Source organism: Macaca thibetana, chromosome 16, assembly GCF_024542745.1.
Source record: "Macaca thibetana thibetana isolate TM-01 chromosome 16, ASM2454274v1, whole genome shotgun sequence".
In the NCBI taxonomy this organism is placed as follows: Eukaryota; Metazoa; Chordata; class Mammalia; order Primates; family Cercopithecidae; genus Macaca; species Macaca thibetana.
The window spans coordinates 30,629,281-30,699,666 of record NC_065593.1 but is presented as its reverse complement, the minus strand read 5'-3'; the positions used below and the strand labels follow the sequence as shown (position 1 = coordinate 30,699,666).

Sequence of the window (70,386 nt, the reverse complement as noted above, 5' to 3'; positions counted from 1 at the left end):
GACGCATGTATTGCTTTTGTACTTTTTTTACATTGGCCAGGGTCGGGTTGTACAGTTTAAACTAATTCTGGTTGGCTAAATATTTGAACTTTTTTGTTTTAGATAAGATGGGCATGTAAGGGAGAGAGGGGAGAGGGGAAGGGGTGTCTGCAATGAGCTAGAGAGTTAGTCTTTTTTTTCTTTTTTTTTTTTTTTGAGACGGAGTCTGGCTCTGTCGCCCAGGCTGGAGTGCAGTGGCCGGATCTCGGCTCACTGCAAGCTCCGCCTCCCGGGTTTACGCCATTCTCCTGCCTCAGCCTCCAGAGTAGCTGGGACTACAGGCACCCGCCACCTCGCCCGGCTAGTTTTTTGTATTTTTTAGTAGAGACGGGGTTTCACTGTGTTAGCCAGGATGGTCTCGATCTCCTGACCTCATGATCCGCCCGTCTCAGCCTCCCAAAGTGCTGGGATTACAGGCTTGAGCCACCGCGCCCGGCCCGTCTTTTTTTTCAATGAGGAAAGGAATGTGAGCTGGTACTGTCTAACACCTGGTATTGTGGCATGTCTGGGCATGTAACAAAGGCAGAAAGGAAGCAGAAAAAAAAAAGGCAAAAAGGAAAAAGGGGTGGGGAGGTACAATGAATTAAAGAATAAAGGATTGATTAGGCTATTTGAAGAGAAACTTCATATCTTATAGGCTGAAGCTGACCTGGCCACGCTTTAAAGGAAATGAACTCAAAAAAGGCTTTGGATTTAAAGGAAATGAACCCAGAGAAGGCTCAAAGGGGGCTTCTCTGTCCAGTGCATGCCCAGGAGCAGCCCTAGATGAGGCCACACTGCAGACCACCGCTAAGCTTTTGGCATGAGTCTCGCACTCCCAGGAAGAGAGACAGATGCCTCGTGATAGGCATAAATCACAGCCCCTGTGTGTGTGTCACTGATAACCTGAACGAGCACAACTTTGGGAGGAAATTATATAGCAGCTTTCCCTTTGGTCTCCCGTTGTGTCTTTAAACTAATTCTGAAGGCTGGTTCTTCCTCTGCTCCTGTATAAAACTCAAGGCAGGACCCATGATTTTTCTAGTTGCTCTCAACTAATACCAACCAGTCCCTGATATGTGCTAGTACCTCCTGCCTCTAGACCTTTGCACAAACTACTTCCCTTACCTTTGTCTCCCTTTTCCTCACTTTTCAACTTAGTAAACATTGCTCATTTTATAACTCTTAACTGAAATGCTACTTTCTCAGAGAGGCATTCTCTAGGCCCCCAATATATTGTTTTCCATTGTGTTGCTTATCACAGTATATATGTTTATTTGTGTGATTATTTCATGTTGGTCTCCAGGAGGAAAGGAACATAATCATTATGGATCTTTGTGTGATACTCTCGTTGCTGAGCAGAGTGCCCGGCACATGGTAGATGCTCAGTAAATGTATATTAAATGGATGGATGGATGGATGAATGGATGGATGGATGGATGGATGGCTGGATGGATGGATGGGAGATGGATGGATGGATGGACAGATGTATGGATAAATGGATGGACATATTGATGAATGGACAGATGGATGGATGGATGGATATTCTAACAGGAAGCTCCCATTGATTTTACCTTTTGCCTCAAGTTCCAATATGGCTCGACACAGCACTCTTACAGATCCTGTCTTTATTTATATGTTTTCGTGTTTTGTTCGTTGTGATTTTTTCAGCAGTAATTTTGATTTTTTAAATAGTTCACTAAAATATTACTTATTTTTATTACTGAACTTTTTGGTGTCCCCTTGGGTTTTGGACACAAGGCTAGTGCCTCACTTACCACAAACTGGTCCTGATCTGCCCATAGTAAGCAGTTAATGAATGGTAATGATTGTTAAAATAATCACTGTTGTATCAAGAAGAGCAAGATACAGTAAGACAATCACAGGCTTTAAAGTCAGGCAAACTTGGGCTCCAACCACTGACCTTGGGGAACTTGGGTTCCAACTGCTGACCTCGGGGGTGAAAAAAACCAGCAGGGCCTGACAAGGGGAGGAAGGAAGGCTGGGTACTTCCCAAGGGAGAGGAAGACTTCTGGACACCTATCAGGTGCGCAGACACAGAGAGAAGCTGAGCACCTTTTGGCCTGGACTGAGCCTTCAAAGAGATTGGGGAGGGGTGGTCCCAGCAGGTAGAGAGGGGGGAAGTCTGGGACAAAGAAGAAGAAAGAGGGAATTGCCTGAAAGGATTGCATGAATCACAGTGGAGGACACTGGCTCAGGTGTGTATGGGGTCCTGGGGAATAGGGAGCAACCCCTAGGAAAGGAGACTTGCCCGAAGCCAGAAGTCTCTAGGATTCCATAGGGAAGCTAGGAACTTGTACAGAGTCTCAACTCCTCAACTCCTCAGCCTTTTGCGCCACATCTTCATCATCCAAGGGATGCAGTACATTAGTGACAGCTCCACAGTGCCTGAAGCCATGACTACACAGGACCCAGTGCAAAATGAAAGTGTGGGGCCCCTTGTTCAAAAACTACTAACTCCTAAACAATGACGGCAGCAGAGCCTGAAACCAGTAGCAAGGCCCTGTGTAATTGCACAGGTCACATGCCCATGATGCCAGCCCTGATCTAGAGCTCACAGCACAGTAACCACACTGCAGTTGAGGTATCCCAGTTCAGAATGCAGCGGGAGCAGAGCCCAAGGCTCCTATCCCATGCCCTCACCTCTGCCAGCCCTTGGGAGTTTCTCTGCCCAGGATTTAACCACAGGCCCACTTTCTCTAGGTTCTCACTCATTGTGCCAAATTATGACTCCCAGCCCTCTGGGAGCCCAGGGAAGCCAAGGGCTTTAGGCCTCAGAGTAGATTTGGTATCAGAGCCTTGGAGAAAACACCAAGGGCTGTTCCATGAAAATTGTGCTGGACACAGCAAGAACTTGAATGGTTTCTTTGGGCCCTGACAGTCAGGATCTCAGAACTGAAGGAGAGGAGAGTCAGAACCATGAGCACGAAGTCAGAAAGAGCCCAGGAGTGGGGAATGAAACATTCTTTATACTTTGAGTCTCATGTGACAGAAAGCTCTCTCAAAATTTCCTCGAGAAAAAACAGAAATGGTTTATTAGCTCATAAATTCAGAGTGGATGGCAGGCGTACAGCTCAGGGAAAACCAGTCCGAAGGCATTCAATTCCACAGGATGCTGGCATAAATGGCATTGCTCTTCTGAAGGCAGACCACAGAACCTTCACCTCCGGAAGGAGCTGCTGCTCTTCTGTCATTAGAATCTGAAAAATCCCCAGGAAGGAGCCCAACTGTCTGACTGGGGAGATAGGTGTACATCTATTGCAAAGGAGGAGGTACTGTGATTGGCAAGAACCTCATAGAACCTAATAGCTACATGGACAGTTCCTCAAAGAAGAGAGCATCTTTCCAGAAGAAAGGAGGGTGCTGAAAAAAATAAACACATGCCCCCTGTTTTACTTTAAAAAAAAATACTTGTTCACTGGACTTGTCTTAAAGTATTGACAGCCATGCTAAATGTTAATCGTACCCTTGAGCATTTATCCTAGAGAATGAAGACTTACATTCACACCAACAAAACATACATGAATATTTATTGCAGCATTATTTGTAATAGCCCAAAACTGGAAACACCAGATGTCCTTCAGTGAATAAATGATTAAACAAACTGTGGTTCGACCATATCATGGAATACGACTCAGCAATAAAAAGAATGAACTATTGGCACATGTAACAACCTGAATGAATCTCCAGAGAATTCGGCTGAGTGAAAAAAGCTAATCCCAAAAGGTGACATACCATGAGTTTCCATTTACATAACATTCTGAAAATGACAAGATTATAAACATGGAGAACAGATTCATGGTTGCCAAGAATTGAGGAAGGGGTGAGGTGGGTGGGAGGGTGTTAAGTGTAGCTATACAAGGATTACATGAGGGATCCTTGTGGTGAAGGAACTGTTCTGTATATTGATGGTATCAATGTCAATATCCTCTACTATATTGTACTATCGTTTTGCAACATGTTGCTATTGGGAGAAACTGGTGTCAAAGTCAAACAAAATATAGAGATGAATCTCTAAATTTAAAATGTCTTATTTGGGATGCAAGAATTGCAATTCAAGACATACACACTGTCTGGGTAGTCTTTAGTATGTCCAAAGACCAAAGAGTAAGCTAGAGCTTTTATTTAAAAGAGAAAAGTTACATATTGTTTTGCAAGAAAGTTCATTGGTACTAGTAAAGTTTTAGGAAACTGGCAAGTTGTGATTGGTGAGTGATAGCAGTGGGTAAGACTAGTCTTAGAGCCACAGCAGATTGTTTCAGTAGCTGTTAGATAAAATGGATTTCAGCAGTCAGGCTTGCAGAGGACAATACTCTTGGAGCAATGTTACATGCCCCAGACAGGCTTGCATGCAGAGAATTACATTATTAGACCAATTTTTGTTTGTTTGTTTGTTTGTTTTTGAGACAGAGTGTCGCTCTGTTGCTCAGGCTGGGGTACAGTGGCACAATCTTGGCTCACTGCAACCTCCACCTCCCGGATTCAAGCAATTCTCCTGCCTCAGCCTCCTGAGTAGCTGGGATTACAGGTGCATGCCACCACACCTGGCTAATTTTTGTATTTTTAGTAGAAACAAGGTTTCACCATGTTGGTCAGGCTCGTCTCAAATTCCTGACCTCGTGATCCACCTGCCTCGGCCTCCCAAAGTGCTGGGATTACAGGCGTGAGCCACCGCTTCTAGCCTAAAACAATATTATATGCCCTCAGCACTTTCTGCCCCTGGCATCTCAACTCTGTTTTAGTTGGGTATGACAAGAATGATCCAACTGTATGGTCACCTTTTACACTTGGTAAAGAGTACACTACCCAGGATCTCTCCATATTATTTCTTACAATTGCATGTGAATCTACAATTACCTCAAAATAAAAAGTCCAATTTAAAAGCCTTAATGATCATGCTTATGTGTACATTATTTGTATACTATGGACACATCCAAAATATGCCTCAATTTGATCATTTCCATGCCTTTGTCTAAAATAGTAAGATCTGGTGTCAGAGAAACCTTGGTTTAAATGCCAGCTTTGCCCTTTACTACCCATGTGGATATATAGCAAATACTAGCAAATTACTTTATTGCTCTATGTCTCCATAGCCTTACCTGGAAAAAGAGATAACGACTGTACCTATTTCACCAGGTTGTAATTAAGATTTAATTATATACTACTTGTAAAACATAAAACAGTAAGTAGCCCATGTCTCATTGCAACTATTTACTATTCTTAGTTGCAGTTACAGCTAACTAGAATCTTCTTCCTCCCTTCTCTGCCTTTTGAAGCAGTATACAGTCTCTGTCCTACTTTTGAGACCTGCATCAAATGCTATCCCTTTCAGAAATGTTTCTCTTCATCCCAATCCAAAGGGATGTATCTGGACCTCCCTTGAAATCCCCAATGGCCACAAAGGCTCTACAACTCCGGATGGCAGGAATTTCCTCAATCCTCTATCTCTACCCTAACTAGAATAAAGCATCTTTACTAAGATTTATGTAGTCCTTCTGTAACAAGTACCCAGTTTAATTAAAAGCAACAAGCCTCAGCTGGGCACAGTGGCTCACACCTGTTATCCTAACACTTTGGGATGTGGAGGTGGCAGGATCACTTGAGCCCAGGAGTTCAAAACCAGCCTGGACAACATAGCAGGACCCCATTTCTACAAAAAAAAAAAAATTAAAAGTTAGCCAGGCATGGTGATGCATGCCTGTAGAACCGGCTACTTGGGAGGCTAAGGTGGGAGGACCACTTGAGCCTGGGAGGTCGAGACTGCAGTGAGCCATGATTCTGCCACAGCACTCCAGCGTGGGTGAACGAAGGAAGACCTTGTTTCAAAAAAAATTTAAAAAATAAGGCAACAAGCCTCTTCTTGAATAAGGAACTATTACTTTTGCCTTCAGCAAATTTATAAAAAAGATAAATCTATCCTTATTGCCCAAAGGGAGGATTATCAGTTAGCTTTTGCTGCATCATAAATCACTACAAAAGGTAGTGACTTAAAATAACAAACAAATCACCACAAAAGGTAGTGACTTAAAATAGCAAACAACTATTCTCACAATTCTGTGGGTTGGATGGGTTGTTCTCCTGCTCTGAGCCAGCTCAGCCAGGGTTTGAAGACCTAGGATGACCTTTCAGCTAGGACCCCTGGGATATCTGGAGACCTTTCTCTCCTAGTGGTCTCTCCTCCTTTGGAAGGCTAGCATAGGCTGCCACACGTGGTGGCATAAAAGTTCTCAGCAGCAAAATATTAATAATGCAAGTATCAATGCACCAGCACTTTTTAGGCCTCTGTTTTCATCACATTTTCTATTGTCTCATTGTCCAAAGAGAGTCACATAGCCAAGACCAGATTAAGTAGGGGAAGGGACTTCCCAAGGGTATGCACACTGGGTGGTAGGAATTATTGCACCCATTTTTGCAAACAGTCTATCAAAGGAAGGAATTAGTTAAATATTAAACCAAGATCTAATTTCAAATCACCAGTGTGAGTTAGGAGAAACGTTTGGTGCAAAACTGAAAACAATTCACCTGACTTGGTATCACCAAACACACATACAGTGGCTGGTATACAGGAATGGTCAGAAGATATTTAAGGGACTCCATCTCTGTGCAACCCTAGAGCAGTTTCAATTGCATGGCATAGTGCAGACTTTAGCTACAGGCCTCTTTAAAGAGATATTGTTTGGATTGATTTTGTTTCTCTAAAAAGGACCTGGGCCCAGTCTTACACATCAGGAGAAACAAGAAGATGAGTTGGCAGGCTCTGTTATTCCCCTTGTTGCTTAAGAAGGAAGTTTTCCTCACATAATAGGCCATTTAAGATCGTGCACAAGGATTCCTGGGCAAGATGGCTGAATAGGAACAACTCTGGTCTGCAGCTCCCAGTGAGACCAACCCAGAAGTCAGGTGATTTCTGCATTTCCAACTGAGGTACCCAGTTCATCTCATTGGGACTGGTTAGACAGCGGGTGTAGCCCATGAAGGGTGAGCAGGAACATGATGGGGCATTGCCTTACCCTGGAAGCACAATACAGTCTTACAAACCTACTCTGGACCAAGCAGCTGACCCCTTCTTCAAACTCCCTTCTCACTATCTCTTTTGCCTAATAAATATTAAGGGCTATGTAAAGCTCAGGGCCCTTGTCCACTAGAGGCAAAGTGCCCCCGACCCCTTCTTCCAAATATACTCTTTTGTCTCTTGTCTTTTATTCCCACATTCGCCCCCTTTGTTCAGTCTCCCTAAGTCCATATAAATTACACAAGGGGTTGGGGAACTCACTCCCCTAGCCAAGGGAAGCCATGAGGGACTGTGTTGTGATGGACAGTGCTATCTGGCCCAGATACTATGCTTTTCCCACGGTCTTCACAACCCACAGACCAGGAGATTCCCACGGGTGTCTACATCACCAGGGCCCTGGGTTTCAAGCACAAAACTGAGTGGCTATTTGGGCAGACACTGAGCAAGCTGCAGGAGTTTTTTTCATACCCCAGTGGCACTTGGAACACCAGCAAGACAGAACTGTTCACTCCCCTAGAAATGGGGGCTGAAGCCAAGGAGCCGAGTGGTCTTGCTCAGCAAATCCCACCCCCATGGAGCCCAACAAGCTAAGATCCACTGGCTTGAAATTCTCGCTGCCAGCACAACAGTCTGAAGTCTACCTGGGACACGCAAGCTTGGTAGGGGGGAGGGAGGTCCACCATTACTGAGGCTTGAGTAGGCAGTTTTCCCCTCACAGTGTAAACAAAGCCACCGGGAAGTTCGAACTGGGTATGGAACCCACCTCAGCGCGGCAAAGCTGCTGTAGTCAGACTGCCTTTCTAGATTCCTCCTCTCTGGACAGGGCATTTCTGAAAGAAAGGCAGCAGCCGCAGTCAGGGACTTACAGATAAAAGTCCCATCTCCCTAGGACAGAGCACCTGGGGGAAGGGGCAGCTGTGGGCGCAGCTTCAGCAAACAAACATTCCTGCCTGCCGGCTCTGAAGAGAGCAGCAGATCTCCCAGTACAGCACTCAAGCTCTGCTAAGGGACAGACTGCCTCCTCAAGTGGGTCCCTGACACCTACACCTCCTGACTGGAAGACACTTCCCAGCAGGGGTCAACAGACATCTCATACAGGAGAGCTCCGGCTGGCATCTGGCAGGTACCCTTCTTGGATGAAGCTTTCAGAGGAGGGAGCAGGCAGCAATCTTTGCTGTTCTGCAGCCTCCACTGGTGATACCCAGGCAAACAGGGTCTGGAGGAGATCTAAAGCAAACTCCAGCAGACCTGCAGAAGAGCAGCCTGACTGTTAGAAGGAAAACTAACAAACAGAAGCAACAGCATCAGCATCAACAAAAAAGACACCCACACAAAAACCCCATCCAGAGGTCACCAACATCAAACACCAAAGGTAGATAAATCCACAAAAATGAATAAAAACCTTTGCAAAAAGGCTGAAAATTCCAAAAGCCAGAATGCCCCTTCTCCTCCAAAGGATCACAACTCCTCGCCAGCAAGGGAACAAAACTTAACAGAGAATGAGTTTGATGAATTGACAGAAGTAGACTTCAGAAGGTGGGTACTAACAAACTCCTCCAAGCTAAAGCAGCATGTTCTAACCCAATGCAAGGAAGCTAAGAACCTTGATAAAAGGTTACAGGAACTGCTAACTAGAATAATCAGTTTAGAGAAGAGCAAAAAAGACCTGATGGAGCTGAAAAACACAGCACAAGAACTTTGTGAAGCATACACGAGTATCAATAGCCGAATTGATCAAGCAGAAGAAAGGATATCAGAGACTGAAGATCAACTTAATGAAATAAAGCATGAAGACAAAATTAGAGAAAAAAGAATGAAAAGGAATGAACAAAGCCTCCAAGAAATATTGGACTATGTGAAAAGACCAAACCTACAATTGATTGGTGTACCTGAAAGTGATGGAGAGAATGGAATCAAGTTGGAAAACACACTTCAGGATATTATCCAGGAGAACTTCCCCAATCTAGCAAGACAGGCCAACATTCAAATTCAGGAAATACAGAGAATTCCACAAAGATACTCCTCAAGAAGAGCAAACCCAAGGCACAAAATCATCAGATTCTCCAAGGTTGAAATGAAGGAAAAAATGTTAAGGGCAGCCAGAGAGAAAGGTCTGGTTACCCACAAAGGGAAGCCCATCAGACTAACAGTGGATCTCTCTGCAGAAACCCTACAAGCCAGAAGAGAGTGGGGGCCAATTCAACATTCTTAGAGAAAAGAATTTTCAACCCAGAATTTCATATCCAACCAGACTAAGCTTCATAAGTGAAGGAGAAATAAAATCCTTTAAGACAAGCAAATGCTGAGTGATTTTTGTCACCACCAATCCTGCCTTACAAGAAGTCCTGAAGGAAGCGCTAAATATGGAGAGGAAAAACCTGTACCAGTCACTGCAAAAGCATACCAAAATGTAAAGATGATTGACACTATGAAGAAACTGCATCAACTAATTGGCAAAATAACCAGCTAACATAATAATGACAGAATCAAAATCACACATAACAGTATTAACCTTAAATGTAAACAGGCTAACTGCCCCAATTAAAAGACACAGACTGGCAAATTGGACAAAAGAGTCAAGACCCATCAGTGTGCTGTATTCAGCACATCTCACATGCGAAGACACACATAAGCTCAAAATAAAGGGATGGTAGAATACTTACCAAGCAAATAGCAAGAAAAGAAAAGCAGAGGCTGCAATCCTAGTCTCTGATAAAACAGACTTTAAACCAACAAAGATAAAAAATGACAAAGAAAGACATTACATAATGGTAAAGTGATCAATGCAACAAGAAGAGCTAACTACCCTAAATATATATGCACCCAAAACAGGAGCACCCAGATTTATAAAGCAAGTTCTTAGAGACCTACAAAGAGACTTAGACTCCCACACAATAATAATGGGAGACTTTAACACCTCACTGTCAATATTAGACAGATCAACTTGACAGAAAATTAACAAGGATATTCAGGACTTGAACTCAGTTCTGGGCCAAGCGGACCTAATAGACATCTACAGAACTCTCCACCCCAACAGAATATACATTCTTCTCAGCACCACATAGCACTTATTCCAAAATAAAACACATAATTGGAAGTAAAACACTCCTCAGCAAGTGCAAAAGAACAGAAATCATAACAGTCTCTCAGACCACAGTGCAATCAAATTAGAAGTTCGGATTAAAAAACTCACTCAAAACTGCACAACTACATGGAAACTGAACAACCTGCTCCTGAATGACTACTAAGTAAATAATGAAATTAAGGCAGAAATAAATAAGTTATTTGAAACCAATGGGAACAAAGACAGAATGTACCAGAATCTCTGGGACACAGCTAAAGTAGTGTTTAGAGGGAAATTTATAGCACTAAATGTTCACGTCAGAAAGTGGGAAAGATCTAAAATCGACACCCTAACATCACAATTAAAAGAACTAGAGAAGCAAGATCAAACAAATTCAAAAACCAAAAGAAGACAAGAAATAACTAAGATCAGAGCAGAACTGAAGGAGATAGAGACATGAAAAACTCTTCGAAAAATCAGTGAATCCAGGTGCTGGTTTTTTGAAAAGATTAACAAAATAGATAGACCACTAGCCAGACTAATGAAGAAGAAAAGAGAGAAGGATCAGATAGACATAATAAAAAATGATAAAGGGGATATCACCACTGATCCCACAGAAATACAAACTGTCATCAGAGAATACAATAAACACCTCTATGCAAATAAACCAGAAAATCTAGTAGAAATGCATAAATTCCTAGACATATACACCCTGCCAAGACTAAACCAAGAAGAAGTTGAATCCCTGAATAGACCAATAACAAGTTCTGAAATGGAGGCAGTAATTAATAGACTACCAACCAAAAAAAGGGCAGGACCAGATGGATTCACAGCTGAATTCTACCAGAGGTACAAAGAGGAGCTGATACCATTCCTTCGGAAACTATTCCAATCAATAGAAAAAGAGGGACTCCTCCCTAACTCATTTTATGAGGTCAGCATCATCCTGATACTAAAATCTGGCAGAGACACAACAAAAAAAAGGAAATTTCAGGCCAATGTCCCTGATGAACATCAATGCGAAAATCCTCAATAAAATACTGGCAAACCGAATCCAGCAGCATGTCAAAAAGCTTATCCACGATGATCAAGTCGGCTTCATCCCTGGGATGCAAGACTGATTCAACATATGCAAGTCAGTAAATGTAATCCATCACATAAACAGAACCAATGACAAAAACTACATGATTATCTCAATAGATGCAGAAAAGGTCTTCGATAAAATTCAACAATACTTCATGCTAAAAATACTCAATAAACTAGTATTGATGGAACGTACTTCAAAATAATAAGAGTTATTTATGACAAACCCACAGCCAAAATCATACTGAATGGGCAAAAGCTGAAAGCATTCCCTGTCAAGAAATGAAAATATGTTGCGTAATCAACATATTGATTGGTGAATCTTGTGAAATCTATTCCTTATTTTCTTTCACTAAACAAATATGCATTTAATACTGTGTCAGACACCTCTGTACACCACTTCCATTCTATCGGCTTCATCTCTGACTCTAGCCACCACTACAGCAGCCAGTTGCATACAGGCTCTGCCCAGCTCAAGACAGTATAATCTGACAGCACCTCACCTTGTCCATCATGCACATCCCTCTTTTCCTGCACCGGGGATTCTCCGATGCTGAGATGTAAGAAGCACATAAGAATCTGCTCAATACTCAGGCACATACAACCTGGAAGTCTGGACAAGTACTTCCTACCACACCTGAGTTTATGTTAATGAAGTGTCTCTTGGAAAGCCTTAAGGATGAGAGCTGGTTGCCATGGGAGCCAACCATGAGAGGATTGGAACTTTCAGCCTCTACCCCCAAACTCCAGGGAGGGGAGAGAGGCTGGAGATTGATCTGATCACTAATGGTTAACCATTTAGTCAAGCATGCTTATGTAATAAAGCCTCCATAAAAACCTAAGAGAGTAGGGTTTAGAGAATTTCCAGGTTGGTGAACTTGGAACAGTGTTCAGTGGAGGCGCTGAGAGAGTGGCACACCTGCATGGGACACAGAAGCTCCAAACCCACTCCCCATGTCTTGCCCTATGCATCTCACTGACCTGACTGTTCCTGAGTTGTATGCTTTATAATATAACCCTGTAAGTAAACTGTTCTTCTGAGTTCTGAAAGCTATTTTAGTAATTACAGAACCTGAGGAGGATGTCATGGGAAGTTCTGATGTGTAGCCAAGTCAAAGAGAACTTGTGGGTAACCTGGGGACCCACTATTTGAGATTGGCATCTGAAGTGGTGCCAGTCTCATGGGACTGAGCCCTTAACCTCTGTAGTCTATGCTAATACCAGGTAGTCTCAGAAGTGAAGCATTGAGAATAGTAGTAGAGAAATAAATGGGAGTTTTCTTTTGAGGGAATAAGATGATTCTGGCTATGTTTTTGAAATAAGGCAAAAATACTTACTAATGAATTAGATATGGGGTATGAGACAAAGAGAGGAGTCAAGGATATCTCCAGACACTGGACGAAGAATATTCCTTTCCAGAGACTAAATGCAGAATTGAGAAGGAAGGCGGGCTACCCCCACAAGGGGATACTTTAGCTCCCATGTGCTCATCCTTGCCCTACACTCTACCCATTATCTTCTAGAGTAGTTCAGCTTATACTAGACAATCATGCTGTGTAAGTACATATCATGGGCTGTCCATCACGGGATGTCGTATGAGCTGTGGTTACCAGCAGAGATCATAGTTCTACAAGTTGAAGTGTTCTCTCTGGTGGTCCCCATGTGTACAGGCTATTTGAGCATCTGAAGGTGGTTAGCTCCTGAGGAAAAAAAAACTCCACTGTTTAGAGGATGAATGAATCTCCCAGGGGAAGGATCCATCATAAAGTATTTGCTGTCTCTGCCTGTACTTATTGGGACAATTCGGGAAGTCCACAAGGACAGTCCAAATCATCCTTGTCGTCTACTTCCTGTTGCATTCCCAGCATTGTTCTCATTTTAGAAAGAGCCTGTTAACTATCATAAGTCAAAAAACAGCATTCTGACCTCTGCCCTGGGACTTCCTGATCCTCCTCCTCTTATAAATACAAGGGCAGAGCTGGCATCCTGGGAGCCAGGAAGCAGTGAGCCCAGGAGTCCTCGGCCAGCCCTGTCTGCCCACCAGGAGGATGAAGGTCTCCGTGGCTGTCCTCTCCTGCCTCATGCTTGTTACTGCCCTTGGATCCCAGACCCAGGTCACAAATGGTGAGTCCAGTGAGCTTTCTCCCAGGCGACCAGGTTCATGGTAACTCAAGCTCTGGGACAGAGACACATTGCCCTCCTGTCACTACTCACCCTCCCGACATGGTCATGGTACTCATTTAAAAGCAGCGCCAGAATATAGACCTGGCTCTGTCTGCATGCTTTGGACCCTGGGAGCGGAATATACACATATGGCTGGTCCAATGTTGGGCCAATTACTTCCTTTTTCACAGCAAAATTATTTGATACCTTCCCTTAGCTGACATAGGACTATTAAGTGCTAAATTAAAAGAAGTGTAGTAAAATTACAAATTTGTAGAAAGAAACATAGAATTGTATGATCTTAAAACTGTTACATACCATCTAGTATCATCTATAATATCATTTTGGAGAAGAAATGGAACCAGCCACACAAATGACTCAACCAAGGTCACCTAACCATCATATTTTTTTGTTTAACAAATGCACTTCTAGTACTTCCTATGTACAGGGCAGGCACTGTTCTAAGTGTCTTACAGATATTAACACATCAATTCTATCTAACAACCCTGTGGGATATGTATTAGATAAAAAAATAAAAATGCAAATGTGTTACTTTTGTAGGGAGAAAACAAAACATCAATTTTTATATAGTTTTTCATATTATTATTGACATTTTACAAATGAGAAAACTGAGGCACAGAACCTTAGATAACTTGGTAGATCACACAACTAGTAAGTGGTGGAATTAAAATATGAGCTAATAAGGAAGTAGTTATGGAAAGACAAGGCCATTTAAGATCTTTTTTTTACCTTACCCAAACCATATTGAACATATTAAAATACACCCACATGCCTCATTACATATAATTCATTTAATGTAACCATATAAGAAATAAGTTGAAAACACTAGAAAGCAATTGGGGGACTAAGTTGGCAGCTGAATCGTTATTGCTAAGTCTTTATGTTTCAAAATGTTAAGTAAATATCAACTTTAAAGCTGGCTTTAAAATTATTAATAGTATATTTAATATAATTGTTTAATTATATTAAATGCATATTTAATGTGGTTAAGTTATATTAAAATTATATTTAATATTGTTATTGAATTATATTAAAAGATATTTAATACAGTTATTAAATTATATTAAAAGTGTATTTATTTTTAATATATTAAAAGCTTGCTTATATATTATATTAAAAGATACATGCACATTTATGTTTATTGCAGCACTATTCATAATAGCAAAGACTTGGAACCAACCCAAATGCCCATCAAGATAGACTGGATAAAGAAAATATGGCACATATACACCATGGAATACTATGCAGCCATAAAAAGAAATGAATTCATGTCCTTTGCAGGGACATGGGTAAAGCTGGAAACCATCATTCTCAGCAAACTAACACAGGAGCAGAAAGCCAAACACCACATGTTCTTACTCATAAGTGGGAGTTGAACACTGAGAACGCATGGACACAGGGAGGGGAACATCACACACTGGGGTCTGTTGGGGAGTGGAGGGAAGAAGGAGGGAGAGGATTAGGACGAATACCTGGTGCATGTGGAAGCCCTAGATAATGGGTTGATTGGTGCAGCAAACCACCATGGCACATGTATACCTATGTAATGAACCTGCACGTTCAGCACAGGTATCCTAGAACTTAAAGTAAAATAAAAGTAAATTTAATTAATTTTAAAAAAAGAAAAAGTATATTTAATAGTTATTACGTTGTACTTAAAATATATTTAATATAATTATTAAATTATATTAAAAGTAAATATTTATTTTAATTTATTTTATTTTATTTTGAGATGGAGTCTCATTCTGTGGCCCAGGCTGGAGTACAGCGGCACAATCTTGGTTCACTGCAACCTCCACCTCCCGGGTTCAGACGATTCTCCTGCCTCAGCCTCCCTAGTAGCTGGAATTACAGGCACATGCCACCACACTCGGCTAATTTTTGTATTTTTAGTAGAGACGGGATTTCACCAGGTAGGCCAGGCTGGTCTCAAACTCCTGACCTCAAGTGATCTGCCCGCCTTGGCCTCCCAAAGTGCTAGAATTACAGGCATGAGCCACCGCACCCGGCCAAATTTTAAAGCTAACTTTATTCTGTGATACAGTCAATTGTGGAAATAAACTAACTTTGAGGATTAAAATTAAAAAGAAAGGAAAAAAGTGTAGCGCTTAGTTTCATTTGCCTAACAAGCATAAGGCAGCTCCACAATCCCATTTCCAAAGCACTTGGCGCTAGATAAATTTTGGAATGCAGAATTTCTCAGGTTTTAAAAAGCTAATATGATATGATGCAGCAATTCTATTTCTGGGTATATATCCAAAATAATTCAAAACAGGTACATGAAGAGATTTTTGTACACCCATATTTATAGCAGCGTTATTGATGACGATAGCCAAAACGTAGAAGCAAACTAAGTGCCCATCAAAAGGTTAGTAGATAAACAAAGTGTGATTCATACATACAATGGAATCTATTTGGCCTCGAAAAGTAAGGAGATTCCCTTGAATGTTGAAGTAAGAAAAAATAAAAATTTTAAAAAATTTAAGTAAGGAGATTCTGACACATGCTACAATATGGATGACCATCAAGGACATTATGCTAAGTGAAATAAACCAGTCGCAAAAGGACAAATAGCGTATGATTCCACTCACATGAGGTACTTAGAGCAATCAAATCCACAGAGACACGACCTAGATAGTGGTTGTCAGGGATTAAGGGGAGGAAGAATGAGGAGTTGTTGTTTAATGAATACAGAGTTTCAGTTTCACAAAATGAACAAGTTCTCTGAATGAATGGTCATGAAAATTGCAGAGTTGTTTGAATGTATTTGATGCTATTGAACTGTAATCTTAAAATAGTTCAAAAGGCAAATTTTATATTATATATATATATATGAAACCACAATTTAAAAATGATTTAGTAAAAACTTAAACATATATCGATGGTACTTATTAACCCTGATGAGGCCTGGGAACAATATTTTAATCAAACACAGCAATCTCCTGTAACAAGCACATGAATATTTCTACTAACTGGGATGAATAATGACCATAATAGCTTCATTTCACTTAAGAGGATACTGTGCCACCATATGCGCTGTTGAACACCTCTCTGTTTCCAGAGTACTATGGATTCCAGAAATGTGTAGAGAGACTTGTAGACTGTGTCACATCATGTAGATATTCCACTAACTGAACCATGTTAGATTTTGAGGTTGCTTTTAGTATTTCAGAGTCAACACAATGTTTTCATGTCTACATTTTCAAAAGGTCCCTGAAAAGTCTCAGGGCCCTAAGGGAATAAATGGGCCAGGAGGCAGGCCTAGAACCCAGACAGGTGGTGGTGGTCCAGCTTCAGAGCCTTTCTGCCTCAGGAGGGGGATGAGCAATGGGGTGGGTGGAGATGCTGAAACAATGCTCTCACCCAGTGATTTCCTTCCCTGTCCTGTCTTTCTTCCAGATGCAGAGACAGGGTTCATGATGTCAAAGCTTTCACTGGCAAATTCAGAAGTTCTGGACAGTAAGTGATCAGATACGGCATATATTTAAAAGCAGCCAGCAGGTGCAGGTCTGCACTATGGGATCCATTGTCCCTGTTTACAGTATGGGAGGAGAATGAGAGGGTCCTGAGGGTGGTGAACATCTCCAAGAAAGATCAGGATGGGCTAGGGGAACCCCGTCCATAGATGCCTTCCCTGTTACCCCCTGGCTGCCCCAAGAGCCTGCTCCTTTGGGGCAGAAGGTGCTCTCTGATGCCTGCAGGTGTCTGCAGATGCCTTCCTTTTCTGAAGGAAATGCTCTTGGTCCTGCTGTGGCCCACCCTGAGTGCCCTCAGACACACGGCTCAACTCTGGTGAGGATCTGAAGCAGGGAGATGCCAGCAAGTGCCGGCCACAGAGGAGGAAACATCTCCTCCGAGCCATGTGCCTTCTCACCCTCCACAGTGCTCTGGAGGAGAAAGATTGGTCCTCAAACGACCCTTTCTCTTGTTGCAGGCTTTCACGCTATTAATGCTGACTGCTGCACCTCCTACATCCCAGGAAGCATCCCGTGTTCACTCTTGGAGAGTTACCTTGAAACAAGCAGCAAGTGCCCCAAGCCGGGTGTCATGTAAGTGCCAAGCTCACCAAACACGTGTTGAGGGAGAAGCACTCTGTAGCATCTTGCAGGGAGGACCTGATAGATGGGTGTCCATCAGGGCCCACCCTCTGGATCCTGCCAGGTATGGGGCATCTGTGTCCTTATGAGGATCCTGCAGGGCATCAGGGATGAGACATTCCCAGGGGAAAAAGGGTGGGGAAGGAAGAAGAAAGCAGGCACAAGTCTGCCCAAGGATGCTCGCATGAGTCACTACAGAGTCCCACAGGCTGAGGGGGGTCTCAAGAGGACACTGGCCCTGAGTTGCCATCAGCAGAGAATGAAAGAAAAGAAAGAAAAAACTGGCTGTGTTGACTGGGAAATCTGAGGGGCAGGGAGAATGGGGCCCCCTGTCCCCATGTGCTGGACACACCTCAGTTTGTAACCTTTCTCCCCCTTGTTCCCCAGCTTCCTCACCAAGAACGGGCGACGTTTATGTGTCAGTCCCAGTAATAAGCAAGTTCTGGCTTGCAGGATAATGCTGAAGCTGGCCACACGGATCAAGGCCAGGAAGAACTGAACTTGTCAAGGCGAAGGGACGCAAGTTGCCAGCTACCAACTTTCTTGCCTCAACTACCTTCCTGAATTACTTTTTTAAGAAGCATTTATTCTTGTGTTCTGGATTTAAAGCAATTCATCTAATAAAGAGTTTCTCACTTTTTTTGTGTGATAGGGTCTCTGTCACCCAGGCTGGAGTGCACTGGCACATCTTGCCTCACTGCAGCCTAACCTCCTGGGCTCAAGTAACCCACCTACCTCAGCCCTACAAGTAGCTGTGAAACAGGATGTTAGGACAGAGAAAAGAGACATACAAGGTGGGGAAGCTCGACAGCAACACAGGTTTATTGGACAGAGAAACCTGTGGAGGGGGAGCACCAACAAATGCTGGAGCCCCTGTCCTGCTTCCAGACTGGGACAATTATAGGTCTGGACAGGGGAGGTGGGACAGTGTGGCTAGCTGCCTGGCAGGATATAATAAGTGAGCCACTTCCTGCAGTCAGGCAGTGTGGCCTGGGATCTGTTTGGCAAAATGTTTTTCATGGCCTGAGCCCCCATGGAAGTTTCCTCCCCGATCAGGGTGTGCAAAACGGCAGGGGTTTACTTGATGGCACCAGTTGGGCTAACACAGGAGAGTTCCCTGACCCCCTCACAGGACTTGTGACAGGGGTGTGGCTTGTTTGCAAGGCTGCTGCACACTTAAACCCCTTATGGGAGGGGGAACATGCAGACGGGCAGGTGCAGGAGCCAGGGTGAGTGCTTTTGGGCTCCAACCCCATTGTAGCATCTAGGAGTGCATTACAAGCAATGCCCTTTAGCAATTGCTTTTTGTGGATAGCTATTCCATTCAGTGGAGAGTCAGGGTGACAGCCTTTTATACTCTCTTGGTACCCATGTCCTTGTCTGGCATCCAGGAAGAATCAGGTCACGTCAACTTGAAGGATGGTGAAGGTGGGGATTTTACTGAGTGATGGAGTTGGCTCTCAGAGGAATGGATGCAGGGCTGGAAAGGGGATGGAGTGGGAAGATGATCTTCCCCTGGAGTTCAGCCATCCCGCGGCTTGTCTACTATCCCATCGTCCTCAGCCAAACTCCTCCTGACATTCAGATGCTCCTTCTCTTCTCTCCCTCTCTGCCATGCCATTTTGCTGCTCTGCTGCTCCTCTGTTCCTCTGCTTGTAGAGCTTGGGGGTTTATATGGGCACAGGATAGAGGTGTGGCAGGCCACAGTGGTTTTGGAAAAGTCAACATTTGGGCATGAAAATAGGAATGCTTGCTCCCACTTAGGGCCATGGAATTCCAGGCTTCAGGGTGGGCCTTCGTTGGGGAACTGCCTCTTCTACCCCGGGTATTTCCTTGCCTGTATCTGTATCATTTCCCCCCTCTAAGAGGCCCATCTAATTACCATTAGAATATGGACGATGATCAGTCTTAGCTACTTCCCGCTGATGGGGACATTATTTTGGGGAAAACAGAAGTCAGATTCCTCCCAGAGGTCTATATAAGGGTCCCTGGGGAAGGGGAGTCATCATCCAAGGCTCCAGTTGCCTGACCATTTGGAGTTTGATGACCTCAAACTTGAGAGAATACAACAAGTTTTACAAGGTGTTAAGTATGCATGGGTTAAACATGTGTATTATATAAGGAAATAATCTAGTGCCAAAGATTACAGAAATAGGAAATGTAATATACTAACAACATTGTACCCCAAGCTGTTTCACCTTGGTGAAAGGAATTAAGACTTGTAGGGGTGTGGTTAAATTTTAGAAGAAAGATAACTGTTCTCGCCACATTTGTAGGAGTTAACAGATGAACCTTGGGAATCCTGGGGTTTGTGGGTTTGCATGGTGGCCCTTAAAGCTTCTGCCTCTTTCTCATATTTCCCTATCTTTACTGTAAAAGACCAAGGTAGCCACTTTCAGGAGGTCTCCTAAAGTACTCCCTGATGCCAGGGCCTATTTCTGCAACTTACCCCTGATATCAGGGGCTGCCTGAGTAATAAATTTATCATTTAGGATTAGTGGTCCCTTGACGGAATCAGGACATAGAGACCTATGCTTTACAAAGGACCCTCTTAGCCTCCCCAAGAAGGCAGTGGAATTTGCATTAAATCCCTGGTCTATCATGGATATCTTGATATAGTGAAGAGGCTTAGTTCTAGCCCTACATAAGCCCTCTATTATGCACACTTGAAACTGTCTCCTCTTCCATTCTCCCATCTTGTCATTGGAATCCCATTTAGGGACATTCATTGATACTGCTTCTCTTCCAGTTGGATAATATTCGCCCCCTTTCCTGGGTGCTACATGTGATACAAACCTCATCCCTAGATCTCTCTGTCACTTGCAGAGTGGCCTGTTTCTCAGTGTTAGTCAGGTTTTGGTTCAAAGTAACATCACATCTTCCTAGGAGAGTTCAAATACTTGGGTTAAATTCTGGAAAGCCTCTATATATCTTTCAGGATCATCTGAAAGCTTGCCAACATCCCCCTCAATTTCCTTCAAGTTCTGTAGAGAGAAGGGCACCTGGACCTTACTGGGGCAAATTCACCAGGCATCTGTTGGAGAGGAAAGAATGAGACTGGGGCTTGTCTAGGGTGAGAATTTCTAGAAGGGGGCAAGTGAGAGACTGAAGCTGGATAGGGAGGATGGGGTGGACCTGGAGGAGCAGGGCTGAAGGGAGCTGGTTCCTCTGCTGGGGATACCTCTGGGATCTGTTTGTTTAGTTCCCTGGGATTGCCCCTTGCAGCCTTTCCCGAGATGGCAAATAGGTCTGGATTAATTCTACATTGTCAGCAAAGGTCTGGATTGCCCAGCAAGGTATAGAAAGCCTGCACATATGGGGCCTCAGAGCGTTTGCCCTCACGTTTACAGAAAAGCTGCAACTGCTGGATGGTATCAAAACGAATGGTTTCTTCCTGAGGCCAAGCCAGTCTTTCATAATTTGCCCAAACCTTTGTGCAGAGGGCTCTGAGCCATTTTCCTCCAGAGTCTAAGGGTCAAAGCAGTCCCAGTGGTTCAGGATACACTCCAGAGGAGTATAAGCTGGGAGTAGTGAAGACAGCTGATTGCCCATTCTGAAAGGCAAGAAATAGAGGTGACCCTCATTTCCTTCCCTTCTTTTAGTGATAACTCAGGTTGTGATGGAGAGAAAGCAGGCATCCCCCTTGCCTCTTCTGTCTTTTTGTCCCCAAGTCCTAGGGACCTTGGCAGGTGCCATCCATGGGTGCCAAAGTGGCTTTTATTCATGTTAACAGGGGGGTCTGGGAGGTGAGAACATCCACTCTTACACAGTATGCCCTATTTCCCTTGCTGCCAACAACCTTTGAGCTCCCTGGGCCTCATCTGTGTCATGGAGCACGGCCTCCTTTCATGAAGCAAGGGTTTAGTCAGCAGGAATTGGTCCTTCCCATTTACATTGTGCTTGTTGCCCGGCTTTGGATCCCTCAGATCTGGTTTTCCTTTCTAGGGCCTCAACCTGAAGCCCTAGATTGAATATACCCTGCCCTCTTGGTACCCAGATCCTTGTCTGGCATCCAGGAAGAATCTGGTCATCGTCCAAGAAGACCTGAATGATGGTGAATGTGGAGATTTTATTGTGTGATGGATGTGGCTCTTATGGGATGAATGGGGAGCTGGAGAACGGATGAAGTGGGAAGATGATCTTCCCTTGGAGTTTAGCCATCCCGCAGCTGATCTCCTCTTCAACCGTCCCCAGCCGAACTTCTCCTGATATTCAGATGCTCCTTCTCATCTCTCCTTCTCTGCCACTGCCGTTCTTCTGTTCCTCTGCTCATGGAGTTTGGGGTTTAAGATCTGCCTCTTTTCTAAGATCCTGCCACTTCTCTCTTTCCTTTGGGTAAAAGTAATATTGGCTCTCTTTCCCTTCATGGAGGTCTAGCTGTCAGATGGACACAAGATAGGGGTGTGGCAGGCCAGAGTAGTCTTGGAAAAGGCAACATTTGGATACAAAAACAGAAATGCCTGTTCCAATTTAGGGCTGTGGGTTCCCAGGCTTGAGGGTGGGGCATTTACCAGGGAACTGCCCTCTTCTACCCAGTATTTCTCTGCCTCCTGTCCATATCAGCTGGGACTACAGGTACATGCCACCATACTCTGCTAATTCTTTTTTTTTTTTTTGAAGAGACAGGATCTGATTATGTTGCCCAGGCTGGTCTTGATCTCTTAGGCTCAAGCGATCCTCCTGCCTCAGCCTCCCAAAGTGCTAGTATTACAGGTGTGAGCCACCATGCCCAGGCTTTACTTGAATTTTAAGAGGAAAAAGAAACTAAAGGAATTACTGAACTTTGGATAAGCATTATCTTCAAAACAGGAGACATCATAATACAATTTACAAAGCTAAAAATATTACTCATCCAATTTAGATTGAATATGCATCAAAGATGTATTTAACTCATTAGTGAGAGAACTATTAAAATAGTTCAAAAATCATTTGAATAACAGAGATTTGTATAGTTTACTGGGGATGATGTTGTGAAATAAGTTTGTTAAATTAGAGCACACATTATTACCCTGTGGATAGGGCAATAGAAAAACCTGTAACTGTGGGATTATCTTTTTTAACAGACACAAATCATTTGCATCTGGCTACACACACGTTTATAATTTAACATATACTTTCTCAGAATCTGGGGCCTGATCAATGGTAAACAGAAAATCAATCAAAAGTTCATTCCCCTACGGATTTAAGGAATCCCAGGGAGGGCCTTTTAGTCAACATTGTAGTATGACCTTGAAAACCGTGCAGTCATCCTTTTACCTACTTCTTTCTTTTTTTTTTTTTTTTCCGAAACAGAATCTTGCTCTGTCACCTAGGCTGGAGTGCAGTGGTGTAATCTCGGCTCACTGCAACCTCTACCTCACGGGTTCAAGCGATTCTCCTGCCTCAGCCTCCCTAGCAGCTGGGATTACAGGCACCAGCCACTATGCCCGGCTAATTTTTGTATTTTTAGTAGAGATGAGGTTTCACCATGTTGGCCAGGCTGGTCTCAAACTCCTGACCTCGTGATCTGCCTGCCTTGGCCTCCCAAAGTGCTAGGATTACTGGTGTGAGCCACCGCGCCTGGCCCCTTTTACCTATTTCTAAGTTTTTTATTAGGTGTAAATTTAGTTTGCGGGGCAAGTTATTCGAGTTACTGGTGGCAAATCTGTACAGGTCTGCAGCAACCTCAATTCTTCCCTCCTCAGGAGAAAGAATTCAAATGAGGAGCCCAAGCGAGAAGAGACTGAGGAAGTGTTAGAGCAGGAGTGAAAGTTTATTAAGAAGCTTTACAGGTCGGGTGTGGTGGCTCATACCTGTAATCCCAGCACTTCGGGAGGCCTAAGTGGGAGGGTCACTTGAAGTCAGGAGTTTGAGACCAGCCTGTTCAACTTAGTGAAACACCATCTCCAATAAAAATTAGCTGGGTGTGGTGGCAGGCACCTGTAACCCAAGCTACACGGGAGGCTGAGACAGGAGAACTGCTTGAGCCCAGGAGGCAGAGGTTGCAGTGAATCGAGACCATGCCACTGCACTCCAGCCTGGGTGACAGAGTAGGACTCTATCTCAAAAAAAAAAAGACAAAAAAGAAGAGAAGAAGGTTTAGAGCAGGAATAAAAAGAAAGTAAAGTACGTTTGGAAGAGGGCCAAGCAGAGACACTTTGGAGGTCAAGTGTGGGGTTTGACCTTTTGAATTGGGGTTTTACATGTTGGCATACTTCTGGGGTCTTGGGTCCCTTCTCCCCTTATTCTTCCCTTGGGGTGGGAAGCACTAGCGCAACGCCCTGCTTGGGAGGGGAGCATGTGCAGTGTGTTTACTGGAGATGTATGCATGCTCACTTGAGGTGTTCTTCCCTTTACTGATAGAATGCCCCCAGAACATCCTATACGAGTTAAATGCCACCATTTTGTCTTTTGGTGCGCATGCGTGAGCTCACTCACCCAACTCCTGGGATCTTATCAGGAAGCTGCTGATGACCAGTTTCAGGTTTTTTCTATCTATAGGCACAGCCTTTCCCTGGTGCTAGCTGCAACCAATTATTATTCTAGAGAGACAGTTAACAACCCCCTGATCATCACCTTATGGTCGCCTGACATTTCTGGTTGGGAGGAGCCTCTCCTGCCCTGTTTATGTATGACTAGCTACCTACAGTAACAATTTGTAAGAGATTTCACCTCTAAACTTAAAGAACATTTTTCTTAATTTAGTTTTCCACATTTAAAGATGTAGTTAATATTACTTACATATACATCTCTATTAAAGTATATAAATGTATATGTATAATTAGTACACCTTGGAAAACTGTCTCATAAAATTCAAAAGACAGCACTGAATTCTAAACAATTCTAAACAACAACAAAGTATTTTTTATTTGAAAAACATGTTTAAGCTCTATGCTTACTTTTAGTGTGACTTGTCTAAGAAATCAATAGGAGAAAACTGATTAATAACCAAATAACCTTTATAACACTGAATCACAACTGTGTTAGAAGAACACCCCGAGAGGATGATAAAAGCTTGGAATTATTATAACCCTAAAGAAAGTAAACACAAATTCACATTACATCTTATCTCTTCCCTACTAAAAGAGCTAATCTTGAAGTGTTAACTACAGTTTAGGACACAGTGTTTTGGCTGGGTGTGGTGGCTCACACCTGTAATCCCAGCACTTTGGGAGGCTGAGGTGGGAGGATCACTTGAGCCCAGGAGTTGGAGGTTACAGTGAGCTATGGTTAAGCCACTGCATCCCAGTCTGGGTGATAAAGCAAGACCTAGATCAAGAAAAAAATTTTAAAACAAAAATAAAAACTCTCTTTTATCATTCGCCCAGATGACACAACATTGTCATTTACTTAATATTTAACCCATGATAACCTCATGTAGATTCTTATTTTCCAACAATTTTTAATGGACCTTGTTAAATCAACTTTAGCCTAAAGCTACCTTCTCACTTATTTTAAGTTCAGCCTAAAGGTTTCTCTGTACATAGTGAACTGTAACCTGAATAGAGGTGTAAACAGGCTGTAACCTACTCTTGTGCCAATCACTGAGTTTTGGCCAATCAAAGGGGGCCAACTATTCAAACCATGTTTGAATAAGGTAAACGCCCAGCTGTAATACATTCAGCTGTTTCTGTACCTCACTTCCGTTTTCTGTGATCACTTTTCTTTTTCTGTCTATAAATCTACCATGCGGCTGTGCTGGCGTCTCTATGAACCTACTCTGGCTCAAGAGGTTACCTTATTTGCAAATTGTTCTTTGTTCAGTTAAACTCTGTTAAATTTAATTTGGCTAAGGTTTTTAACAACCTTTTCTCTTATTAACCAAGAGAGAAATACTTGTCTTCCTTTCATTATCATCATTCTGCATTTGTACTTGCAGACTCACACTGTTTGTTTTATGGTAATGAAACCAACTTTGCAAAAATTATAACAGTGAGAAAACCGTGACAACGGGAAGATCTGATCTAGCCCACTCCCTTCTTGCCTTTAGCTTTCAAGCTTCCAGACATTTAGTTTATAGTTTAAATGATTAGCCCTTCCCCAAACTCAACCACTTTTGTAAAGCTAATGAAAGACTACCAGGCTAGGAGGATAGAGGAGCCTGAATTTTGCTAAGGAGAAAGTGTAGACGTAAATGATTGCCAGCCATTATTGTGGAGATCACAAGATATGCAACTTCCCCAATTTCTCTGCAGATAACATCACCATTGTAGAACCTAAGATTGGCCTTCTGAGATATCCTTTCAGGATTTTTTTTTTTTTTTGCATTGAGACACTGATGATGGCTCCACCTGGACCCACCAACAGCTCCTGCGGCAACACCCAGAAGCCATTCAGCCTACAGGAGATGAATTTCCCACACTTCTATGATTGCACCCCCCAAGCAGTCAGCAGCAAGCGTCCTTTGAACGCGTCCACATTCATCCCCTCCCCCAAACTACCTTTCAAAAACCTTTAATCTGTGAGCCTTCGATGAGATTGATCTGAGTAATAACTCTTTACTGCAATGTGATGGTTTTTGTGCAGCAGGTACAGTAACTATCTCATCCTTGGAGACATTCTTCAAGGACCTTGTAACTGTGCACTTGGAAGTTTGTTAAGGGGGTAAATGTCATGATATGTGGCTGATTTGTTTTGTTTTGTTTTTTGTTTTGTTTTGACACAGGGTCTCACTCTGTCACCCAGGATGGAGTACAGTGGCGTGATCATAGGTCACTGCAGCCTGAAGCACGCCCAGGCACAAGAAATCCTCCTGCCTCAGACTCTCAAGTAACTGAGACTGTAGACATGTGCCACCAAGCCTGGCTTTTTTTTTTTTTTTTTTTTTTTTTTTTTTTTAGTAGAAGCGAGGTCTTGCTATGTTGCTCAGGCTGGTCTGGAGCTCCTGAGTTCAAGCTTAAGTGCTGGGATTACAGGCATGAGCCACTGCACCTGGACATGTTTTTTAATGTCTGTCTCACACACACACACACACCCCTTGTTGTATGGGGGCAGAGGAATGAGGAGAACCATTAAGTAAATAAGCATTTCAAATAGAATGTGACGGGTGCTATCATAGATTTATGCTGAGAGATGCTGTGGAAACACTGAAAAGGGACCCCTGGCCCAGCCTAGTGGGAGCCAGAGCCAAGAAGTCTTTCTGGCAGAGGTGACTGCTAAGTAGAGTTAATGGGTTGCTAGGAATTCGTATTGCACAGGGCCAATTTATCCATTAGGCATTTAGTATTGGGGTCCTGAAAAAAAATTCACTCCAAAAGAAAAAAGTATAAAATCTAAATTAATAGGTGCATCACTATTTAAACTTAATATGCATTTAAATGCCATTATATTAGAAAATAGAGGAGTTGTGCATATAAGGAGAACTCTATTCTGAAGGACTTTCTACACTCACACACAAACTTTGGAGCTGACTCAAGTCCATGAGAAGCCACTGGCAGATTCTGTTTGAAAAATCACAGCCAAGTTCGCAGATTAGAGAATTCCCTCTGGTGGCCACCCTTTATCATCAGCTTTGAAGGCACTTGAAAGTTCAAGATGGGGTGGTTAGTACTTGACATGGCATCGTCAGTGCTTGGGAAGGTCTTTTGGCCTCTAATCTTGAGACTTTCCAGTTCTCCATTTTGGTGGCCAGCTTGACTGGTTCTTACCTTTGAAGTCCCTTTGTTTGGGAGGCCAAGGCAGGTGGATCACCTGAGGTCAGCCTGACTAACATGGTGAACAAAATACTAAAAATACTACTAAAAATCCAAAATTAGCCGAGTGTGGTGGCACATGCCTGTAATCCCAGCTACTCGGGAGGCTGAGGCAGGAGAATTGCTTGAACCCGGAAGGCAGAATTTGCAATGAGCAAGATTGCACCACTGCACTCCAGCCTGGGCAACAAGAGCAAAACTCCACCTCAAAAAAAAAAAAAAAAAAAAAAATCCGTTTGTTATAGTAGGTAGTTATTCAGACATGAGCAGGGCAGGAGAGCCCCCTGCCCCACCAGGAATGTCAGACAACCATCAGGTGATGGTCAGGCAGATGTTACACTGTCTCTCTAAAATAGTAATTGGTCAAAGCCAGCACCAGCAATGGCAGTCTCCCTATAGATAGAAATATCTGAAACTGGTGATCAACAGTTTCCCGATAAGATCTCAGGGGTCAGGCAAGTAGGCTCAAGTATGTGCACTAAGAGGCAAAATGTCAGAGTTCAACTGGTATGTGATCTAGGAACACTTGACTGGTCAAGAAGGAATGCTTCAAGTGAGCATGTGTACAGCTCCAGTAAACACACTGTGCATGCAGCCCCTCCCACGTGCTGGGAGACAACTGCGCATGCGGAATGCCAGCAAAACAAACAAACAAACAAAAAAACCGCAATCCAAAGGTCAAACCAGGCACTTGAATCTCTCAAATCACCTGCTTGGCACTTTTCCAAGTGTTCTTTACTTTCATTCCTGCCCTAAATCTTGTCTCGGTCTCTCACTCTGCCTTATGCCTCTCAGTTGAATTCTTTCTTCTGAGGGGGCAAGAATTGAGGCTGCTGCAGACTGATATGGATTCGGCACTGCTAACACCTACTGGTTGGGACCACAGGAATAGAACTAGAAATGGAAAAAAGATAGCATTCACCACATCCCAATCCTGAATCCAAGAGTCTGAGATAGTCCCCCACTCCTATCCCAGGCTTAGAGGATTAGATGAATCCCCTGGAAGGAAGACTCTTCCTTGAAACATTTCTTTCTATCTGCCTGTAGCTATTGGGATAGTTTGGGAAATCCACAGGGACAGTTCAAGTCACCTTTGTCCTCTACTTTCTGTTGCATTCTCAGCCTTGTTCTCTTTTCAGAAACTGCTTGGTAACTATTATATAGCTGAGGAAGAGCATTCTGACCTCTGCCCTGGGACTTCCTGGATCCTCCCCTTCTTGTAAATACAAGGGCAGAGCTGGCATCCCGGGGAGCCAGGAAGCAGTGAGCCCAGGAGTCTCGGCCAGTCCTGCCTGCCCACCAGGAGGATGAAGGTCTCCGTGGCTCTCCTCTCCTGCCTCATGCTTGTTGCTGCCCTTGGATCCCAGGCCCAGGTTACAAATGGTGAGTCCAGGGAGCTTTCTCCCAGGCGACCAGGTCCATGGTAACTCAGGCTCTGGGACAGAGACACATTGTGACTACTCTCCAGCCCAGACATGGTTGTGGAACTTATTTAAAAACCACCAGCAGAGTGTAGACCTGGCTCTGTCTGCAGCCTTTGGACCCTTGGAGGGGGAAATGTATACACGTGACTGGTCCCATTTGGGGCCAGTTATTTCCCTTTTCACAGCAAAAATTATCTGATTCTTTCTCTTAGCTGATATTTTAGCTGGAACAAAAGAACTGTAATTAAATTGTAAATTTGCAAAAAGAATCATAGAAGTTTACAGTGCTAGAACTGCTATCTACCATCTGGTGTAAAATTGTGATTTGGGAGAGGAAAAGGAACCAGCTAGGTAAGTGACTCACCCATGATCACTGTCTCATTTGTTCCTGTGGAATCTTAATTTGTGGCAGTGAATGTCAACACAAAGAGGCCAATGACATTGCAAAAAGAATGTATTATTTACATTTCCCAAGAGAAGGAGGTACACTGTGCCACACAGGGCCCCAAGGGAAGCATCCAGGGCAGGAGTCACAATCAGGAGAGAAGGGACGACCTATGCCAGAACCTTTATTGGGGTTTCCAGGGGGAAAGCAAGGCAGCCCAGAGCATAGGGTTTAGGGCTAGGTAGTCTGAATAAGCCTTTCAGGCTTTGGGATATAGGGATAGTCTCTGGTTGTCTAGTACTCGTCCTTAGGATGACTTAGAACCACGGAAATACTGGCTTGGTGTGTGAGAGTTAGCAAAGGAGGTGGCTGGGCACATGGGCTCAGGATTTGTTGATTTGTATATGAAAGGTCTAAACCCTTTGCTATCTCTATGCATTGGTTAGCCCTGCAACGGGCAGTCTCTCCCCAGCTGTCAAGACTTTTTTTTTTTTTTTTTTTTTTTGAGACGAAGTTTTGCTCTGTCTCCCAGGCTGGAGTGCAGTGGCAAGATCTCGGATCACTGCAACCTCCACCTCCCAGGTTCAGTTGATTATCCTTCCTCAGCCTATGAAGTAGTTGGGATTAAGGCACGCACCACCAAGCCCAGCTGATTTTTGTATTTTTTTTTAGTAGAGACGGGGTTTCGCCTTGTTGGCCAGACTAGTCTTGAACTCCTGGCCTCAGGTGATCTGCCCAGCTCGGCTTCCCAAAGTGTTGGGATTACAGGTGTGAGCCATCGTGCCTGACCACTGTAAAGATATTTTTTTTCTTTTTTTTTGAGACGGAGTCTCGCTCTGTCGCCCAGGCTGAAGTGCAGTGGCGCGATCTCAGCTCACTGCAAGCTCCGCCTCCCGTTTTCACGCCATTCTCCTTCCTCAGCCTCCTGAGTAGCTGGGACTACAGGCGCCCGCCACCACACCCGGCTAATTTTTTGTATTTTTAGTAGAGATGCGGTTTCACCATGTTAGCCAGGATGGTCTCAATCTCCTGACCTTGTGATCCAGCCACCTTGGCCTCCCAAAGTTCTGGGATTACAGGCTTGAGCCACCGCACCTGGCCGCATTTTTCTATTTAGCATGATACAGATATGCAATCCCTTATCAAAATCCTATCAGGCTAGATGTATTTTGGAATACAGAATTTCTCTGGTTTTCAAAAGGTAATACAAGCTAGGCATGGTGGCTCACCTATAATCCCAGCACTTTGGGAGGCTGAGCCAGGAAAATTGCTTGACCCCAGGAGTTCAAGACCAGCCTGGGCATCATAGCAAGACCTCATCACTACAAAAAGTTAAACTATTGGCTAGGGATTGTGGCTCGTACCTGTAATCCCACCTTCTCAGGAGGCTGAGGCAAGAGGATCACTTGAGCCCAGGACCTCGAGGCTGCAGTGAGTTATGATCATACCACTGTGCCCCAGCCTGGGTGACAGAACAAGACCCTGTCTCAATTAAAAAAAAAAAAAAAAAAAAGTAATACATACCTAGATGGTACTTATCCTTGGTGGGGCCAAGGAAGACTGTTTCAATCAAACACAGCAATCTTTCTACAGCAAACACATGAATATTTCTGCTAACTGGGATGAATAAAGACTATAATAGACTCACTTCACTTAAGGGGATACTGTGCCACCATATGCGCTGATAAAACCTTTCAGTTTTCAGAGCCCTATAATAAAAAAATATTCCAGAAATGTGTAGAAAGACTTGTAGACTGTGTCACATCATGTAGATATTCCATTAACTGAACTGTGTTAGGTTCAGTTGCTTTTAGTATTTCAGAGTCAATACAAAGTTTTCATGTCTACATTTTCAAAAGGTCCCTGAAAAGTCTCAGGGCCCTCAAGGAATAAATGGGCCAGGAGGCAGGCCTAGAACCCAGACAGGTGGTGGTGGTCCAGCTTCAGAGCCTTTCTGCCTCAGGAGGGGGATGAGCAACGGGGTAGGTGGAGATGCTGAAACATACTGCTGCCGCTCAGTGATTTCCTTCCCTGTCCTGTCTGTTTCTTCCAGATGCAGAGACAGAGTTCATGTCAAAGCTTCTACTGAAAAATCCAGTAGTTCTGAGCAGTAAGTGATCAGATACAGCATATACTTAAAAGCAGCCAGCAGGTGCAGGTCTGCACTATGGAATCCATTGTCCCTGTTTACAGAACAGGAGGAGAATGAGAGGGTCCTGAGGGTGGTGAACATCTCCAAGGAAGATCAAGATGGGCTAGGGGGACCCCCTCCATAAATGCTTTCTCTGTTCCCCTCTGGCTGCCCCAAAAGCCTGCTCCTTTGGAGAAGAAGGTGCTCTCTGGTGTCTGCAGGTGTCTGCAGATGCCTTCCCCTTCTGGGGGAAATGTTCCTGGTCCTGCTGTGGCCCACCCTGTGCCTCAGACACACCGCACAACCCTGGGGAGGGTCTGAAGCAGGGAGATGCCAGCAAATGCTGGCAACGGAGGGGAAACATGTCTTCCGAGGCTTATGCCTTCTTATCCTGCACAGTGCTTTCGAGGAGAAGGATTGGCCCTCAAATGACCCTTTCTCTTGCTGCAGGCTTTCACCTTGCTACTGACTGCTGCATCTCCTACATCTCACAAAGCATCCCGTGTTCACTCATGGAAAGTTATTTTGAAACGAGCAGCGAGTGCTCCAAGCCGGGTGTCATGTAAGTGCCAAGCTCACCAACCATGTGTTGGGGAAGAAGCAGCCCACAGCGTCTTGCAGGGAGGACCCGATGGATGGGCGTCCATTGGGTTCCACCCTCTGGATCCTGCCAGGTACGGGGCAGCTGTGTCCTTACTAGGATCCTGCAGGGCATCAGGGATGAGACACTCCCAATGGAGAGGAGATAGGGGAGGAAGAAGAAAGCAGGCACAAGGCTGCCCAAGGACACTTCCATAAGTCATTAAGGAGTCCCACAGGCTGAGAGGGTCTCAAGAGGACACTGTCCCTGAGCTGCCATCAGCAGAGAAAGGAAAAAACAAGCTGTGTTGACTGGGAAGTCTGAGGAGCAGGGAGGATGGGGCCCCCTGTCTCCCTCTGCTTGGGAGAAAGTTTGTAATCTTTCTCTCCCTTATTCCCCAGCTTCCTCACCAAGAAGGGGCGACAAGTCTGTGCCAAACCCAGTGGTCCGGGAGTTCAGAATTGCATGAAAAAGCTGAAGTCCTAACCAATATAATAATAAAGAGACAAAAGAGGCCAGCCAACCACCTCCAACACCTCCTGTGAGTTTCTTGGCCTGAATTACTTTAAATATATATATATTGTTGTGTCTGGTAATGGAAGTCATGCATCTAATAAAGAGTATTCAATTTTTAACTTTGCTTGAGTTTTAAGAGGAAATAAACTAATATAAAACTGAAGAAACTGCTAAGCCCCAACAGGATTAAATACAAATTCACTTTATATCTCATCTTCTCCTTTCTACTGAAATAACTAATCTTCAAAGGCTTGGTTACAATTTCAAGAAAGCTTCTTTTACTCCATCATTTGCCCAGTTCACACCATTTTCTAGTGTACTTAACATTTGATCCATTATAATCCCATAACAATTCTTATTTTTTCCCACGATTTCCTTTTGATATTTTTCTATTAACCAAAAGAGAAATACTTTTTGTTTCCTTATCATTCCATATTTGCACTTGCATATTTACACCATCTGTTTCATGGTAACTACTTCATTCTTTGAGACAGTCTCCAAGGACCTTCTAACTTCCTATTCCAACTTGCAGAAACGCTTTCTAGACCTGCCAAAATAATAATAATAATAATAATAATAATAATAATGTCATACTGGGATTTCTTCTTATTACACACCTGAGTTCTTTCCACCATGACAGGCAGCCCACAACTTCCTCTTCCTCTTCCTTCCTTCCTAAAATGGTTTATTTTTCATTTTGCTAGAATATCCTTGAACTGCCTTCTGCTTTAAAAGATGACAAAGGCAAACACTCTCCTTTGCTCCATATGTGCCAGGGCAGGCGTCCCCAACTCAGGCTTGGCCAATCTATGCTCCCTTCCAGAGATCTGAGCCTGGAACAAGTGTTGCAGAGAAGCAGAAAAAGAGAGGACTCCATCCAGGTGACACTGGTGGTGGCAACAGCTTCCAGATTCTGGAAGCAGCAGTGCCAGCACACATATCCCATGACCAGTGCTGGAGGTCAGCAATGCTAACCACAATGCCCAGCAGCAGTGACAGCATTCACACCAGTTGACTCTTGTGGCATGAGTTTGGATGTGGCATTGGAGCTGGTCTCTCTAGGATTCGACCTCTGCCTCCCAAGTTCAAGCAATTCTCCTGCCTCAGCCTCCCTAGTAGCTGGGATTACAGGTGCCCGCCACCACACCCGGCTAATTTCTGTATTTTTAGTAGAGACAGGGTTTCGCCATGTTGGCCAGGCTGGTCTTGAACTCCTAACCTCAGATGATCTACCCACCTTGGCCTCCCAAAGTACTGGGATTACAGGCATGAACCACTGCACTCAGCCTCTACCTAGTTTCCAAGTCTTCCTGACACTACCCAAAATCTTTTCAGTAAAGTCCTTTTTGCTTAATCAACCAGAGTCAGTTTCTATTGCTTTCCAACAAAAAACTCCAACTGATATGAACAATAAACTTTCTGGGACTTTGAAGGTCTAAAAACTTTGTTCTTAAAGTTTGAAAATGGTTCAACTGAATATGAAAGTTCATGTTGAAAATAATTTTCTCTCAGAACAATGTAGACATTCTTCAATTGTCTTCTAGCATCTCAGACAGGGCCAAAATTCCAAAGCCAGTTGATCTCTTATTCCTTAGTAAGAAAAAAAAATTTTAGACCCTCTGGGAATTTTTAGAATATTTTTCTTTTTCTATTTTCTTTATTTTTATAATTTCAACTTTTATTTTGGATTCAGGGGTTACATGTGCAGGTTTGTTACCTGGGTATATTGCATGAAGTCTGGGGCACAGCTGATCCCATCACCCAGGTACTGAGCATAGTACCCAATAGTTTTTCAACCCTTGCCCCCTTCTCTCCCTCCCTCCTCTAGTAGTCCCCAGTGTCTATTGTTGCCATCTTTATGTCCAAGTGTAACCAATGTTTAGCTCCCACTTATAAGTGAAAACATGCAGCATTTGGTTTTCTGTTCCTGCATTAATTCAGTTAAGATAATGGCCTCCAACTTTATCCATGTTGCTCCAAAGGACATGATTTCATTCTTTTTATGGCTACCTAGGAAGTGCCTCATGGTGTATCTGTACCACATTTTTGTATCCAATCCACATTGACGGGTACCTAGGTTGATTCCATGTCTTTGCTACTGTGAATAGTGCTCTGATGAACATACGAAGGCATGTGTCTTTTTTTGTACAATGATTTATATTAGTATATACCCAGTAATGGGATTGCTGGGTTGAATGGTAGTTTGGCTTTAAGTTATTTAAGAAATCACCAAACTGCTTTTCACAGTGGCTGAACGAATTTACATTCCCACCAACAGTGTATATCTGTTCCGTTTTTCTCTGCAGCCTCATCGGCATGTTATTTTTTTGACTTTTTACTAATAGCTATTCTGACTGGTGTGAGACGGTAACTCATTTTGGGTTTGATTTGCATTTCTCTGATGATTAGTGATGTTGAGCATTTTTTCATGTGTTTGTTGCCTGCTTATATGTCTTCTTTTGAGGAATGTATGTTCATGTCTTTTGCCCATTTTTTAATGGAGTTATTTGTTTTTGGCTGTTCAATTGTTTAAGGCACTTATAGATTCTGGATATTAGACCTTTGTTGGATGCATAGTTTGCAAATATTTTTTCCCATTCTGTAGGTTTTCCGTTTACTCTGTTGATGAGTTTCTTTTGCTGTACAGAAGCTCTTGAGTTTAACTGAGCACTTGTCAATTTTTGTTTTTACTGCAATTGCTTTTGGGGATTTAGTCATAATTTATTTGCCAAGGCCAATGTCCAGAATGGTGTTTCCTAGGTTTTCTTCTAAGATTCTTATCATTTGAGGTCTTATATTTGAATTTTGAATCCATCTTGAGTTATTTTGTGTATAAGGTGAAAAATAGGGGTCCAGTTTCATTCTTATGCACATGGCTAGCCAGCTATCCCAGGACCATTTATTGAACAGGGAAATCCTTACCCCTTTGCTTATTTTTGTTGACTCTGTCAAAGATCAGATGACTGTAGGTGTGCAGCTTTATTTCTGGATTTTCTATTCTGTTCTACTGGTCTATGAATCTGTTTTTGTACCAATACCATGCTGTTTTGTTTACTGTAGCCTCATAGTGTACTTTGAAATCTGGTAGTATGATGCCTCTAGGTTTGCTCTTTTTGTTTAGGATTGATTTGGCTATTTGGGCTCTTTTTATTGGTTCCATATGAATTTTAGAATAGTTTTTCTAGTTCTACGAAAAATGACATTGGTAGTTTGAGAGAAACAGCATTGAATCTGGAGATTGCCTGGACAATATGGCCATTATAATGATATTGATTCTTCCAGTCCGTGAGCATGGAATATTTTTCCATTTGTTCATGTCATATATGATTTCTTTCAGCAGTGTTTTATAATTTTCATTGTAGAGATCTTTCACCTCCTTGGTTACATGTATTCCTAGGGTGTGTGTGTGTGTGTGTGTGTGTGTGTGTGTGTGTGGCTATTGTAAATGAGATTGCATTCTTGATTTGGCACTCAGCTTGAATGTTATTGGTATATAAAAATGCTACTGGTTTTTGCACATTGATTTTGTATCCTGAAGCTTTACTGAAGTTGTTTATCAGTTCCAGGAGCCTTTCAGCAGAGGCTTTAGGATTTTCATATCATTGGTGATGTTGTCAGCTTAATGTCTGGCAGACAGAGTAAGGGGATAGGGATGGGGGTAGGTTTTCTTGTCCTTGACCAGCAGTTATCCAGGGCACTGTCCAATTCTCTCTGGCCCACTGTCCTCTCCAAGAGGTTCCCACAGCAAATATCTCTTTTTATTTTGAGAACTGTGCTTGTAGCTTTATCCTGGGGCAAATGCCCTACCTGACTATCCTGAATGGGAACTAGCAAGGTCATGGCGTATTCACTCAACCTGAATGTCTTCTCCCAGTACCCACTGACTCTGATCGTCACATTATCCAGGATTCTGCTGGGAAAATCCTCTTTTGTCTATGATCTTCTCCTTCACCTATATGAGGATACATGTTTTTTTCAGCCTTCTTGTGATCTGCCATCAAGCTGACCCATGTTCTTTTTTTTTTTTTTTCTCTCTCTCTCTTTTTTTTTTTTTTTTTTTTTGAGATGGAGTCTTGCTCTGTTGCCCAGGCTGAAGTGTAGTGGTGTGATCTCAGTTCACTGTAACCTCCACCTCTCGAGTTCAAGCAATTCTCCCACCTCAGCCTCCTGAGTAGCTGGGATTACAGGTGCCTGCCACCACGCCCAGTTAATTTTTGTAGTTTTTATAGAGGGGTTTCACCATGTTGGCCAGACTGGTCTCAAACTCCCGACCTCAAGTGACCTACATGCCTCGGCCTCCCAAAGTGCTGGGATTACAGGTGTGAGCCACCATGCCGACCCCATGGTCTTTATATAGAGCAGAAATGTCTCACTTTATGGTAGACCAATGTCATCTTTTCTGACTCCTTACTGCTACTATGAATTCTATTTATTTTTATATTTCTTCTGTCATTTCAACAGGATTTACAGAGATGAAAAAGACAAACACAGATGCTCAGAGTTCTGGCTTACTTTGCTTGTTCATTTTGTTTATTGAGACAGGGTCTCACTCTGTCGCCCAGTCTGGAGTGCAGTGGCACAGTCTTGGCTCACTCACCTTTACTCAACCTCCTGGGTTCAAGTGATTCTCTCAACTCAGTCCCATGAGTAGCTGGGACTACAGGCGTGTGCCACCCCACACCCAGCTAGTTTTGTTTATTTTTTGTAGAGACACAGTCTCACTTGTTGCCCAGGCTGGTCTTGAACTCCTGGGCTCAAGTAATCCTCCTGCCTCGGCTTCCCAAAGTATTGGTATTACAGATGTGAGCCACCACACCTGGCCTCTGGCATACATGTTGATCCAGTTATGATCTTTTATGTTGCTCTCACTGCTCCACCTGAATGCTGTTGAATTCAGAAGCTTTGAGTTGAAAGCAGCTCACTGGTACCTAAATATATGACTAGGGGATGGCAATCAAGAAGCTTCTGGATTCTCCATGGAGATTTTGTCTCAGAGTCTTAGAAGAAAATTTAAATGGTCCTAGACCTAAGTAGGATTCATGTGGTTTCACTGGTTTCTCTCTGACAGGTCAAGTTTTTAGCTTAAAAGGATGAAATGAGGAGGGAGAGCGTCTGGGCAGTGTGGATGCCAAAGGGTCACTTATGAAGGTGTTGGGTCATGACAATGGCAACTCAACAGAAATGAGGGATAAAAACCAAGACTTCCCTTTTTTTTTTTTTTTTTTTTTCTCCTCTGTCACGTAGGCTGGAGCGCAGGGGCGCAATCTCGGCTCACTGCAACCTCCACCTCCTGGGTTCAAGTGATTCGCCTGCCTCAACCTCCTGAGTAGCTGGGATTACAGGGACCCACCCCCACGGCAAGCAGATTTTTTTATTTTTAGTAGAGACAGGGTTTTTCCATGCTGGCTGGGCTGGTCTCAAACTCCTGACCTCAAATGATCTGCCTGCCTCAGCCTCCCAAAGTTCTGGGATTATAGGCGTGAGCCACCCACCAGACCCAGCCCAGGATTTTCCATTCTAACCAAGCATCTAGCCACTCACAGAAAGTCTTTGAGGTCTTGGAGGGGACAAAAACATGTTATGTGCAGGTTAATTGCATAATACATACTCTGCTCTCACAATTCCTCAGAAACAGCATGTTCTTTTTTGCTTCCTTGCTTTGTGTGGTTCCCTCTGCCAGGCATGCCCTCCTCTCAATTCTGCCCAGCAAAACTCAACCCAACCTTAATAGCTTAGATTAGATGCTACCATAAAACTTTCCCCCTTCATCCCAGCCAGAAGGACCCACCTCCATTTCTCTGGAATCTTGAAGCGTATTTATTGCCATTCAAAAAGATTATTATTCAGTGGCTACTTGAGGTTATGCATTGTGCTAGGCACGAGGAAAACCATGAAAACCAAACAAAGTAGACTATTGCCCTTCAAGAAAATGTCAGTCCAGGACCTGGCACTGTAGCTCACGCCTGTAATCCTAGCACTTTGGGAGGCTGTGGTGGGCAGATCACCTGAGGTCAGGAGGTCAAGATCAGCCTGGCCAACATGGTGAAACCCCTTCTCTACTAAAAATACAAAAAGTAACCAGGCGTGGTGGTGCGCAACTGTAATCCCGCTACTCGGGAGGCTGAGGCAGGAGACTTGCTTGAACCCGGAAGGCGGAGTTTGCAGTGAGCCGAGATCATGCCACTGCACTCCAACCTGGGTGACAGAGTAAAACTCTGTCTCAAAAAAAAAAAGTCAGTTTATAGAGAAGACTGAAAATAAGAATAAGAATGCTGCTTGGGTGCAAAAGTCATACCTAATTCATTGCTAAGTCTCCAAACTTTTATGCAACATTGGAGCAAAAAGAGGAGGATATTTATACTAGAGGCAACCAGCCTGGGACTCAAGTCTCCCCAGGCCCTAGTTGGACTGCCCAGGGACTGAAGAGACCAACATAATATTGAAACACAGCATTTAGAAAGCTGTGTGATAGCCGCATGTTCTCACTCATAGGTGGAAACTGAACAATGAGATCACTTGGACTCGGGAAGGGGAACATCACACGCTGGGGCCTATCACGGGGAGGGGGGAGGGGGGAGGGATTGCATTGGGAGTTATACCTGATGTAAATGACGAGTTGATGGGTGCTGATGAGTTGATGGGTGCAGCACACCAACATGGCACAAGTATACATATGTAACAAACCTGCACGTTATGCACATGTACCCTAGAACTTAAAGTATAATTTAAAAAATAATAAATAAATAAATAAATAAAAGGACAACCAAAAAAAAAAAAAAAGAAAGCTGTGTGATAGATAGGGCTTCTGAAACTTTAGCATGCATAAAAGTCACCAGGAAGGCTTGTGAAAACACAGACTGTGGGCTCCCACCCGCAGAAATCTGGTTCAGTAGGACAGGGGTAAGACCAAAGAATCAGCATGTTTAACAAGTTTCCAGGTAATGCTGATGCTACAGAATGCAGTGGAAATTTGAAGAGAACTTTTGTAACTTCACCAGTGTTTGCAGTATTCTAAAAGGCACATATTTCTTTAGTAATCAAAAAATAAAGGAGTTGAAAACTGCATCTTCATTGTCTTTTCAAGGATGTGTAACAAAATGGGCCAGTTCTTCACTTGTGTTAATATTTGATTTTTTTTATGACGAAGCTCATCAAAGCTGTTTAATTATAAAATAAATATAAAATTGGAAAAAGTTTTAAACATGGCTAGTCTGATAATCAATTTGGAATTTTTAAAGGTAAAAATCTTGAGCTGGGCTCAGTGGCTCATGCCTATAATCCCAGCACTTTTGGAGGCCTAAGTGGGCAGGTCCCCTGAGGCCAGGAGTTTGAGACTAGCCTGGCCAACATGGCAAAAACCTCCTCTCTAGTAAAAATGAAAAAATAAGCCAAGTGTGGTGGTGTGCACTTGTAGTCCCAGTTACTTGGTAGGCTGAGGTGGAAGGATCACTTGAGCCCAGGAGGTTGAGGCTGCAGTGAGCCGAGATCACACCACTGTACTCCAGCCTGGAGTGACAGAGTGAGACCCTGTCACAAAAAAAAAGAAAAAAGAAAAAAAAGGAAAAATATTGGAAATTGTACAAAATAGTTGGAAAAAAAGTGCATAGAAGTCATTTTAAAAATCTAAATAGAGGGCTGGGCATGGTGGCTTATGCCTGTAATCCTAGCACTTTGGGAAGCCTGGAGTTCAAGACCAGCCTGGCCAATAAGGTGAAACCCCGTCTCTACTAAAATACAAAAACCAGCCAGGTGTGGTGGCAGGTGCCTATAATCCCAACTACTCGGGAGGCTGAGGCAGAAGAATCACTTGAACATGGAAGGCAGAGGTTGTGGTGAGCCGAGATCATACCACTGCACTCCAGTCTGGGCAACAAAGCAAAACTCCATCTCAAAGAAAAAAAAAAAAAATCTAAATAGAGCTTCACAGAAATCATCAAGACATAAAATAGGAAATAGAAACATCCATATTTTTATTCTTTTTAGAACCAGAGACAAGATTTAAAAGTAATATAACTCATCCCCTCAACTGAGGGCTCAACCAGGGCCAGGGCAGAGAAGATGATGCACATGGTTGAGGCCAGTGGGACCAGAGGCCAGAATACAGCCAGCGTGGCCAGGAGATTTGTTACATACAGGGAACTCAGCAAATAAGTACATACATTGAAGTTAATGGGAGCAGGAGTCCCTATTGTTAGAGAAGGGAGGGAAACACAGAAACGGGAAAGACTGAAATAACTCTGTGGCGTTGACTTGGAATTGGACATAGTGGTATAAACTTTTGTTTATTCATGTAGCTAGAAAGAGGATATAGAAATTGCTAATAATAGGCTGGACGCAGTGGCTCACGCCTGTAATCCCAGCACTTCGGGAGGCCAAGGGTGGTGGATCACCTAAGGTCAGGAGTTCAAGACCAGCCTGGCCAACATAGTGAAACCCCATCTCTAAAACTACAAATATTACTTGGGCGTGGTGACCTGCACCTGTAGTCCCGGCTACTCGGGAGGGTGAGGCAGGAGGATCAGTTGAACCCCCGAGGCAGAGATTGCAGTGAGCCGAGATTGCACCACTTCACTCCTGGGAAACAGAGTGAGACTCCATCTCAAAAAAAAAAAAAAAAAGAAATTGCTAATAATATATGAAATAGATATACTTGAAATAGACATAAATTTAAGTACATACTTATACATATATGCTTACATATATTTCCAAGTTCTAGCTACTGAAAGCCCAGACCTAAAAGTGATGCCATTCTCATAGCAATGAACACAACAAGCACTCAGATTTTGGTTTCTCAAAATCATTTTTTAGTGAAAGAAACTGAGACTCATGGAAGAAATGGCTAATTCCAGAGCTGGGCCAAGGAAAGTACAAAATTATTCTGGAACATCTATTTGTGCCAAAAAGTAAGAAAACAAGAGTAAAGAATAAACCCTAGAACTTTCTAGGAAGGGGAAACACCAGATCACCACAAATGAAAGTTTCAGAAGAAACATATTTTTGGCCAGGCACAGTGGCTCAAGCCTGTAATCATAGCACTTTGGGAGGCCGAGGTGGGCAGATCACGAGGTCAGGAGATCGAGACCATCCTGGCTAACATGGTGAAACCCCGTCTCTACTAAAAATACAAAAAAATTAGCTAGGCGTGGTGGCAGGCGCCTGTAGTCCCAGCTACTCAAGAGGTTGAGGCAGGAGAACGGCGTGAACCTGGGAGGTGGAGCTTGCAGTGAGCCGAGATCGTGCCACTGCACTCTAGCCTGGGCGACAGAGCGAGATTCCGTCTCAAAAAAAAAAAAAAGAAAAAAAAAGAAACATGTTTTTATATAACATTGTAGAATTCTATACACAATAAAAATATCAATCAAGTATGAGGGCTAAATAATGACCTCTTCAGACAAGCATGAACTCAGAAGGTTTATGTCCTACAGATCCTTCCTGTACTATTCAGTTTTTTAACTCAATATATATATGTGTTGCTTTGAAAAACATTTTTAAATATTTTTAAAATAGGGTCTTCATATTCAACAGGGGGCAATGGGAGGACATTTAAGGTCTCTAATTATGTTGCTACCAAATTTCATTCATCTGGTTGTATTGCAATTCTCCTTTACTTTTTTTTAGTCCCTCTTTGAGTTCTGAGACTTCTGGGATCATGGTCATCTTCATTCCCTGCCTCCAAGCATAGCCCAGGACTTGGCATATGATACTGTGTCAAAGAAGTGATATGGTCACAAAACCTATTCCTTTTTCCTCCTGGGCATACAGATGATGTATATTTTCCATCCCTTTGTCATTATGGTGGAGCCAGATTACTTGATGCTGGCCATGGAATGTGGGTGAAAGTAATTTGTACCATTTTCAGAACTAATCCACAAAAATCTCCCAATCCTCCTCTGCCTCTCCCTTTTTCTATCAAGCTTGGAGGCCTTGTGCTGAAAACGGTGGCATCCAAGATAGAAACAGGCCTGGTTCCTGAATGAGTACATGGAAGATCCCAACACACACGCCATCATCCCACTACTGACCCACACTGGACTGTAACATGAGCAAGAAATAAACTTTTATTTAATTAGTCTGCTGGATTGTTTATGATAGCAGTTGGCATATACAGACTAATGTAGGTAGGAACTCAATACTTGCTGGAAGAGTACAGACACTTCCTGTAAGGCTCCTAGAAACAGCATGGCAGGTTGGCTAGTCTCCACAAAACAAGAAGCAAGCATTATTTCTTTCCGACTCACTCTGCCCATAAACAACTTGCTTCCTGAGATTGTTCCTAATAACAACTGTTATCATTTAACTTGAAGGGTTTACATAATGTTGTTATTGATGATAAGAAATATAGAAAATTTCTGGCCAGGTGCGGTGGCTCAAGCCTGTAATCCCCGCACTTTGGGAGGCCAAGGTGGGTGGATCACGAGGTCAGGAGATCGAGACCATCCTGGCTAACCCGGTGAAACCCCGTCTCTACTAAAAAATACAAAAAACTAGCCGGGTGAGGTGGCGGGTGCCTGTAGTCCCAGCTACTCGGGAGGCTGAGGCAGGAGAATGGCGTAAACCTGGGAGGCGGAGCTTGTGTGAGCTGAGATCTGGCCACTGCACTCCAGCCTGGGCAACAGAGCGAGACTCCGTCTCAAAAAAAAAAAAGAAATATAGAAAATTTCTAATCAATGACTGTCTCCACAACTAACCATGAGATTTCAGCCATTTCCTATAAGATGCACATATGTAGCCCTGGCTCAATGTGTTTATTCATCCTTCTTTTAAAATATGTATTCATAAGCACCTGGTATACACTAGATTCTGTGTGAATGGGCAAAGGCAAACAATAGATATTCTCCGCCCTGATGATTCAGATGAGGAGAGGAGATTAAATAGCCATCTAACCACATCAACAAGCAGAATGGGGGATGTGCCCCCAAGAACAGCATGGCGAGGGCACTAAGCTGAAAGCCTGCAGAGATGAGATTTGTCCTGCAGCCAAATCACTGTGTGAATGTGAGCAAGTTACTGGCCCTTTTTGATTCCCAGCTTCCATTCAGTAAAAGGCCAGTTTAGACGAATCAAATGGCAAAAACATAGCATGCAAGCTGCACTGCAACAGAAACTGCACGTCGGTCACAGCATAGCTTCCCAATGTGCCTGGACATGGCCTCAGAATTATTTCCAACACAGAGCTCCAGTGCCATTCCCCTACTAATCAATGAAATCTACTAGCTATCCCTGAATTAGACATTTTCTAACGTTCCCACCAAGCTTCTCTGTAGTGAAAGTCAGAGAAACCAGAAGGTCCCAAAGAGATCCACTATCTGATCTCAGAAAGGACTAAGACTAAAGGCTTTGTAGAGAACCCATAAGCTTTTGCAGAGCTCCGTTGGGAGTCTCATGTTTCTTTATGGCATAATGGATAAAAATACAGACCTGGAAGCCAGAACTCCTGAGACTGAACCCCAGTTCCATTTACCAATTGTCCAAAGCTTAGGCTTTGATTCTGAGCCTGTTTCTTCAACTGCTATTCTAAAGGTTAAATAGGCCAATATTCATAAAGCATCTGGGACAGTGGCTTGTGTGTATAGCAACTGTTACGTAAATGAATTATCTACTGAGCACCACAGCACTTCTGCACCCCATGGTGTGGTGACCAGGGTGGAGATGAGACTAAGAACTGCAGGTTCTGCTTACGAGTTTAAGTTAGCATTTCCCAGTCTTGACCAATGAGACCAGACTCGGAGGAGTCCAGGCCTCATTCCACTACCCCAAACACCCTCTAGTCTCTAGAGGAACAGATCCTGAGTCTCCAGGTTCCACGTGGCCTGTTCTAAGGCCTGAGATGCAATTAGATCCAGGACACATCCAGCCTTGAGATCTTTTGCTAAGTCGGAGACAGTGCCCCCAGCCCTGTGCTCACGTTCATGCCTAGGGAAAGGCTTATATCAACAGAGCTGAACTTCTTCCCACCGGGGATGGAAGACCATTTCCTCCCTTAAGCCTGGGCTCTCTCTGCTTCCTTCACACCACTGTCAACAAATGTACAGGATATGAAATCTCTGAGGCATCGCTGCTTTCCTACTTCCCTTCCAAATCTCAGCTCCCTTACTTTAAAAACTATTTGGCCTCAATGATCATTTCTCAACAATTCCTCACCGCAGGAGCCTCAGAAGCCCGCATCAAGCCAGCTCTCCTCCTGCAACAGCTTCCCACAGCATGAAGGTCTCCTTGGTTGCCATTTCCTTCTTCCTGCTCATCACTATCGCCCTAGGGACCAAGACTGAATCCTCCTCTCGTGACTGCAATGCCTTGTCTTCCTTCCAACCTAGTCCCTGCAGGGAAATGAGCAGGAGTGAGGTTGGGCTCAGGGGGGAGACCAGGAGCAGAGACTCGAAAAGGAGGGCTGGTATCTTCTTGAAATTGTGTGTATAGCAACCATTATATAAATGAATTATCTACTGAGTACCACAGTACTTTACCCCATGGTGTGGTGAGCAGGATGGAGATGAGACTTAGGACTGTAGGTTCTGCTTAAGAGTTTAAGTTAGGATCTCCCAGCCTTGACCAATGAGATCCGACTTGGGAGACTCCAGGCCTCATTCCACTACCCCAAATGCCCTCTAGTCTCCAGATAAACAGATCCTGAATCTCCAGGCCTCACGTGGCCTTGATCTCTTATCACTGCCCCCCAGGACCAGTCCCCCCTTGCCCTCAAGGACATGGAATGAGGCCAGCCTGCCTCTCTACTCCCTCAATTTCTCTGTCTTTGCCACTAAGCAAGAGTGGCTCACCCCATGTGGGGGATATTTCCTCAGGGAGATTAGGAGCAGTGTCTTGAGCCTCTCAAGGGCATTTTTCTATTGGCCTCCTGAGGTTTGGGCCCAGCTGCTTCCAGCGTCACCTATGCCCAGTGAGTGCAGCATTGCTTGGGTATAGGCTGGGGGGAAACATGACAGTATGGGGTCCCTCCTAGGCCCCCTTTTCTCAGCTGATTTCTTAGAATAAGTTGCCTTTGGAGACAACCAAAACTATTTATCACTCTTCCATTTTACCTACTCTTCTTTTCAGAAACTGGGGGGAAACAGAAGGTTGTTAAAATACAGCTAAAGTTGGTGGGTATGTGCACAGTTTGACTTGCCCTCTCCGATGTCATTTTTCAGCTCAGAGGAACAAGGTGGGAAAGTATAGGAGCTCTGAGTGGGTCTCAGGAAACAGGGGTCCCCTTATGCCGTTCTTTGGATAGTGAGGATGCTGCCTGGAATGGAGCTGGAAAACAGGACCAGACCTTTCCACCCAGGCATCTGGCCACCCTCAGTGACCTCTGAGGCCATTGCGATGCACACCCAAGTTTCCATTCAGCAGGGTCACATAACATGCACACACCTGATTTCTCCACTCCATAACCACAACATGCACCTGTTTGTACAGCGCTCTTGGCCTGCAATGTCCTTCCTGCTACCTCTATAATTCAAGCTTGGGGTGACTGCTGTCACCTCCTTGCTTCTACTATAAGAGCCATGAAACTTCTCAATCAGAAAATAGATGAAAAATCACCTAATCCGGTGATTTTTAAAACTTTTTAGACCAGAAAACCTTTTCTTCAAGCAAAATCTTCCACAGAGGCCCAATATGTAAAACAAACAAACAAACAAAAAATGGATTGAGTAGGGTACAAGACACCACTCTTAAATGCAGCGGGGCCTCCACAATAGTCCCTGAGGCCCCCAGAGCGAGCTCAGTGTAAAAACCACTGATCCAGTCCAAGGGCCTCATTTACAGAGGAGCAGAGGAGGGAACAGGGGGAAAGTAAAATGGCCACAGTACAAAGGAAGCACAGGCAAGGTTAGGTTAGGATTTGGGTGTCCTAACTCTGTGGCCATTGTCCTTGGGGCTTGCTGTGGGCATCCTGCTCTCTCTGCAGCTTGTTGGTTCAGTGGGGACATGGGCAGGGTGGAGCACTAGGAGGGGCGGGTCTGCATTCCCAAATGGTGTGTCCCCAAATCCCTATTGGGATTTCTTCCAAATATTCCTCCTATTTGGAGCATCTTTCCCAAATAAGGCATGAGGACTGCATGACATTGGCCAAGTCCCTAGCCTTCTCTGCCAGACGGCCCCCAGAGATGCTGTGAGAAGATCTGAGCGTGCTGCTCTTCAACCCCGGAGTTGAAAGTCATCCGCCAGTCTTTCCAAGAGGGGTTGAAGAAAAGGAGGGAGGGTGATTGCTGATGAGGGAGGAGGAAAAGAGGAGCCCAGGAGTACTACAGAGAAGAAGAAGAGAAGATGAGAAAAGCCTACTCTCCCCTCCAAGTTCTGCGGGGCTGTTTCCTCCTTCCTTCCCTCCTCCATGCCCTCGGCTTGCAGGACCAGCCAATGGTATGGCCTTTAACATAGGGCCCCTCCTCAGCATCCAATGCTCTCTCCTCAGGGGGACCTTACCACCGTCAGAGTGCTGCCTCACCTACACTACCCACAAGATCCTGCGTCAGAGGATTATGGATTATTATGAGACCAACAGCCAGTGTTCCAAGCCCAGAATTGTGTAGGTGGCACACACACATCACACTGTGAGGAGAGGAAGCCAGCAGGGCCTCCTCGAGGGAGGCAGGGAGTGGTAGTGGAATGGGGACCCCCAGTGTACCTCGCAGGTGTGACTACACGGGAAGACGCAGCTGACAGGCAACCCGGGTGCTTTCTGGCTGGAGCCTGCAGGAGCCATGGGGAAGCTGACCCCATGGATCGGGGGAGGTGACAGAAAAGGGAGAAGAAGGCAAGAGGGCACTTCCTCGGGGGGACACAGAGACTAGATGGGTCTAGGGGTCCTAGGGACCGAAGAGCATGTCTCAGAGAGGAGACAGGCCCTAAGCGGCCTCTACCGAAGAAAGGAGAAGCAGTCTAGGTCAGGTGGGGAATTTAGGAGGCAGGGAGGATGGGCTCTCTCTTCCGGCCACTGGGCCCCTTGGTTTGTGATCCTTCTCCCTCTTGCTCCACAGCTTCATCACCAAAAGGGGCCATTCCATCTGCACCAACCCCAGGGACAAGTGGGTCCAGGACTATATCAAGCACATGGAGGAGAACTTAGTGACCCAGAGAGGGTGGAGAAGGCACAGCTCAGAGACCTAAAGGGAAGATGCCGAGGCCCCCTTCCTCCACCCACTCCTAACTCTCAGCCCCAGCCACCCTCTGGGAGCTTCCCTGCCTTGAATTAAAGACCACTTATGCCCTTCCCTGGCCTCATTCCTTTCTACTGGATTTACTCATTGGTCACGCGCTGAGGACACCAGGGAGTCCAGCCCGGGTATGGCACCCTCGGCATCAAGCCTCACTCTGCAGAAGTTTCACTGGAGCCTGGTACAAAAAAATAGGTCAAGCCTGCAATGCGGGTAGTGAGAAGCAGAAAATGAGAAAGAAAAGCAGCGTAAAGACTGTCTCCTCCTCAACAACAATACCAGACCCCGTTTTCTTAATGCTTCCTCTACTGCAAGCACTCTGCTAGGCAGTCTGTATGCATTATCTTATTTAAGCTTCATGACAAGTGTAAAAGCTAAGAATCGTCATTTGATGTTATAGGTAACACTTCATAAAGGGCTCTCTATAGCAGTCAAACTCCATAGTCCTTTTTTCCGTGCTGTTTCCAAGGTCTTTCTTCACTGCTGTCTGGAATAGGAGTGATTCATGAAGACATTTTACCTAATCTCTCCCCTTCGCTTACATACACCAGATTATGCTATATTGTTTTACTAACAGCCTTCAAGGTGGAAAAGGGTCCAGAGGCACCTGAAGAGAGAGGAGGCTGTGGGGCAGGTCCAGCCAGAGCCCAGGCCAGAGGGGCTGAAGCTGGAGCCCTAGAGCACAGACGCAGGTTGTCACGTGCACAGAGTTGGAGTGTCCCCTGCTGGTCATGGTTGGCCACGGGGGCACCTAGGAGGGATCAGCGGGCTGGCTACACCTAAAAACCGGTCCAAAGTCCAAGGTCCAAAGAGATAAATAAAAACACTGACAAATAAGTCAAATGGTCCAGCAACAAATGGGGACCCAAGGATCAGGCACACTGGTTTTTTTTTTGGAGTATTAGCATAAGCTGTGACATGAAAAAGTGTGAGGTCAATCATGTGGCCTTGGACTGGGAGGGGGCATATCCTTCTCAGAGGCAACTAAGCCCTACCCTTGCCTCAGTCTGGGCTCTGTAATCCTGCTTTGTGCTCATTCTCCCCAAGACTGATCACCTGGGGGAAGCTGGGGTGGTTCAACCCTGCCTGCCCCTTCCCCAACATACAGATGGCGGCAGGTAACATGGTGAAATCAAATAGATCTGGTTTTTCATCCTGCCTGTCCACCCAGGTGGACTTGGACAATTTATTTAGCCTCTAAGCCTCAGTAGTCCCAGGGAAGTCATCATCCATCGCTACTTCACTATTTTAAGGATTATATCAGATAGGGCATGTAAGGTAGCTGACACACATTCCTTCATGTGAATTCAAATTCTACTGAATTCAGCTCTGCACCAAGTCCCATCCTCCGCTGCCCTCTGTTTCAGCAAACACTGAGGCCTGTTGTTTCTCCTCCTCTACCCGCTCTGATGGGGTCAAGGTCCAGAGAGCTGAGTAGTTGGCAAGCGGACCACCAGCAGCAGACAACGTCTTCACTCGGCTCTCCCCGAAGCTGTACAGCCCCGCTGAAAGGATGAAGGTCTCCGAGGCTGCCCTGTCTCTCCTCATCCTCATCCTTATCATTACTTCTGCTTCTTGCAGCCAGCCAAGTGAGTCCACTTGTCTCTGTAGGGCAGGAACGAGAAAAGGGGATGGAGCAGCTGGCAGGGAGGTGGTGCCAAGGGCGCTGTTGGGTCTCTGGCCTCATAAGCCCCTGTGGGCTCTCCCCACCTTCATGCCTAGCTCCTGACCTCCAATTCTCCCCTTTGTAAGTAGAGCTGGGGTTGGTCCAGATCTCTCTGGGGTAAGTAGTTCCAGGAAACTGGGTCACCATTTCCTCAGGAGTCGCAAGCGTGGTGAGCAGGAATGATCACTCAGGAGAGGCCAAGAAAGCTGCAGAAAATGCAACAAGAATTGCATGCAATGAAAGGGAGGGGGAAGCACGCAGATGAGAAAGAAAAGCGGTAGGTGCCCTGGAAGAACGAGTTACGAGAGGAAGGAAGGTTCAAACAATCGGTCTAAGCCCAGGAATTGGGAGTCTGAACCGAGACACCACTTCCTCAAAGTGGCTGGCACAGGTTGCTGGGACTATCAGACAACCAAAATGAGTCCCAGAGGAATGGCTGTTCGGGAATCTATGGTCCCCTTCTCCATCCCCCAGTCTATGACTAAATAACATCTGCAGAAAAGAGGAAGGGGTTGAAAGGTTTTTGAGGTGTGGGGAGAAGGAGAATTGCGGCCTATGGAGGATGGGGTTTGTTTTGTCCTTCCGTATCTCCTCCCTCTGTCATCGCTTATGAGGACCTGGTGACGGGCGTGGGGGGGACAAAGCTGTGCACCACCCGCCCTAGGCTGCCCCAGCCATTCTTTTCTCTCTTGTTTTTTTGTTTTGTTTTGTTTTTGTTTTTTGCTTGTTTTATTTTGTTTTGTTTTGTGTTGTTTGTGATGGAGTTTCGCTCTTGTTGCCCAGGCTGGAGTGCAGTGGCGTGATCTTGGTTCACCACAATCTCCGCCTCCCGGGTTCAAGTGATTCTCCTGCCTCGGCCTCCTGAGTAGCTGGGATTACAGGCACACGCCACTACACCCAGCTAACTTCTGTATTTTCAGCAGAGACGGGGTTTCACCATGTTGGTCAGGCTGGTCTTAAACTCCTGACCTCATGATCCCCCCGCCTCGGCCTCCCAAAGTGCTAGGATTACAGGCGTGAGCCACCACGCCTGGTCTCTTTTCTCTCTTAAGGTCACCCTGGCATGTAGTCTGGCCTGACTCTGCCTGTATAAACACAAAGGAGCAAGGGTCAGGTGCACCATGTAATCTGCCCACATACTCTCAGGATGACCCTGGTCTTCGTAAACTTTGCTTTGAGAACCAGTGATATGAGCATCACTTACGGAGGGACTGTGTGGGAGGGGGAGACAATGCTCTTTGGGAGAGTCAATCAGGCCAGTGCAGTGGGTTCAGGCTTCAAGAAAGACAGAATGGCCCACCCAAAACATGGATCAGCAAGATGGTGCTCTCAAGATGTCCCAAGCTTTGCCACTCTCTAGAGGCAAAGGGGTCAAGCTACAAAAAGATTTGCACTCTGAAGGTTTGGGGGCTGGGAGAGATCTCTGGACTGACCTCTTGTGTAGTATCCCCAATTGATGCGTAGTCAGGACAGCTCAAAGAAAACACAGCAACAATAACCAATCAAGTCCAGTAGCCTGCATGCATCAAAGAGGCGGGAGGAAAGAGCCATTTCCAAGGCAAGAAGAGCGGTCATTACTACCGTTGGCTCTTAACTATAATAAGCACTGATTGAGACTTTCTGTGTGCCAGACTCTGAGTTAAGGGCTTTCCAATCATTTTCTCACCGAATTCTAACCACGATCCTAGGGTACAAGTATCATTTACCCCCACTTAATGAATGAGGAAACTGAAACCTAGGGAGATTAGGAAATTTGCCCATGATTCAAGTCAAAATTCCAGTCAAGTCAAAATTCCAGCCCAAGCTGTCTGACACCAAAGCCTAAATCATGTACTTTTTCCTCCAGCTCTAACTTCTGTCTCTAACGGCTCTACTCTCTCACCCTTCCCCGTAACCTCCGCCTCTCCAGTGCCCTAAGATAGAGTCCAAATTACTCAGTAGTTCAGCAGGTGTGTGAACAGACCCTCCTCTCTCTCCAGTTTCATCTCTGCCCATTCATTCCTTCCTACCTTACATGTCAGCCACCCAAACTGTCCAGCACTCCCAAGACACACTGAGCTTCCCCTACCTTCAAGCTTTCCTGCATTTCTTTCTTTTCCTTTTGAGATAGAGTCACTCCCTCGTCCAGGCTGAAGTGCAGTGGCGCGATCTTGGCTCACTACAACCTCTGACTCCCGGGTTTAAGTGATTCTCCTGCCTCAGCCTCCTGAGTAGCTGGGATTACAGGCATGCGCCACCATGCCCGGCTAATTTTTGTTAGTAGAGACAGGGTTTCACTATGTTGGCCAGGCTGGTCTCAAACTTCTGACCTCAGATGATTCGCTCGCCTCGGCCTCCCAAAGTGCTGGGATTACAGGCCTGAGCCACAACACCCAGCTGTGTGTCTAAATCCTGCTCATCCTTTACGAATCAATGCAGGCCTCACTTGCTTTGAGACTTCGTCCTCAACCACCGAGGATGGGTTAGGGGCCCCTCATTGTGTTCCCATAGCACCTTATACCAAAGTCTGTTCTATCCTGGACCACATTCTATGGTAGTGTTTGTTTAACTTTTCAATTTCCCTTTCAACCCTGACTACTCTGTAAGTTACTTAAGGGTAGTGACTGTATCCTCCTCATGTTTTTACCTCCACAGAGCCCGGCATACTAGCTCAACCCATGTTTGCCAGATCAAGTCACCAATAAACAAAAGAGTGAGCCAGCTTCCTCCCCGTTCCTTGGCAAGTGTGAATAACCAAGTCATTTGTAGTTGACACTCAGCTCAGAGGCTGAGGGTTCTAAATGTATGTCCCCCAGAGGGATTCATCGTTTACCCTTTCTCCATTACCTGTCAAGCTAGCATTGGTCTCCTCTAACAGACGGCTTTGCTATCAGAGCAGTGAAACACAAATGGTAGGAGACAGAGGTGGGCAGTGGTGGTCTCCCCTCTGCTTCCCTGGCTCAGCTTGCAATGTGATTCCTTCAGAAGTTCCTGAGTGGGTGAACACCCCATCCACCTGCTGCCTGAAGTTTTATGAGAAAGTGTTGCCAAGGAGACTGGTGGTGGGATACAGAAAGGCCCTCAACTGTAACCTGCCAGCAATCATGTAAGCACATCCTTGTAGATATTTCTGTGGAGGGGGACAGGGATCCCAGGGGCAGGAATGAGATACACGGGACCAACAGGTCTCTATGCTAGAAGCAGTGGAGTAGTGGCTATGGGTTTGGCCTTTGGCTCTCACGGGCCTGGGATTAATTCCTAATTTTGCCACTTTTAGCTATGTGGTCCATTAGGAAACCCAAACTTGAGGGTCTAGGCTGAGCAGAGAAGGGACTGAGAGAAGGGATGGTAAGGTTCTGAGGCCAGAGAGAGAGGCTGTCTGAGGGAACCCAGCCAGGAGAGGCCCAGGGAAGCTTTAAAGAACCTAAGGTGAGCTCCATGTGAACCAGAGGTGGGGTTGTGCACTGGACCCCTGCCTGAGTCTGCAGCCCATGACGGTCTAATTCTGCCTCTGCAGCTTCATCACCAAAAGGAACCGAGAAGTCTGCACCAACCCCAGTGACGACTGGGTCCAAGAGTACATCAAGAATCCCAACCTACCTTTGCTGCCCTCCAGGAACTTGGCCACGGTTAAAATTATTACAGCAAAGAATGATTAAGCCCAGCTCCTCAACTCCCAGTGATGACCAGGCTTTAGTGGAAGCCCTTGTTTACGGAAGAGAGAGGTAAACCTACAAAAACAGGAGAAGCCTTATTAGGCTGAAACTATCCAGTCACATTGAGAGAAACAGAACAATGATCAAAATAAAGGAGTATTTCGAATATTTTCTCAATCTCAGGAGGAAATACCAAAGTTAAGGGATGTGGGCAGAGATACACTCTTTTATTTTTACTTTTTTTTTTTTTTTTTTTTTTTTTTTGAGATAGGGTCTTACTCTGTCACCTAGGCTGCAGTGCAGTGGTGTGATCTTGGCTCACTTGATCTTGACTCACTGTAACCTCCACCTCCCAAGCTCAAGTGATCCTCCCACCCCAGCCTCCCAAGTAACTGGGACTACAGGCTGGCACCATCACACCTGGCTAATTTTTGTATTTTTGGTAGAGACGGGATTCTACCATGTTGCCCAGGCTGGTCTCAAACACCTGTGCCCAAGCAATCCACCTGCCTCAGCCTCCCAAAAATGCTGGGATTACAGGCGTGAGCCACCACATTCGGCCGGTGCACTCTTAATACATAGAAAAATATCTTTCACATCCTTCTCCTGCTCTGCTTCAATTTCGCACTTCACCCCAGTACACAAGCCATTCTAGATACCTAGCCAGTTTCCAGCCTGCCAGATGATCTCTGCCCTCTGGGTCTTGACCTATTAAGAGCCCCATAGAACTCTTCATTTTTCCTGCCCATCTTTATGGATGTTTATGGATCTGTATTTTCTTCAATTATTCTTTTATTTTATAATACAACTTTTCATAGGAAGTCAGGATGGGAATATTCACATTAATCATTTTTGCAGAGGCTTTGCTAGACCCTCTCATATTTTGTCTTCCTCAGGGTGGCATGGGTACAGAGAGTGCCTGACTGGGAAAGAAAAAAAAAAAAAAAAAAAAAAGAGTGAGAGAGAAGAAGAAGAAGAGACACAAATCTCTACCTCCCATGTTAAGCTTTGCAGGACAGGGAAAGAAAGGGTATGAGACTCGCCTAGGGGTAAACTCTTAGTCCAAAACCCAAGCATGCAATAAATACAACTTCCTTATTTGGCAGCTTGATTCCTAACTTCCTGCTTTTTTTCTGCTAGGGTGAAAGAAGCTTAATCTCAGTTTTTTTCAGGGGCTTCTCCACATTTCTTGAGACTTTTGTCAAGGTTGGGGGCCATTTATAATCAATCTCCCCCTCTGTCTCCAGCTCAACAGCAGACAGCTGACTCAGCTCCTTTGCATTCAACATTCTTCCAAAATGCTGTTGTGAAGACAAAACAAAAGCCAGGTAATTAAGACCGGATGGTTAAGCAAAACAAATAAATACAGTGAAGTATCAAGCTGAAAACGGGCCAACGACTTGGATTCTGGTAAACTGACTCATAGCTGCCCCCAAGTGGCCATGTTGTTAAAACCCGAGCGGCCTCCCTTGGCCGGGCGCAGTGGCTCAGGCCTGTAATCCCAACACTTTGGGAGGCTGAGGCGGGCGGATTACGAGGTCAGGAGATCGAGACCATCCTGGCTAACACGTTGAAACCCAGTCTGTACTAAAAATACAAAAAAATTAGTCGGGCGTGGTGGCGGGCGCCTGTAGTCCCAGCTACTCCGGAGGCTGAGGCAGGAGAATGGCGTGAACCCGGGATGAACCCGGGAGGCGGAGCTTGCAGTCAGCCCAGATGGAGCCACTGCACTCCAGCCTGGGTGACAGAGGGAGAGGCCATCTCGGAAAAAAAAAAAAAAAAAAGCCGCCTCTTCAGCCCAAGCTCATCTACCCAGGTTGGCCATCTCATGTAGCTGGCCAATCAGACTCTTGGAGAGATTTGAAATTTGGACCTGAGAAACTCAGTCTGGTTGCTGCTAGAGCAGAAGTGAGTTTCTGGCAGTGTCCCAAGGAAAGAGGTCTACGAACTTCTGTCCCGAGGTCCCTGGAACTGCCTCACTTTCTGCCCCAGCTCCAGGCTGGGGGCTTCAGCTGGTCTTTCAGTTCCATGAGATGTCCCAGTATCCTTCCTTTAAAAAAAATGTCTAGGCCAGGCGCAGTGGCTCATGCTTGCAATCCCAGCCCTTTGGGAGGCCAAGGCAGGCGGATCACTTGAGGCCAGGAGTCTGAGACCAGCCAGGACAACATGGCCCGTCTCTACTAAAAATACAAAACTTAGCATGGTGGTGCACGCCTGTAATCCCAACCACTCAGATGGCTGAGGCACAAGAATCGCTTGAACCCAGGAGGCAGAGGTTGCAGTAAGCTGAGATCACGCCACTACACTCCAGCCTAGGCAACAGAGTGAGACTCCATCTCAATTAAAAAAAAAAAAAAAAAATTCCTAAAGGGCCATGTTGGCAATTTAGCACCTCAGGAATAACTTATTGGTTTAGGTCAGTTCTTGGTGGGGGATGGGGGATGTATGTGTATTAAAATAGACATAACAGGGGCTGGGCAAGGTGGCTAACGCCTGTAATCCCAACACTTCCAGAGTCTGAGGTGGGCGGATCACTTGAGGCCAGGAGTTCCAGACCAGCTTGGGCAACACGGCGAAACCCCGTTTCTACCAAAAATATCAAAAAAAAAAAAAATTAGCTGGGCATGGTGGCCTGAGCCTAAGGTCCCAGCTGCTCAGGAGGCTGAGGCAGGAGGATCGCTTGAGCTGGGGAGTCAGCTGAGATCGTGCCACTGCACTCCAGCCTGGGTGACAGAGTGAGACCCTGTCTCAAAAAACGTGTGTGTGTGTATGTGTGTGCACGCACGTGTACGTATACACACATAACAGGGTCACGCACAGTGGCTCATGCCTGTAAACCCAGCACTTTGGGAGGCTGAAGCAGGAGGATCATTTGAGTCCAGGAGTTTGAGATCAGCCTGGGCAGTATGGTGAGAGCTTATGTATGTTTTATCTCTACAAAAAATTAATTAGCCGGGCATGGTGGTGTGTGCCTGTGGTCACAGGTATTCAGGAGCCTGAGGTGGGAGGATTGCTTGAGCCCAGGAGGTTGAGGCTGCACTGCAGTGGGCCATAATATCACCACTGCACTCTAGGCTGGATGACAGAGCTAGTCTGCCTAAAAAAAAATACATACACACACACACACAATTTACCATTTTAAACATTTTTAAGTGTACAATCCAGTACATTCATTTTGTTAGGTGAACATCACCACTATCCATCTCCAGACTTTTTTCATGGTCCCAGCCTAAGACTCTGTACCCATCAAATGCTAACTCACCATTCTCTCCCCCACCAGCCTCTGGTAACCACTATTCTTTCTGACGCTATGAATTTGACAGCTCTAGGTATTACATGTGAGTGGAATCACGTAGCATTTGTCCTTTTGTGACGGACTTATTTCACCAGCGTAGTGTCATCAAGGTTCATCCAAGTTGCGGCATGCTTCAGAACGTCATTCCTGTTAGTCATTAGGCTAACATTCCATTGTAGGTATCTGCCACATTTTGTTTATCCAGCTATCTGCTGGTGGACGTGTGGGTATCTCCCTTTTCTTGCTAGTCAGAGTTTGCAGATCTTGGTTTCTGTTACTTGCGCCAAAAGCACCTGAACTTGGACAGCAACTCATCAATCACCCGGGCAGTGACTCAGAGGAGCCCCATGTGCTTGCTGCTCTTGCTCCTCCGCAGGGGCCAGTGCCACTTGCTTTGGACCCTCCCTGGACTGTGAGTCCCTGCTCCTTGATCCAGGAATTTCTCTCCACCCTCCTTGCTATCAGGGGTTACAGCTAAATATGATCAAACTCCTTCCTCCAGGAGCTCCCAGCGTGGGGATGACAGAATCGCTAACATACAATGTAGTCAGGCCCAGACCTTTGCCTGCAGAGGCCAAAGCAGACATGGGGGTGGGAGTGGGGGCGGCAGGGCCCAGGCTGACAGAAGTCAGAACAGCATCAGATGAGGCAAGAAGTTTCAAAGTCCTTATCCAGCACCAGGGTCAAAGCCAGGGAGTCAGAGTTCAAAGGCCTAAAAAACAGGACAAGGTTGAAAACAGGAAGCTCAGGGCTGGGGTTCTGGCAAGCTGGAACAGAATGTCGTTGTCCTGTGTTTTGTTTTGTTTTTAAATTCAGGAGGATTGAGGTGTCAGTCTGAAAACCTGACTAATTGAGAATCTATATACACAGAATCAGATCCCCACCCTAGCACGTAATAAAAAGCTTGCCAGAAACTCCTGAAGGTTCAGAACTGGAAGAGCTTTTCTCACGTGCATTCAGTTGCTTTCAAGAAGGATATTTCTCGTCTTTTCAAGGTAGGCAGATAGATGGCTGACCTTACACACACACAGAAAGGACTTCGGTCATTCTGATATACAGAGTTTTCCAGCCGTGGTCATCCTAAAGCGAATAAACCTATTCTCAAACAACTTAGATGACTGACCGTTTGCCTTGTAGAATACAGGTGGCTCAGTACATGGGGGAATCAACTGGAACAGGAAGGGAAGAAAATGAGGGAACAACTCCAGGTAGTACAAAGAGCATTTTACTGGGAGTCACAGAGGATGGCTCGCGTGTCCTCTTTCTACACAGCTGTCTTAGACACCGTGAGGCCTTGAAGCAGATGACCAGATGTCCTGAGGCTGGTTTCAGCAGGCCTGTTTGAAATATTATTAGGCCTTCTTGGATGGGTCGTGTGAACACATATTTTCTTCCCATGAGAGCATACATGCGCTTGCACATGTAAGAGCAACTATTGAGAGTCATCAGCAGCCTGAGCTGGCACTTGGGGACACAGCTGATGCAATGGTTTAAAAGCACTGTCTCCAAGCAGGGTGCGGGGGTGCATACCTATAGTCCCCTTAACTCAGGAGGCTGAGGCAGGAGGATCACTTGAGCCCAGGAGTTCGAGGCTGTCATGTGCCATGACTGTGCCTGTGAATAGCCACTGCACTCCAGCCTGGGTGATGTAGCAAGACCCCATATCTTGTATTTAAAAAAAAAAAAGTATTATCTCCAAACTCAAACTCTGACAGACCATCTGTGTTTGAGTCCCAACTCTCTCACTCACTGTGAGGTCTTGGGTAACTACTAATCCTCCTAAGCCTTAGTTTACTCATCTGTAAAATAGACCAATTATGATACCTACCCCCCAGTGTTGAAAGGATGAAAAGGCAATGTGACAGAGTGCTTAGCAGATAAGTGCTCAATAGGCCTTATTGTTCCAGTATCTGACTTTTCTCTAGGACCACAGAACATAAGATAGTAAGGAGCTTTCTGTCATTGTGAAGATAAGGGAATTAAAGCCCAGAGATGGAAAGCGATTTAGCGAAGGTCACGCTACAAATCACCAGCAGATCTGGCACTAGAACTGGAGGCTATACTTTAAAAAGAAGAAACCTCTGATCTACACAAGCCTGAGGCTGGTGTGAATATGTGAAAGATTGGGGTCATCTGACTAAAGAAGCAATAGTTCAAAGCCTGAGACCTCATTTTGCATGACGTGGTTTCCCTGGAGAGCCTGGCCTCCATTCGGGTGTCTGTGATTCCCGCCAAGGAGACTTTGAAGAAGGAATGGGCAAATGCAGAAAGGGACCTCAAACCTCTCCAGAGCCTGGTATTTATGAGCAATAGCCTTAACCTTTCTGAGCCCAGTTTCCTCTTCGGCAAAATGGAGCTGATACCTTACAGCGCTGCTGTGACAACTGCCAGCTTCTGGTACAGGTTCTGGAACAAACATCATAATAAAATGGAAAACTGTATTAATACCTTAGCAGCTAAAGCAGGAATTCCTATCATGGAGGAAATAACCTTTGTTAAGAAAATGAATTGGTAACCCTGGTTAAGGAAAGACACTCCGCCAGGACATGGGGCTGAGACTTCAGAGGAAGGACTGAAGTTGTTTCAAGCAAACCGGGAGAAACAGCTTTGCCCCTGAGAGCCAGAGGGGAGGAAGATATAGGGGCTGGAGAAGGGGATAGAGGCTGTGCAATGAGCAGCAGGACTGCCCTCCTTTCTGGAGTCCTCAGAAGTGCCATCAATTATTTTGCTTCCTGGCCAGCGTGGTGGCTCTCGTTTGTAATCCCAGCACTTTAAGAGGCCGAGGTGGGAGGATCACCTGAGGTCAGGAGTTTGAGACCATCCTGGCCAACATGGTGAAACCCCATCTCTACTAAAAGTACAAAAATTAGCTGGGCGTGGTGGTGCATGCCTGTAATCCCAGCTACTCAGGAGGCTGAGGCAGGAGAATCCCTTGAACCCAGGTGGCAGAGCTTGCAGCAAGCCGAGATCACGCCACTGCACTCCAGCCTGGGCAACAGAGTGAGACTCTGTCTTGGAAAAAAAAAAAACACACACACAGAGATGGAAACACCAATAATTACAAGTTATTGGGAGAATTACACTGGTTAACGTAAGTAAAGTGCCTAGTTTTGGGCCTGGCGTGAGATTTAGTACTTATGGGTTCCCTTGCCAGAGAAACGCTGCTTCTGTCTTGCAAGTTCTTGCTGAAAGAGGCAAGACAGAGTCAGATGACACTTATCAGTTCCCACAACAACACAAAAGCTGATGGAAAAGGAATCATGTCATGAGCAAAAGAATCAAAAATCATTTGAATCAAGAAACAGTTACTTCCACCCTTAGCACACTCAGAACTTCCCCCTCGCTCCTCCCTTGCATTCTGATCAAAAAAGGAGTCTTGGCCGGGCGTGGCTGTTCACGCCTATAATTCCAACGCTTTGGGAGACCCAGGCGGGCAGATCACCTGAGGTCGGGAGTTCCAGACCAGCCTGACCAACGTGGAGAAAACCTGTCTCTACTAAAAATACAAAATTAGCCAGGCGTGGTGGCATGCGCCTCTAATCCCAGCTACTCAGGAGGCTGAGGCAGGAGAATTGCTTGAACCCGGGAGGTGGTGGTTGCCGTGAGCCGAGATTGTGCCACTGCACTCAAGCCTGGGCAACAAGAGTGAAACTCTGCCTCCAAAAAAAAAAAGGAGTCATCCCCGTCCCCACACAGACCGTGTGCATGAGGTTTCTCATCCGAGCCACAGAACAGAGACAACTTACGACTGCTTTCTCAGTTCTCCTAGGATGATACATAACCAACACCACTCTGGACGGAGGAAGGTTAAGCCATTACATCTACTGCTTATCTTAAGCCAGTTCAAAAAGCCTGTCTCAGGGCAGGGGCCACTTCTAATTTACTCTGCTCCCATCCAGGGCCCTTTGCACCTGGGGGGACCTCACTAAATGTCTAATCATGAATTTCACACAAAGGCATGGGAGCAGGGATTGGAAGTCAATGTGATGGGGCCCTCTAGCTGTGAGTGAGGGGATCAGTGCAGGGATGTGTCTCTACCGAGACGGCAGTTTAAGCTGGGTCCTGGAGTGTGGATTTAGGTCCTGGAGTTCTGGACTGAGTTGCTGAAAAGCAATTGTCGTCTGACTTGATTTTAGGAAAATTAGTGAGCAGCGCCACCCAGTGGTTAAAGCCACAATGACTAATCTCTGTGCTCATTGGGCTGGATCATACGTAAGCCCAGTTGCTGAGATAGCCCCTCCTGGTGCGCACACCTTCCACCTTCCACCTTCCCAACTCTCCTTGTTTTCTCCCCTTTTGAAGAGAGCTGAGGCATTCAGTACACACTGAGGGCACAATGCTTTCGAGGAGCTTTCCTTCCCACTAAAAATGGGAAGAGAGATCACGCACAAACATACACATTATCAGATTCTGTAATGAAGAATAGAGCAGAGTAAGAGTGATGGCGAGGAGTACACAAAACACCTTTGTACGGTTTGATAGGACCCACCAAGAAGAACAATTTTCTTTGGGAGGCCAAGGTGGGTGGTTCATCCGAGGTCAGGAGTTCGAGACCAGCCTGACCAACACAGTGAAACCCTGTCTCCATTAAAAATACAAAAATTAGGCCGGGCGCGGTGGCTCAAGCCTGTAATCCCAGCACTTTGGGAGGCTGAGATGGGCGGATCACGAGGTCAGGAGATTGAGACCATCCTGGCTAACACGGTGAAACCCCGTCTCTACTAAGAAATACAAAAACTAGCCGGGCGAGGTGGCAGGCGCCTGTAGTCCCAGCTACTCGGGAGGCTGAGGCCGGAGAATGGCGTGAACCCGGGAGGCGGAGCTTGCAGTGAGCTGAGATCCCGCCACTGCACTCCAGCCTGGGCTACAGAGCGAGACTCCGTCTCAAAAAAAAAAAAAAAATACAAAAATTAGCTGGGCGTGGTGGTGGGTGCCTGTAATCCTAGCTACTTGGGAGGCTGAGGCGGAAGAATCGCTTGAACCTGAGAGGCAGAGTTTGCAGTGAGCCAAGATCGTGCCACTGCACTCCATCCTGGGTGACAGAGCGAGACTCTGTCGGAAAAAAAAAAAATTAATAAGGATCTGATTAAAGTTCATATTAAACTTGTCGCTTCCAGCATGGGGAACTGAGCCCCTCACACGCCTAACAAACTGACCATTCTGCAAGTCAAAGCCATCAACTCTAGACAAAAATTTAAAATATAACTGAGAACTTGGGTGACTACACAAAAGTGGACAGATGTCAGAGGGACACTGAAAACTGGAACCAGCAACAGGCATCCAGGGAGTTCCTATTTTTTGTGGCCTTGGCCTGAAGGCAATGGCAGTTGCTGTGGAGGATGCCACAGGGTTGGCTAAAACTAACACAAAGTGTGTGGACTGGGCACGGTGGCTCATACCTGAAATCCCAGCACTTTGAAAGACCGAGGTGGGCGGATCACCTGAGGTCAGGAGTTTGTGACCAGTCTGGCCAAGATGGTAAAACCCCGTCTCTACTAAAAAAACAAAAATTAGGCCAGGCGCGGTGGCTCATGCCTGTAATCCCAGCACTTTGGGAGGCCGAGGCGGGCAGATCACGAGGTCAGGAGATAGAAACCATCCTGGCCAACATGTTGAAATCCCGTCTTTACTTAAAAAAAAAAAGAAAGAAAGAAAACACACACACACACACACACAAATTAGCGAGGCATGGTGGCGTGTGCCTGTAATCCCAGCTACTCGAGAGGCTGAGGCAGGAGAATCACTTGAACCGGGGAGGCAGAGGTTGCAGTGAGCGGAGATCGCGCCATTGCACTCCAGCCTGGCGACAGAGCAAGACTCCATCTCAAAAAAAAGAAAAAAGAAAAAATTACCCAGGTGTGGTGTCTCTACTAAAAATACAGAAATTAACTGGGCCTGGTGGCACATGCAGCTACCCAGGAAGCTGAGGCACAAGAATGGTTTGAACCTGGGAGGCAGAGGCCACAGTGAGCCGAGATCGCACCATTGCACTCCAGTCTGGGTGATGGAGTGCAATGGAGAGAAACTCTGTCTCAAAAAAAAAGAAAGAAAGAAAGAAATTACCATTACCCAGCTTTCCTCCACATAGAGGAGTTAGTCCTGTATAGCAAATATTTGTTGTTTGCATTTTGATCTAGACATGACTGTTTTATTTTTCAGAATTCTCAGTGAAAATTCTTTGAATTACGTAAGAATTCATTTGCAGGCCTGCTATACCTCCAGGATTTGTAAGTTAGTTAATCATATTTATGAGTTTTTAGTCATATTATTTATAAAATGAATAAGGTGTTTAAATTAGATAATCTGTAAGATTTCTTCCAGCAATAAAATTCTGCAATTCTGTAAGTTTCTACAGGGTCTCTGCCTATCTCTAGCATTAACTACCTCCTATGCATTTTCAATTTTTAAACTATATAGACAAAATACAGACAAATATTTCACATGGTAATAAGATCTGAGCAGTGATTGACCCCATATGAACCTTGTTTTATAAAAAGTGTTCACGTACCATCTTACATTTACTCTACAACCAATAGATCAAATCTAATTTATGGTCTATTTTTAAATAGCCAACTAAGTTAAGAATGGTTTTTACATTTTTGAAGGACTGTGATAGGAAAAGCAAAGAAACAAAGAGAAATATGCAACAGAGACCACATGTGGCCCATAAAGCCTAAAATATTTACTATCTGACATTCCCCAAAAAAGATTTGAAAAAATTGGTTTAGTAGAATGAAAGGAATTAAAGTTAACTTTGGATTGTTGCCTAAAGGAGAAGAAAATACAGACCACCTGCATTAATTTCAACATCATTAATCCAGATTTTTTTGGTAATTTAATCTGAATTGAATTAACATTTAAATATTAAAAAGGGCAGGCCTGGTGGCACATGCCTATACTCCCAGCACTTTTGGAGCCAAGGCGGGTGGATCAAAGGTCAAGAGTTCGAGACCAGCCTAGCCAACATGATGAAACCCCGCCTCTACTAAAAATATAAAATTAGCCAGGTGTGGTGGTGCGTGCCTATTATCCCAGCTACTCAGGAGGCTGAGGCAGGAGAATTGATTGAATTTGGGAGGTGGGGGTTGTAGTGAGCTAAGATCGTGCCACTGCACTTCAGCCTGGACAACAGAGTGAGACTCTGTTGCAAAATATAATCATAATAATATAAATAAACAAATATTAAAGATTAAGAGGCTGAAATATATAAATAATACTAAAGCTACCAAGAGAATAGATTGGTATTAAGGATTTCATTTCAGGAATTGTTATATTAAAACAGATGTTTAAAATGATGGTTAAGTGGTATAGCTAGAAATGTTTACACTAAGTAAGCATATCAGAAATGCCCCAACTCTTCACTAATTACAAAATAACTATCTCCCCAGCCCTGTTACCAAGGAAGGAATACCTGCATAGTATTTCTGTCTGTTTAGAGATAAAAAGTTACTATGTTCATTGCTATCAAAGCTTGATTTTTATCCTTTGTCTATGGTCCAGGGCCGTGTATGTCATTAATCCTTGCTAAGCTTATTAGTGATGCTCTTTTGCAAACAATATGAGCAGTACAGGTGCAAAGGCACTGAGTGAAGGCCTGCTTTCTGCCCGACTGCTTAACATGGTTAAGATCTTTTAAACCATCAGAGCTTTTAAGGTCTTTGTTTCTCTTAATAAAATACCTACTAGATTTTTTTAAATACCATCCATGAACTTAAAGGAATTACCATTCTCATTGGTGTTTTTAAAGAAACAAACAAGCCTCTCTATACTGCTTTCTTCAGGACTGATTTTCAACTGATATATGCAGGTATAGCCATATTGGTTGTTAAATATGGAAATATGTTCTTACTGGTTGGTAAAGAGCCGCCGTTGTAAGCCGTCTGGACGTCCTCCACAGCCTGGCCTTTCCAACAGGAACTTCACTGCCGTACCTCCCCACAATCCAACAATTAAAAGGTTATCCCGAGGCATAGCAGGAGGTCTTTAGGACCCTTCTTCTTCACAAGGCTTGCATCCATACTCATTGCTGGTGCTGGGGTCATCCCTTCCATGTAACAATTTTGAATACCACCCTGACTTTCTGACTAATAGAGTTAATCGTTACTGTTTTATCAATGTTTGTGTTCGCAGTCTAGAGTATCAAATAGCTCTAGCTCACCTGTGTTGCTTATCTGTATAGAATCAACATTCAGAGTTGTATTATTTCTGAATAAGCCGAGGATGCTATCATACTATAACTCAGTCTCCTAAACCACACTGAATTTTTTTCTTTATTTCTCTCAATGTTAACAGTGCGACCTCAGTTCTGTATTCTGTTGTTCCTTTCAGTTCGCTTTGCACCTCACAGGCCTCCAGATATCTCCTTGAAGCCTTTGCTCTTTGAAGTGCCAGCATCACTACAGAGTCAGTGTCTGTTGGCCAAGATTGGGTTTTCCAAGAAATAGATGCTCAACGTCAACGTTCAAATGCCAGCGTGAACCACGGAGTAGTGATTGTGGGAAATACTGGATTCTGCAAAACTGCCACCGTCTCCAGACTGGTGGCCCTCAGCTGCCATGGTACAAGGATGAGACAGCTTCAGACAGCCCACATGCCTCCCCCAAATGTATGTTTCGTTTTTAAATAACTCCCTGCTTCACTGGCATTGAAGTTTTTCTGATATATTTATATTAAGTCATATATCCTTTTACTTTCCGATCTTTAAAACCTGACTTCGATGTGAGGACTATTTTTTTTTTTAACAGAGTCTCGCTCTGTTGCCCAGGCTGGAGCGCAGTGGCGCAATCTCGGCTCACTGCAAGCTCCGCCTCCCGAGTTCACGCCATTCTCCTGCCTCAGCCTTCTGAGTAGCTGGGACTACAGGCGCCTGCCACCACGCCTGGCTAATTTTTATTATTATTATTATTATTATTTTGTATTTTTAGTAGGGACGGGGTTTCTCGTGTTAGCCAGGATGGTCTCGATCTCCTAACCTCATGATCCACCAGCCTCGACCTCCCAAGGTGTTAGGATTACAGGTGTGAGACACCACGCCTGGCCCATGTGAGGACTATTAATTCAGAGGTGAAGACAGTAATTACTTACAAAATCAAATACCAGATAAAGGGGAATAGAGTAGGAGGAGGAAGTGAACAGCAGACATAATACACGACATACAATCACTGAACTTCACCTTAACTCAAAATGTCACACATTCCTTTAGGCTTTTTTCCCTGCCATCTCCCATATCCAACCCCCTGCAGTTATCCAGAACTCTCTTCAGTGACCAAGGAATTTACTGTACCAGTTGAATGAAAGAAGTCTAAATTCACTCCTGCTGGTTAAACGAGGACTACTTTTTCCTATTTCTCCTTCTTTTCAATAGCTATTGGCCATCAAATAACAACTTCCAATATTTACTTTGGTATCCATTTTTTGTTGTTGTTGTTGAGACGGAGTCTGGCTCTGTCGCCCAGGCTGGGGTGCAGTGGCCGGATCTCAGCTCACTGCAAGCTCTGCCTCCCGGGTTTACGCCATTCTCCTGCCTCAGCCTCCCCAAGTAGCTGGGACCACAGGCGCCCACCACCTCGCCTGGCTAGTTTTTTGTATTTTTTTAGTAGAGACGGGGTTTCACTGTGTTAGCCAGGGTGGTCTCGATCTCCTGACCTTGTGATCCGCCCGTCTTGGCCTCCCAAAGCGCTGGGATTACAGGCTTGAGCCACCGCGCCCGGCCTGGTATCCATTTTTGAAGTATGATATTATTCGTAAATATAGTGTATAATTTCTACTAGTAGGGATGCATTTTCTTTTTTTTTTTTTTTTTTTTTTTTTTTTTTTTTTTTTTTTTTTTTTTTTGAGACGGAGTCTCGCTCTGTCGCCCAGGCTGGAGTGCAGTGGCGCGATCTCGGCTCACTGCAAGCTCCGCCTCCCGGGTTCACGCCATTCTCCTGCCTCAGCCTCCGGAGTAGCTGGGACTACAGGCGCCCGCCACCACGCCCGGCTAATTTCTTTTTGTATTTTTAGTAGAGACGGGGTTTCACCGTGTTAGCCAGGATGGTCTCAATCTCCTGACCTCGTGATCCACCCGCCTCGGCCTCCCAAAGTGCTGGGATTACAGGCTTGAGCCACCGCGCCCGGCCCATTTTCTAAATAACAAGAACAAATTGAATTTTTTAAAAAATCTTAAACAGTTTTATTGAGCTATAAAATTCACATACCATGTAATTCACCCATTTAAAGTATTCAGTTCAGTATTTTTAGTATAATTCACAGGGCTGTACAGCAATCACCATAATCTAACTTTAGACTATTTTCATCCACCTAAAAAAAACTCATGCCTGTTAGCAGCCAATCCCCATTCTCCTCTTAACCCTCTATTTCCAGCCCTAGATAACCACTAATTTACTTTCTATCTCTACGGATTTTCCTATTCTGGACATTTCATATAAATAGAATCATACAAGATAAAGTCTTTTTTTTTTACTGCCTTCTTTGACTTAGCATAACATTTTCAAGGGTTATCCCCGTTCTAGCACGTATTGGTATCTTATTTCATTTTATTGCTGAGTAATAGTTATTGAGTGGATATACTGTGTTTTATCTAGTTATCAGTTGGTGGGCATTTAGGTTGTTTCCACTTTTGGCTATTATAAATCATTCTTCTATGAACATTTGTGTACAAGTTTTTGGGTGGATGTGTGTTTTTATTTCTCTTAGGTATAGTCTTAGAAGCAGTATTGGTGGATCATAGAACAAATGGACTTTAGCCATTTTTCCTTTAAAGTTTTATGATTATCTGATGCAACCATCTAAATCTTTTTAATACAGATGTGGATGCCAACAGACAGCTGCCACTCACACAGCCACCTTCAGCCCACTCATCTCTCACCAGTGGAAGCTGCCCAGGAGCTCTGGAAATGCGCAGGCAGCAGGAGAAGGATATGTGAAGACTAGCCTCACAAGTGTGATAGGATTCCCATGTTGGGGACATGCCAGTTCCATTTTAACATTAAGGAAGCAAAGATAGGGAGAAACCTTTGGCAAAGTGAACAAAAATACATAAAGGTACACCATGAGAGCCTGGAGGAAAGTTTCTCTTTCTTTACTATTCCTAGAAAAATACTTTCTTATGTTGGGATCAGAACCTTAGAGTTGGAAAGACTCTTAGAAATAAAATCTTCTAGTGAATAAATAAAGAAGTTGAGACCCAAAGAAGTGGGTTGGTTGGTTGTTTTTGAGACAGAGTCTTGCTCTGTTGCCCAAGCTTGGTATGCAGTGGTGCAATCTTAGCTTACTGCAACCTCCGCTTCCCAGGTTCAAGTGATTCTCGTTCCTCAGCTTCCCAAGTAGCTGTAGATGGAACTACAGGTGTGCACTACCATGCCAGACCCATTTTGTGTGTGTGTGTGTGTTTTTTTTTTTTTTTTGAGACGGAGTCTCGCTCTGTCGCCCAGGCTGGAGTGCAGTGGCTCCATCTCGGCTCACTGCAAGCTCCGCTTCCTGGGTTGACACCATTCTCCTGCCTCCAGCTCCTGAGTAGCTGGGACTACAGGTGCCCGCCACCATGCCCGGCTAATTTTTTTGTGTTTCTTAGTAGAGAAGGGTTTCACCACGTTAGCCAGGATGGTCTCGATCTCCTGACCTCTTGATCCACCCGCCTCAGGCTACCAAAGTGCTGGGATTACAGGCGTGAGCCAACGTGCCCAGCGCCACACCAGACTAATTTTTGTATTTTTAGTAGAGACGGGGTTTTGCCACATTGGCCAGGGTGGTCTCAAACCCCTTACCACAGGTGATCTGCCCGCCTCGGCCTCCCAGAGGGCTGGGATTACAGGCCTGAGCCACCGCACCTGGCCAGAAGTGATATGTTTTATCCAACATCAGGGTATGAGTAATCAACAGTTTTTAATTTTCATTTCTAACTTAAAACTCTTCCTGCTATACTGCACTGTCCATAATATCTTTTATACATTTGGGTTTGAAAGTTCTATTTTTCTCAAAATAACATAAGCACATAGAAAATCAAATAATGCTCAAAACCAGCAATTCTCTTCCTCTACCCCACCCATCTTCTCCCCAAAGGTAGCCACTTTCAACTCTTAAGGAAGTTTCTCTGATTTTCACCTCGATATTTCTAAATACTACTTGTATACCGCTAAAACTTTTATTATTTATATATTAAATATTGCTTCTTATTATAGATGATGGAAATTATAGCTCTTTCACCTTCCTTCTTCCTACCACCATCCCAATACAATTATTTCATGATTTTTGGCTGAACCATATTATAGTATTTTCAGTGTTAATACTATGCAAATATAGTTCACCCTGGAGCCAAGGGTAACATTGCCTTCTTGAACGACTTTGTTTTTCCTAGGGGTTTATGAAATGCCTTGTTTTAAAATTTGCTTATTTTTCTTCACACCATTTGCTAAGTCATTTCATAACCCTAATGTAGCTTTGTAAAATGTCTCTCAATACAATTTTCCACATTACTAGTTACATTTTTTTTTTTTACCCAGGAGGCATCCGTCTTTCTTTCTTTCTTTTTCCTTCCTTCTTTCTTTTTCTTTTTATTTATTTCTTTCTTTTTCCTTCCTTCCTTCCTTCCTTCCTTCCTTCCTTCCTTCCTTCCTTCCTTCCTAACTTTCTTTCTTTCTTCTTTTTCACAGAGTCTGGCTTTGTCGCCAGGCTGGAGTGCAGTGGTGTGATCTTGGCTCGCTGCAACCTCCGCCTCCTGGGTTCAAGTGATTCTCCTGCCTCAGCCTCCCAAGTAGCTGGAACTATAGGCACCCACCACCAAGCCCAGCTAATTTTTTGTCTTTTTAGTAGAGACGGGGTTTCACAAGACATCTGTCTTAGAGCCCTTTGCTGACCTTAGTCTGGACCTAGGACACTGAAGGCTTACCACCTTGTTCTCCTAGAAGTTCCTGTCAGTTCTCTTCTGTGTTTCATTGCATGTCATATTCTTTCTCGATTTGATTCTTCATTTTGGTGGAACATATCCTCCAGTAGCTTCCTAACAAAAAAAATGCATAGGACATAAGTTTTTTGAGACTTACTGTTTTTAAAAGCATCTTTTTTCTATGCTCATACTTGCTTATTTATTTGACACAGTATATCATTCTAGGGTAAAAATTATTTTTTCTCAACTTTGAAGGCATTGCTCCATTGTCTTGAGCTTCCAGTATTGCTGTTAAATACTTTGGTACTAATGTATTCCCAATCTTTTATATATACCTTGTTTTCTCTCCAGAAGCTTTTAGAATCTTATTTTTATCACCATCGTTCTTGGATCTTTTTCATTTATTCTGTTGGTACCTAGCAACCCTGGGGATATTCTTTAATTCCAAGTAATGCTTTTGTATTATTTATGATAATTTCCTCACCACATTTCCTCTATTCTCTCCTTCTACAACTCGTATTAGTCAAAAATCAGATTTCTGCCTGGACACGGTGGCTCATGCTTGTAATCCCAGCAGTTTGAGAGGCCAAGGTGGGTGGATCATCTGAGGTCAGGAGTTCAAGAGCAGCCTGACCAACATGGCAAAACCCCATCTCCAAAAAAATACAAAAATTAGCCAGGTGTGGTGGCAGGCGCCTGTAGTCCCAGCTGCTCGGGAGGCTGAGGCAGGAGAATCGTTTGAACCTGAGAGGCGGAGGCTGCAGTGATCCAAGTGGTTTCTCTAGGCTTTGAATCTGTTACTACCCTGTGGGAATACACAAGACAAGGAAAATTAACAGAATTCAGAGAATACAGAATTCATAAGACAAGGAGAACTTGGCTTCCGTCTACAGAGCACTTAACGTGTATTGTGGCTTAGTGCTACTTACGTTATATTTGTTATATCATTTTTTCATTTTTACCTTAACCCTATGAGGTACATTATTATCTCATTTTACAGGGGAGGAAACGGTGGCTTCAGTGATTAACTTTTTCAAAGTCATACCATTAATAAATGTCAAAGCGAGGATTCAGAGTCAGTATTCTCCCCTATAAAGTGAATACTATTCTTATCCCCATTTTATAAATGAGGAAGCAGAGGTTCTGAGGTTAAATAACTTGCTTGAGACCATAAACTAGTACATGACTGAGTCAAGATTTAAACTGAGGCAGGCAGCCTCCGAGTCTATACTTTTAACCACTACACGATGCTGCCTCTCTAGTGTGCCAGGAAGGATTTTTGTTTAGTGCTATTCGGGAAAATCCATCCATGATTGAATGTGGCTTCAAAGCAAGAAAGTTATAATGAAGGTGTATCTTTCAGTCATTTTGCTGACCTAAAGTTCTTCAAAAAAGGTTTTTATGCAACTATTAGTTCCCAACACATTAAACAAGTTGTCACTGATTTAGTCCTTAGATTAAGAAGCTAATATATCTGAAATGAGCTCATTCGAGAAAACAGCTAATTTTAAGAAGTGTCACAGAGATACAAAAAGCAAAGGCTTTTTTTCCCCCCAAGGAAACCTATGT

General features: G+C 44.5%; 4 protein-coding genes across 8 annotated transcripts; all 4 read left to right on the top strand.

The window, feature by feature from the left end:
* The first annotated feature begins 13,172 nt into the window (after nt 1–13,172).
* LOC126938396 (C-C motif chemokine 23) lies at nt 13,173–18,119 on the top strand. Its single transcript, XM_050762509.1, has 4 exons — nt 13,173–13,322; nt 16,782–16,841; nt 17,317–17,431; nt 17,867–18,119. Exons 1-4 carry the CDS (start codon nt 13,247–13,249, stop codon nt 17,976–17,978), a joined length of 363 nt encoding a protein of 120 aa, XP_050618466.1. The 5' UTR covers nt 13,173–13,246; the 3' UTR covers nt 17,979–18,119.
* A 9,916-nt stretch (nt 18,120–28,035) lies between these two features.
* On the top strand, nt 28,036–33,588 carry CCL15 (C-C motif chemokine ligand 15). Of its 2 annotated transcripts, XR_007720080.1 has the most exons (5): nt 28,036–28,533; nt 31,013–31,069; nt 31,541–31,652; nt 32,072–32,211; nt 33,010–33,588. XR_007720080.1 is itself a non-coding variant. In XM_050762506.1 (4 exons), exons 1-4 carry the CDS (start codon nt 28,458–28,460, stop codon nt 32,154–32,156), a joined length of 330 nt encoding a protein of 109 aa, XP_050618463.1. In that variant the 5' UTR covers nt 28,036–28,457; the 3' UTR covers nt 32,157–32,305. The 2 variants fall into 2 exon arrangements, 1 of the variants encoding a protein (XP_050618463.1); XM_050762506.1 differs by lacking the exon at nt 33,010–33,588 and having other exon boundaries at nt 32,072–32,305.
* Nucleotides 33,589–44,303: 10,715 nt separating this feature from the next.
* On the top strand, nt 44,304–47,395 carry CCL14 (C-C motif chemokine ligand 14). Its single transcript, XM_050762508.1, is given in 4 exon segments — nt 44,304–44,466; nt 46,597–46,608; nt 46,611–46,710; nt 47,162–47,395. Coding segments are annotated over 4 exon segments (321 nt in total). The 5' UTR covers nt 44,304–44,387; the 3' UTR covers nt 47,292–47,395.
* Nucleotides 47,396–48,720: 1,325 nt separating this feature from the next.
* CCL16 (C-C motif chemokine ligand 16) lies at nt 48,721–66,757 on the top strand. Of its 4 annotated transcripts, none has more exons than XR_007720079.1 (4): nt 48,721–48,927; nt 51,969–52,089; nt 52,501–52,708; nt 66,741–66,757. XR_007720079.1 is itself a non-coding variant. In XM_050762505.1 (3 exons), exons 1-3 carry the CDS (start codon nt 48,852–48,854, stop codon nt 52,640–52,642), a joined length of 339 nt encoding a protein of 112 aa, XP_050618462.1. In that variant the 5' UTR covers nt 48,722–48,851; the 3' UTR covers nt 52,643–53,615. The 4 variants fall into 4 exon arrangements, 1 of the variants encoding a protein (XP_050618462.1); XR_007720077.1 differs by lacking the exon at nt 66,741–66,757 and adding an exon at nt 53,887–54,228; XR_007720078.1 differs by lacking the exon at nt 66,741–66,757 and adding an exon at nt 53,536–53,615.
* Nucleotides 66,758–70,386: the final 3,629 nt, after the last annotated feature.

Excerpts from the sequence above, each read along its gene's own strand:
- LOC126938396 (XM_050762509.1), top strand. The coding sequence starts at position 13,247 with ATGAAGGTCTCCGTGGCTGTCCTCTCCTGCCTCATGCTTGTTACTGCC. Across the intron at positions 13,323-16,781 it reads CCAGACCCAGGTCACAAATG|ATGCAGAGACAGGGTTCATG; the intron begins GTGAGTCCAGTG and ends TCTTTCTTCCAG. Across the intron at positions 17,432-17,866 it reads TGCCCCAAGCCGGGTGTCAT|CTTCCTCACCAAGAACGGGC; the intron begins GTAAGTGCCAAG and ends CTTGTTCCCCAG.
- CCL15 (XM_050762506.1), top strand. The coding sequence starts at position 28,458 with ATGAAGGTCTCCGTGGCTCTCCTCTCCTGCCTCATGCTTGTTGCTGCC. Across the intron at positions 31,070-31,540 it reads AAATCCAGTAGTTCTGAGCA|GCTTTCACCTTGCTACTGAC; the intron begins GTAAGTGATCAG and ends CTCTTGCTGCAG. Across the intron at positions 31,653-32,071 it reads TGCTCCAAGCCGGGTGTCAT|CTTCCTCACCAAGAAGGGGC; the intron begins GTAAGTGCCAAG and ends CTTATTCCCCAG.
- CCL16 (XM_050762505.1), top strand. The coding sequence starts at position 48,852 with ATGAAGGTCTCCGAGGCTGCCCTGTCTCTCCTCATCCTCATCCTTATC. Across the intron at positions 48,928-51,968 it reads TGCTTCTTGCAGCCAGCCAA|AAGTTCCTGAGTGGGTGAAC; the intron begins GTGAGTCCACTT and ends TGATTCCTTCAG. Across the intron at positions 52,090-52,500 it reads TGTAACCTGCCAGCAATCAT|CTTCATCACCAAAAGGAACC; the intron begins GTAAGCACATCC and ends CTGCCTCTGCAG.